Here is a 69,674-nt window from a genome sequence, read left to right as displayed (position 1 = left end):
TTGTACACTATAGAAATATGGCAATACCACGTACAGAATTTGTTTTAAGTGTGTTAGACTATATATCGGCTGGAAGTCCTACACCGGAATTGCTCTCGGCACCCTTTAAAAAATATTGGATATGCCCACACTCCTTTCTAAAAGTTATTAAAATTCAGAGAACGACAGCATTGGTTTGTCTTACTTATAATGTTAGCTCTTATATGCAGTGTTGGCTTGTAATATGCATTGCCATACCACTTTTAATATCACCACACAGCTCTTTTTCACGGCAATAGCTGAGTTTTTGACAAAACAAATATCACCTGTATGTAATAATAAGACTAAATATGTGTAGTAAATTTTTTTTTTAGCAGGTTTAGAATATATCACCCCATATCGCGAATGTACATGTATATCTAATCCGACACACTTAGACACAAAATGGCGTCCAAATTTGAGTTGACAACTCTCTATATACAGGGACTCTATACATACTGTTTTCCGTGATTGTTCCGTGAACGAACGTTGTTTCCGTTCCGTGAACACTCACATTGTTCCTGGTGATTAAAATCTTCCAAGGAAATGGATTTCCGAACAGCTTTAACTCCGAGGCATTCATTCAAAATATAGCGGAGAATAGGGGTGGGAGGGAGGGGGGCGGGGGGTGGGGGGGGAGAGACCGAAGAGCGCTTACCTTCACGGATCCCACCGGCAGTCTTCACACCTGGATAAATTAACTCAAACAACACGAAAGGATTTATTAAAGAAATGCCGGTAACAAAATAAAACACGGCCAAATAAAACTATATTCCTAAATTGGAGCGCCCCCACACAGACTCGTAAACAAAGGATAAAATAATTGGAAAATAAATATGTGTTCTTTGTGTGGCACTGAGCTCCAATCAGCTGGGGTGTCTCGTCAGGCATCGTCAAAATTGTCTGATGCCTTGGCGTCTTTGCGCGCGAAATGCGCTCGTTGGCACGAAGTAGGCCACCTGCGCGAAGCGAACGAACTTGGCATGCAGCTCGCTCTTCCAGCCGTGCTTGTCCTCACGATCTCTGCACGGAAACCGCAGCTCTCCGTCCACAGTTCCCCTCCTCACGACCACCAGCAAAATGACCGTTCACGATGAAGCTTCCTTGCGCAAGAGCAATAGCGACCGTTCACCAACAGCTCCAAAACGAGAAGGGCAAGAGGATGTCGATGTTGAGAGATAAAATGCGACCGTTCGTTATGGGATCCAGAATCAGAAGGAGCGAGAAGGGAAAATTTCCGTCGCTTCAACTATTTTTTACGTGCGGCTCTGACGTCATCCGTCCTGCTTCACCAATCCCATAGTCCAATCTTACCAGTCCTTGTGTCAATCAAATCCCGGACCAATCACTGCTCTTTGGGCGTGTCTCCATGGCCCTGCCTTATTGAGGTGGTGTTGTTGCGGCAGTGTTCGATGCCTGGTTTCCGGTTGGGTTTTATTTAGTGTTTAATGGGCGATTTCTGGCTAGATGCATGTAGTGCAGTGTCACAAGGAGTACAGGAAAAGATTACAGAGGCACTTACGAACAGGGAATTAATTACCCATAATCCCTTGCTAATTAACAAGCCCCACCCCTCTGATGGGGACGAAGATACAAGCTTACCTGACATCCGGTCTACAACAATTCCAAACTTATGATACATCTAGGTTTCTTCTTCTTCACGACAGTCGGAGCAAACTAATCAATATACACTACCTGGACAAAGGTATCCCTTCCCCCTACAAACGTAACAGCATCAACCACCGTAACCGACAACCGTAACCACTGTAACGGCACTGACATAACAAAGCAGCCGCCGACCTGCCGAGCGGTAGCCGAAATCCCTCCTCCTCCGATCGTCACGATCCACTGGGCTCGTACCACTCGCCTCGCTAGCACTTACCGCTCAAAGCGCAGCCGCCTCCGCCGAAGGCACAGGGAGAGCGTTATAAAACGTGACCGTCCACTATCAAAGCCAGGACCAGAGAGAGGGAGCCAAACTGTGACCGCCTACCACGAAGCCCAGGACAGAGAGAGAGCCAAACTGTGACCACCTGCCACGAAGCCAAGGACAGAGAGAGAGAGAGCGCCAAACTGTGACCACCTGCCACGAAGCCCAGGACAGAGAGAGAGAGCACCAAACTGTGACCACCTGCCACGAAGCCCAGGACAGAGAGAGCGAGCCAAACTGTGACTGCCTGCCACGAAGCCCAGGCCAGAGAGAGAGAGAGAGAGAGAGAGAGAGCGAGAGGGAGGGACACAGCCTCCTTTGTCCCTCGCTGACATCACACTCGACCAATCCTGAAGCCTCATCACATCATCTTATCTCCACAACCAATTATCCCGTTTGGGGTGGGGCCTTATATAATTGTACATACTTTATAGACGTACTCCCATTCTAATTGTACATAGTTTATAGACGTACTCCCATTCTAATTGTACATACTTTATAGATGTACTCACATTCTAATTGTACATACTTTAGAGATGTACTCACATTCTAATTGTACAAACTTTATAGACGTACTCACATTCTAATTGTACATACTTTATAGACATTCTAATTGTACATACTTTAGAGATGAACTCACATTCTTCTAATTGTACATACTTTATAGACATACTCACATTCTAATTGTACATACTTCATAGATGTACTCACATTCCAATTGTACAAACTTTATAGACGTACTCACATTCTAATTGTACAAACTTTATAGACGTACTCACATTCTAATTGTACATACTTTATAGACGTACTCACATTCTAATTGTACATACTTTATAGATGTACTCACATTCTAATTGTACATACTTTATAGACGTACTCACATTCCAATTGTACAAACTTTATAGACGTACTCACATTCTAATTGTACAAACTTTATAGATGTACTCACATTCTAATTGTACATTACTCTATATATGTACTCATTCTAATTGGACATACTTTATAGACGTACTCACATTCCAATTGTACATACTTTATAGACGTACTCTTGGTGGCCATTATAATTGTGGCAGTGAAGAAGAAGAAGAAAAAGAAGAAGAGGAAAGAAGAGGAATAGGAAGAGGAAGAAGGCTGATGATGGTGATGCTGGCTGACTTCCAAGCAGATGGAAGATATCCTCAGGCAAATTATAGTGTGAAAATACGTCAGCAAAGGGACAGGTAAAAGTACCTAGTTCACCATAAAAATAAAGAACCAAGCAGCTGATGAACAAGGTGCCATTTCCCTGTTGGAGGTGTCATTAAACATAAGGATATTGCCCTATTGTGTGAGAAAATTCCAATTAATTGTTCCTCAGTTAACCCAAAGCATTGCTGTAAAAGAGACGGTTAAACATAAACAGTAAAACTGACAATTAAACATGAATTTCAACACCTCACAGAGATGACCCCTGAACACTCGGAATACAAATCATTCGCACATTTTCACCACTTTGTTTGTTGTATTAAGAGGGACATTGAAAGAGTTCCAAGAATAAGACACTCCCAATATTTCAGAAAGGCCAAAATTTGTTGTTTTTGCGTTATATTTTCTACAGAGGTGCACGATTTACTTTCTTACAAGTTATTTGTACTTCCATATTGAACAATAGTCCTTTGATGGGCAAAGAGCATCAAGGATGGGACAACATCACCGCTTGTTCTTCACCTTCAAATCCTTGCGGCTTCCAGCATTCTGTCCATCGAGCACTTGAACAGACTTTCAGCTTTTGCATCCCATTCCGGCCGCTCGGTCCTGGGAAAAAGAAAGGAAAAGGACAGAGCAAACAACAGGAAGCGACACGTCTTGACTCGCCTGTTGTCGCAGTCTTCTGTGATGGTGTCACAAGAAAATTTAGAAAAGGTTTCCTTGAGTGTGAATTTCTTTGCAACCACGTGGGAGGAAATGACACCAGACTGGGGCGTTGAGGTTGTCACGACCTTTTCACTCCACCATCAAGGCAAGCCGGTATCAGGTGCCAAACCGGTACATTGGGCCTTTCATTTTAACCTTGCGTTGGCGCTTGATACTCCCAGACGGAATATCAACTCCATGCACATAACTGTTGAAACTTTGTGTCCTCACCGAAGAAAGCTCAGCTCAGGATCAACCTTCAGCTAGGTTCAGGTAGCATCAGTACCCAATTTATGAAATGCTACTCTTGCTTCTCCTTTGTCAGCCTCCGTCACATCACTCCCAACCCATAACAAGGGCAAAAACAGATCCTCTCAACTACAAGAGCAGGAAGCATACAAATATATTTATGAAATGCAGTGTGGTCTGCAAAAGTATTCACCCCCTACCAAAAAATGTCACATTTAGATGAATTACGAATCATGTGGAAAAACAAATTTCAAATGAACTTTTTTATTCACAACTGCAGAGTTCAAACTCAATACTGTTATAGTTGAAGGAGGGTACATGTCAGGAATACCTGCAAAAAACATGTACAACTCAAAATCCACTGGTTGCATTGGTAGTCGGCACCTTAGGTCAGTACATGGTGAAAGCAGCTTTTTCAGCAATGACTGCTGAGTCATTGTGGGTAGGTCTCTACCAGCTTTGCATAATGAGATGGTGAAATACAGACTTGGCATTTAATATGGAATTTTTTTTTTTCTTGACTTGGGTTTACTTTCTGAACTCAGTATATCAATCTGGTGAGTTTATTTTACCCTTCGGTGATGTCTTTGTTGAAAGAACTATGTCACTGAATGTCTTTCGCAGCAAGAAGTCAATAACAGGATTATATCACAGGTGGCGTGACAAAATGTAAGGACAGGTACATTTGACGATTGGCTTCACAATCGGGTATACAAGGGTTGTTGCGTTCTGTATTAGTGGAAAACAACTGCTGCACGTCTACAAAAGTTATTGCCGCTTCCTCTGGAGATGGTCTGTCAACTTGACAATGCGGTTTGTCATGGAGTGGTGACTTTACGAAATTCTGGCATGAAACAGCGTGCTATTGCTCGGCAGTATGGCATCACTCAAGGTCAGGTGTCAAAGATCCTGAAACGAAATGCTCAGAGGGGTGTCCCTACTCCAATACCGAGGCCAGGACGTCCACGCAGAACCACAAGGAGAGATGATCGCCAGCTGCACCGGTTAGTCTGCAATGGCCGTACCAAGTTAGCTAATCGGCTTAGGGCTGAGTGGCAGCAACTGACAAATGTGCCTGTATCCAGAAGGCTAGTCAACCAACGACTGGTTCAAGCAGGCTATTGTGCCAGGCCTCCCCTGAGAAAGCCACGCCTGACCAGACAACACAGCCAGCGCCGATTGCAGTGGGCCAGAGAGCACCATCAATGGCAGCCAGGACACTGGAATCACGTGACCTTCAGTGATGAGTCTAGATTTCTGGTCTATCGTCAAGATGGCCGTGTCCGAGTGCGCAGACAAGTGCATGAAGCCCACAACGAAGATTGTATCGTGCCAAAAGTCCAAGCTGGAGGTGGTGGGGTGACCGTTTGGGCTGCTTTTCATGCAGGGGGCAAAACTGACCTGGTTGTTCTGAATGGAAACCTGAACCAGTTCAAGTACAGGGTCATTCTGAAAGAAACATTGCTTCCATTTGCTCGTGCAGCCTTTCGAGGAAACTTTGTCTTCCAAGATGACAATGCACAGCCTCATCGTGCTCGCATGATCCAACACTTTCTTGCTGACCGTGGTGTAGAGCATATGGAGTGGCCTGCCATGTCCCTGGATAAGAATCCGATAGAGAACTTGTGGGCAGAATTAACGCATCACATCGACCACTTGGACCAGCAGCCGACCTCTGTGCGTGAATTGCAGCAGACTATTGTCACTGCATGGCAAGCGATTCCTGTCCAAACCTTGGCAAATCTCATGAACAGCATGCCTCGACGTGTACGTGCTCTCCTGAATGCTCGTGGGGGTTACACGAAGTACTGAACTGTAATTTTACTGTCCGTAATCCCAGTCATCATTTAGCTTTTGTTGAAATTTTTTTTGGCTAATGTGCAAAATAAAGAGATAATTCTGGAAAACGTACAGAAGTTTAACACAGTACTGTCCGTGAATTGAGTTCGATATCAGTTTACATCACTTTCAAGGATCAATTTATTTGCTTTGAAATGTCAAATGTGGTTTTTGTTTCTTTTAAAGGTCACATTAACAAAATCTAGAATAATTTCAACATAATTCCAATGAACTTTTGGTTCTAAGTCATCTTGAAAAGTAAGTTCACCCCCACAAAAAAATATTCCATATTAAATGCCAAGTCTGTAGTTGCCCATTCTTCACATGAAAACTGCACTAGTTCTGCCAGGTCTACCCTCAGGAGAGCCAGGAAACGATCTCTATCTACTCTCAAGAATGAACTTTCAAACCTGTCTCCCTCCTCCAAATCCTGGTGGCATCTGGTCAAATCTGTTTCTGGTGTTTGTTCCCCCTCCATCTCCTCCCTTACCTCAAATGGCTACACAGCTGACACTGCACGTGAAAAAGCCGAATGCCTCAACTCTGTGTTTGCCTCAGAATCTTGTGTCCCAAACCCATCTCTCTCTGTACCCACCTTACCCAGTCGAACCCAACTGCTCCTGAACTCTGTGTCCTTCTCTCCTGACAAGGTGGAGAAGTTTCTGTCAAACCTCGACTCTGATTCTGCAACTGAACCAGATGACATCAGCCCTCGGGTCCTAAAATCCTGCTCTGCCAATCTAACTCACCCCTCTCTGTTATCTTCACCCTCTATTTTGCTCAAGGTCATCTGCCATATAATTGGAAATCGGCCAACACTACCGCTTTACACGAAAAAGGTGCAAAAACAGATCCTTGCAATGACAGACCAATCAGCCTGCTCCCAATCATCAGCAAGATCATGGAATCAATCATCTCTTCTGACATCAAACACTTCCTCTTCTCCAATGGCTTGATCTCAGATCATCAATTTGGATTCAGACCAGGTCATTCTACTCTGGACATGCTGCTTCTGCAGTCTCAACAATGTATGGAGGCCCTCAATGCCAAAGAGGAAATCAGAGCCGTCTACCTTGACATATCACGTGCCTTCGATACAGTCTGGCACCCTGCTCTGCTCTCGAAAGTCTCCTCTTATGGTATCCATGGAAATCTCCACGCATGGCTCACGGACTTCTTCTCCGGTCGTAGTCAACGTGTGGCCCTGAATGGAATTCTCTCATCTCCCCTTCCTGTCCAAGCTGGAGTTCAAGGCAGTGTTCTGGGCCCTGCGCTTTTTCTGGTATCGCAATGAACTCTCCAACTCTGGAAAATCCTCTATCTTTTTGCTGATGATTCCACCCTCTACCGCTCCATGTCTCATCCCTCAGATCGGCAGGCTGCAGCCTCCTCACTCTCTGCAGGCCTGGAAAAAAAAATAATCACAAACTGGTCAAACAAGTGGAACATGTCTTTCAATCCTGACAAATCTCACACTCTTACTATATCTCTCCGAAAAAACCGACTGGACAACCCTCCCATCTACTTTCTCAACAATCATCTCAAATAAGATCCGTCACTCGAGCTTTTGGGCCTCACCATCTGCCATGATCTTTCCTGGGAAAACCATATTTCCAAGTTGGCCTCCAAAGCCAGTCACCGACTGGGCATCCTCCGTCGTGCGGTCTTTCCTTGGCACCTCTAAGCTTTCATCCGCAGCTCAATGGAAATTGCCAAAAATCAAGACTATCTGCTCACCTTCACTCCTTTATTCCTTTTTTCTCCCACCTCTGGAACAAACTCCCTCACCCTCTTCAATCCCACTCCTCCCTCCAGGTCTTTAAAACAGCTGTTCACCACCATCTCTTATCTTCCCCCATCCAAAACATTGGTCTCTTCTACCCCTGTAAATGCACCCCGATTCATTTTTTTTGAAATACCGACTTCTTTCCTGGAAGTTCTAGCAGTGTCCATGTGTTTTATACCTCTCCCACCCCTCCCCCCCCTTCCCATGCCTCCCACAGATCTCTCAATGTCCCTGTTCTCTGCTGTTGTACTTGTGTGCTTCCCTCTCCCCATCTTGTCTCCCGCTCACTTTATTGTACGTTTTGTGTCATTGATGTTAGCTCTTACACGAGCCTCGATCTTGTATTTTAAAAAAAAAAAAAAAAAAAAAAGATTTAAAAAAAAATCAAAAAAATCAGCACACCCATGCTCGCAGGCATGGACCCTGGCACCTCAGGGACACATCGATCATGAAAACTCCAAATCCTCGAATTCCAACTCCAATGATGAGGCAACCCTTTCCCCTTTTGGTACCAAGGGCCACACACCTCCATGCACTCTCTCCCCATTCATTGGCCTTGGACACAGACCGAACCATGCTATGACACACCCACCGCTGTCTTTGCACACTGTGTATGGCTGCAAGGGGTCAGCAGGCACACTTTCTGGTGGGCCTAAGCCATCAGTTCTTGTGTCGCTGAGATGGGTTCCTCGGTCGTTGTATGACAGATTACAAAGAGATGATCGTGGGGAGGAATCAAGAAGCGAAAGGTGGGTGGTGGGGAAGAGTAGAGCTTCAACATATAAGGAGGGGAGGTGAATCACGATTACCACTCCTGACACATCCATCGATAGGTTCCCTGTAGTTTCCACATATATGCCACACTCATAAATGGATACTATTGATCAATATCTGATCAATCTTCCTCCCTTTATCCCCGATCAAGTTCCCATAACGGAGTGAGTGCATACGAGTCGATTGTTAATTGTACATGCAGAAGTTTGGTGACCAGCAGTGAGCGAGAGATGGTGAGAGGTGACGCAGTGAGAGGAGAGAGCAAACTGGAAAGAGACAAGACGGTCCTACTGATCTGGATGACTCCATTTTCTTTACTGCAAATGCAAAGTGATAGTTCTTGTGACTAAAACAAAGTTCTGCATTATAAAAGTGATTGTTAGAACATTACAGCTCCAAGATGTAAAGACAAACCATGGGTCACAACAGAAAGAAAAAAAAAATTGCACAAGAGGACGAGAAATATTTTCTTTTTACTTTTATACTTTATTCATTTTTTTTTAGCCACATTCAATTTTATTTCCTTGATAGTTAAAGCAAGAAATCATGGCAGCAGATTTGTATTTCAACCTCAGTCAAGGCTTGTGGTTAAAAACAACGATTCAAACTTGTAAAGAACAATTAAAGAAAAACATTCATGGCAAACCATTCCGGGTTAGAAGTCCAGGAAGACTGACAGACAAACGGGCGAATAGAAAGTTCCGTCAAACACCAAGTTTTCACTAAGCTACTGAAACACATCACAAAGTTGAACAATGTCTGGATCATAGAGAATAAATGCTGCCGTGGTCCAAAAGTTAGATCTGTCAATCAAAATCCAACTCGACTCAAATATTCTCATTTGAAGAACGAAACAACAAAAGTGAGAGTTCCAACTCCATTTACGATCTAAGCCCAAAACATTCCTCAAATGTCACGCAGTTGTGTATTATTAAAATCTTATTAATCCACAATCTTATTAAAAGAAAGGAAACATTTTTTAATGAGAAAACACAACATTCTTGTATTATTTAGAGCAATTGAGCAAAGATCTCGAGTAAACATCCAGATGAACAAGTCGTAGAGAATGAGGCGCAGAAGCTTCTTTTCTCCGACATTCGTTAATATGTAAAAAACAAAACAAAAGGCACCACTTTGCAGGTTGAGCGTCCTCACATGCTAAAAGACACGCACGCAGGAAACCATGGAGTGTGTCAATTGGAATGTACTGGAGGGACAACAATTACATGCATAACCGACGCACACAAATCACAACCATGAGTACATTCTCCTTCAGCTCTTACCTTTTCTTTGACCTGGGCTTTAACTCCTCCGATGCGTTCCTCAGGAAAATGAAATTCTTCTTTTGTGGATTGTAGTATTCGTGTCCCTAAAACAAATGGAGATGGTTCTCAGATGATGGCGGTGGTTATGGAATGCACACACACACACAAAGACACGTGCTGGTGAATCAGCTCCACCTCTGTTCTATGATGATTGGGGGAGGAGGGCACATCACCCTCCCCATAAAATTGTAATATCTGCTCCGTTTGTTTCTTTGGATCGTAGAACGGCGACGTACCAACGCCATTGTCCTCACTCGGACGTTTCACAGAAACACCCATGTCATGCTTCCGCAACAACTCCACTTTTTGCTTGATCGTGAGCGATAAATGCTTCCTTTTAGAAGCACCACAAACTACTTGTCCAGATGTCGCAGGCCTTTCAGACATGATTGCAATACAGGTGTTATTATAATGAATAAATGAATGAATGAATGAATGAATGATCGTTTTAAGGCCATTTTCCCCGCTAGAGCGGGGGTTAGCCTTGCGGGCCCCATGACAATCATGGTTCCCTGTTTGAGGCAATGTTTTTATGGCCAGATGCCCTTCCTGACGCCAACCCTTGGTCACGCTCTTACGATGCACAGGGATACAGTGTACCTATTCTAAACCAGGGTACACACCGTGATCATTCATCCCAGCAAGCTGTTGCTCAATTTGCCGACCTCGGAAGGATGACAGGCTGAGTCAACCCCCCTGGCGTTAATTCAGCGATCGACCGGGATTCAAACCCAGGATCCGAGGATCCCAAACTGGCACCCTAACCGCTAAGCCAACACCAGGCTCGTTATTGTACAACCACAATTATGCGCACAACGCAGTGATGGTGAATCGGACGTACACGCCACTTCACAGGTTCGTCTCCGATTGTGCAACGTCACTTCCACGGCGATACGTTTTTCCTGCCGATTAACTATTCAATTGGGCGATTAACTTTTCAGAATGCTTGCGAATAATTCACTTTTTAGAATGAAAGGGTTTAAAAAAAATTGTAGGACCATGGGGCTTTAAAATTCTGCCGATTTTTGTGTTGCCAGATAAGGGGTATCCTACCTGCATAGCTAAAGCTATATGCCATGGATAGAGTTGGAAAGCAAGATTGCATTGGTGGATCGACCAACTACATGGACACAGCTGAGGTCATGGATCTATTGGTGTGAACCCGTCCAATCCATCCAGGGTAGAGGCTGTGGACCCGCATTTTGGAGAGATTCCGAGCTGAAATAATCGAGCCCAGCTGATGATCCGGGTAGTTGGAAAACTGGTCGCTCATTTACAGGTTACGGAACTTCTTACTTTAGGCACATGACTATTTTGATGAAAATAAGATAGGTTTAACGTGTTGTGGAAATAGTTTCAATCACAAAATCCTTTAAATGTTCATGCACTTAGGAATAGCCATTACAAGTTAAATTATTACAATTGCTGAGATCTACCTGAAGGTCAGAATTCCAACATAGTTAGAGCTTTTTGAACAACAACAAAAAATCAGGCAATGCAAACAGGAAGCCACTGCTAAAAGAAGCACCCAGTAATACCTTTGACCAATCATAGCTGGAGGAGTATGCAAATATGTTGCCATTGTGGTTGAAACTACAGGCAGTAATAGGCTGGTCTAGAACGTCAGACGTCTTGAGCTTGGTCCGGGCATCCTTGTCCCAGAAACTGAACCGTCCGTCCGAGCCAACCGTTGCCAAGGTTCCGTGTACCGGGTGGAATGCGATCTGATTCACCTGAAAACAAAACAAAAAACACATGATGCTCAAGCAGCGCACTAGACTGCTTCATGGATGAGCGACCAAAACAAGATCAATCATTCGTAATTAGGTCTACAGAGAGACCTGCCTCACAATGAAGGATCTGAGGTGAAAACAAGAACAAAGAATGCCACAGTTTAGAAAATACGAGGCCAAAGCAGGCCTGTCAACACATCTTACTGCATAGATGTCCTGCGGCCCTGTCTGCCCATTTGATCGGTGACACTTGAACGTGAAGTTATCTTTTGTGCTGTGACAAAGAATGGGAAAGGATTAGGTACAGGAACACTTAGAAGCCTGAAAGGCCCAAACAAGCAATCAATGTGATCCTCAGTTAAATCGTACCACTTCAAAGGCACTGCTAACTGGTCGTAATCGACAGCGTGGAATAAATATCAAGCATTTCGTCCATTAACAGAACACCAAGGTGGAGCCCATCGTGCCTTGACCCAGCCACTGTGAGTAGCACAACTCTCAAGCCTCAGTCGATTGCTAACCAGTTCATCCTTCCGTGATGAACCAACAGCAGTGAGTCTTGGAGCACTTGCGGGCATAAAGTTCTCATGTTCCATGGGAGATTATATTATCTATTTGAGCACTCCATACCTCAAAATGATTCACTTCTAATTTGACTGCTAACCTACTCACCTCCAGCTTCCTTTCAATGACGAACCTTCTTGCATCACTCACCCTTTCACTTTCAGCCTTAAGCAGATTACCTTCAGCCTCTAATCGTATTCTTTCAATCTCTCTCTTGAGCTTTCTGTTCAACCACAACTGCAGCAGTTCCTTGCCCTCCAAGCCGAGATTGCTTCCAATCTGCAACTTATCCGTCCTCAACTCAGCACACACTTCAACTAACAAATACTCTAACAACAAAATCCTGTTACTTTCCCTCTCCAAAGTGGTCATCACTCGTCGTTACCTTCTGCATGCAGTCTCACAAACACCGTAGTACACTGTACAGTCACAGTCACCAGATGAAGGAAGCAGCACCCGGCTCACCCTTTGGCCCAAATTTGGCTCGCTGACCAATGGCCCAATTTCATATGGCCTCACAGCAAACTCCACAAGAAAGCTTCTCTAGCCTTTTCCTCCTTACGCACAGGGTCACCTCTTGCTTGAATACGAACATCGAAGGCTTTTGCCGTTTCAAGACATGCGAGGGAAACTGTTGCACCTACTACTACTACTACTACTACTACTACTACTACACCGTATGCCTGACTAAAGGAAGTAGCGACCCCCATGACTGTCGATCTTCTGCCTTCTGCAAACATTCACGTGGGCTAAGGCCAATCTCATTGGCACACTGGCGTAACCAAGAGAGTCTTGGGCGTCCTCGAGGACTGCGCTTGGTTGGATTGGGTCGGTCATCATGGTAAAGATTCGTAGCAAATTCCAGGGAGATACGAGCCGGTAAATGTTCACTTAAGCTGCAGATGTGTCCAAACAGAGAATAGAGTCTCCTTGCAATATCGAGTGTGATCGGGCCGAGTCTAGTGATCTCACAAATGGTCCTATTTGAGACTCGGTCATAACATTGAATCCCAAGGATGTAGGTTATCTTGGACCTTTTTCAAAAGGGTCCAGGTCTCACAACCATAGAGGAGAACAAGAAGAATGCATGTTCTGTAAATACGGAGCTTTGATGGTAAACCAAGACGGTGCTGTTTCCAGACAGCATCTAGTTGCCCAATCACAGAACCAGCCAAACCAATCCGTCTATGCACATCAGGGTTGCAGTATCCAGATGAATGAATGTTGGAGCCCAGGTAGGTGAAGTGGTACACTGACTACAACTATACCAGAGATAGGTACGGGGGTAAGGGGGAAGGGGGAAGGGGCCAATGGCAGAATTCTGCACCTTGGTTTTTTTGCCACGAGGGTTTAAGGCCAAGGCTTATAGTAAGCCGTTGAACATGGCCAATTTAAGGCCAATTCAAAGCCGTTGAACATGGCTGGCCAGTGGATAGGGTCTCTCACGTATAGGACAGCATCATCTGCATTGAGTAGATTGGTGATGACTTGTCTACCGACATGTAAGGGAGGAGAGGGGGAGGAGGGGAGGGTGGGGGAGGAGGGGAGGGGAAGAGGGGAGGGGGGGAGGAGGAGGGGAGGGGGAGGAGGGGGGAGGAGGGAAGGGGGGAGCAGGGGGGAGGAGGGGAGGGGGGAGGAGGAGGGGAGGGGGAGGAGGGGGGAGGAGGGAAAGGGGGAGGAGGGGGGAGGAGGGAAGGGGGGAGGAGGGGGGAGGAGGGGAGGGGGGAGGAGGGGAGGGGGGAGGAGGGGAGGGGGGAGGGGGGGAGGAGGGGAGGGGACGAGGAGGAGGGGAGGGGGCAGGAGGGGAGGGGAGGAGGCAGGAGGGGAGGGGAGGGGGGAGGAGGGGAGGGGGCAGGAGGGGAGGGGGCAGGAGGGGAGGGGAGGGGGGAGGAGGGGAGGGGGGGAGGAGGGGAGGAGGGGAGGAGGAGGAGGGGAGGGGAGGTAGGGCATGGGTGGGGGAAGCATTGGGAATTAATGAAATTTTCGGAGGGAAGAAATGAAAAGAAGATGAGGTCACTTACGGATTGGCAGGCTGAATATACTGAATTGCCACTCTTCCCTCAATGCTACCCAAGGCAAAGCCTGTGGGTTTGCTGCTCTGCTTGTCTAAAAAAATGGTGACACAGCGGTGCTGCAGATGACAAACATGGTGCGAAAAGTCAAACTCAAAGAACATGAGAACAGTCGTGTTAATAAAGCAGGGGCAGGGAAGAAAGTCTCACACCTGGTGCTTTAGAGGAGAATCAATGCGTTTATACTCTGAGGGTTGGTTATCCAACTGGTAAATCACGAGGCCCCGGTCAGCTGTCGCTACAACTGCCATCGGGTAGACCTGCAAGTATAAATAGTTTTACATGAACCTTCAATTAAAAGAAAGTCATGCATATAAATCTTTTGTAAATTTAATAGAACACATGTACAAAATACGAACGGTGACAAAAAACAACAACATGAAGCGTAAAGTACGCCAGGAAAGGCACCCATTCATTGTATCAAAATGAACTGTCGCAGAGAAGTCACGTGTTTACAGATCAAGTGATGATTGGTTATTCTACAGGCAAATCAGAAAGAGCTACACCAATATGTAGGCCTCTTATACCTCACACTAGTCTTAGACTAAAATATAGTGTGTGCGTTGAAATATGCAAACGCATTGAAATAAAAGGTTTGGGCCGATTATGGACATTCCACGTGAAAAACTGCAAAAGGACTGCATGAAAACCATCGACTTTTACAACCACACATACTGATACGCCCTCCACATGTTAAAGGTGAAGAATTAAGTAGTCCTGCTGGTGAAGGCTGGTATCGATCTGTGAGGGTGAACAGGTAGTACAGTGGATGAAATCAACTAGATGTCGATTGAGGTATGCTAACTGTCGTGGGAAGCAAGGAGATCCTGACGTTTCGGACGTTAACTCGTTTTCTCCGACGAACGGTTCATGTCCAAAACATCAGCTGCTCCTTGCTTCCTACAGCAGTTAACATACCTTAATCAACATCATGTTGCTTTAATCCGCATGCGAAGGTGACCCTGGTGAGTCCAACCTCGTTTTTATCATCTATTGTGGGCATGGGATCCCAACTCACTCCCCTCCATCATGGCACCTCTTTTGCCACCTCTCGTCATTCCCCCTCCTCCTCCACCCAGCAGAGATAGAGAAGCTCAAGATATCACATTTCACAGTCGTGAATAAAGACATGTTAGTTCCTAATTGCAGCTGTGCAACTTTTACTACAATCCAAACAAAGGTATAAATACTGTTACCGACACGACTTTGATGTTAAGGTGGACCGAGCGGAATGGCCGTCGTGTCCGCACAAATTACCCGATTGTACTCGAACGTTGACGAAGCCGCGCCACGCTGGCTCAATAAGGAAAAAGAAGACACACGGCTGAATTATAATGACAGACACCAATGTTTCGATTCTCAATTATATTCGTACGGAAAAGGTTAGATTACAGGGGCTAGAGGTATATCACAGGAAGACGGGCACTTAGACACACTCTTATATTAACCCCGGACAGACGACAGGTAAACGGGACAACGGCTGACTCACACGGGGTTTGATGGCTAGGAAAGGCAGATAGCGATGGCTCAAGGTGCACTCTTGGCTCAAAGCAGGGTACAGTCCGGTCCAAAGATGCGGGGAGGTCACCGCGCTCGGAGGGGACGTTCTTTCTCAGGCGGGTCTTTCTCTCTCAGCGATCGCAGGCAACGTTCTTTCTCAGGCGGGGCGCATCTGACGTCACGTCCGCTACGTGGCCGCGTATATCCGGCGGGGAGTGACACGCCCTCGGCTCGCTAGCGCCGCCCCAGATGGAATCGGTCCGCCCTTCTGATTGGGTGCGGGGGGTTACCAGGCTCCACCCTTGAGGAGGAGCTGACAGCCAGCCCCTCCGTGGTAACCCCGTGGAGCGCGTGGTCAATGGCGCTAATCGAGCCGGTGTGAGGACGCATCCTCCCCCGCGCCGCCGCCATCTCCTCTGTTGTTGTTGTAATTGTTGGGGAAGAAGATGGAAGGAGGTATGGGAAAGGTCCTAAACTCACTACTGGTGCCATATAATCACATTCTGGTGCAACGAAGAGTCATAATTAATGGAAACGAGGCCTTAACTGACATAGATTAAGAATAACTAGCAAGATGTCCGAAAGTTGTCTACGTGTGGTGCGGTGGACCTGGGCACGACATTTAATGGGGGAATAAGGGGAAGGTCGGCTCTACTGAGTGTTATTTACATGCAATGGGACTAGGGAATGGGGGATTGGGGAAAGTTGGGGAGTATTGGAGAAATAGGGGAATATTTACAAGCGGATATGGAGGCCAAATTCCATATTCGCAACATTGCACCCTTCTCTACCCTCGGGGCGTCCCGACCCGATAAATTTTTACCTACTTTAGTGTGGCACGCAATGTAGTTCCCTCTACTATTAACTCTACCCTGAGTGCGACAGTTTTACAGATATTCACAAATGAGTAAATATGTCCCCCTGCGACGTTGCACCCTTCTCCTCACAGAAACACACCCACAGGATAACCGAATCCGGAAAGAATTCGCAAACTAAACATACAGCCGGTAGGGAGCATTATTTACACGACTACGCTGCTATTTACACTACGATCCAGGACCTGTTTTTGGAGGAACACATGCAGATGTTACGCATAGAGAGAGCGCGCTTGCCAGCATCGATACACCAACCCACGAGTGCTCTGTGGCCGACGGCCTTTAATAACGTGCAGAGCACCCTTCCCGAGCATCAAAAGCACCACCCCACCACCAATCGGTGCAGTCACCATTGTTCATTGGAATAAAAATAAATTCGACAACCCCTAACCCTGCAGGTGTCTCTTGCTCTTCTTGTGGTGCACTTGGTGTTAACTAAAAGTGGTTCACCTGTATGGCATAGGTGCCACGTTGACCCATAGGTCCATCCCCGGGTGGTGCTTGGCCGCAAACGAACTGCGGTCCATTGTGGGTGGCCACAAACATTGCGGTCCATATGGTGTATCGATCCCGGCAGCAAACAGCGAAAGTGCAGGCCCACAACTGCGCAGCCAGCACCTCTCTCTCCTCTCTCTCTACCCCAAAGCCAGATCCTCGGAGGTGGGAGACAAAAGAAGCAGACAAGTGAGTAAGGTGGTAAGGGCGCAAAAGTGCACGCAATGTAAGGTGATGCACACTGGGGGCACATGGGAACCAGGTGAGACAGGTACGTTCCTATCGTACGCCCACCCCCCCACCAGGTAACCTACATGGCCCCTCCCTTACCCCTTACTGTATCCACAAAACACAACACTACCCATAAACATCTACTTTACAAATCGACAAACATCCCTACTGTCTTCCCCGTTCCTCCCATAAACCAAATTCGTCTTCTCTCCCTCCTAACCAATCAAATTTGCCATTTTCAACTCTCATCAAAAGTTGCCATCTCCAACTGCACATCAAAATTTGCCATTACCAATTCATCATCAGTCCCTCCTAAGGAGGGAGAGATGGAATCACCCCAATGTCTCATCCACGTCGTGATGCGTCTCACAAATCCAACAGCAATTCTCCTTTCCTGCACACAGAACAAAGAAAACACAGGTGTGGAGTCATCATCATCACCACAGGTAAGTGGCTGCGTATGGTGCGACAGGTTCATTAATCCTAACTATTTCCTAAATGACTTTAACAACTTTACACTACCCGGGGTCTTTCTCCGGCCAAACCATTGGCCCTCTTACACTATGGGTTCTAAAAAACCAATTCCCATTGGCCAAACTGTGGTGCTCTTCAATTTGGGGTCTCACTCCCCCGATTCATCTCCCGGTGCCCTCGCACAATTTCTGGGCTGTGGCGTGTACCTCTCCCAGTGGGTCTACCCACCTGCACACCTCCACCACTGCGGTTGCCTCCGAGCTTACCTGCTCCTTACCCTAACCTAACTACCTGGGGAAGGCCCTCTGGCACTCTCCCCACTCGGTGCCCTCTCTGGCACTGGGCTACCCGGGTCCATCCTCCGGATCCTCGGGCCCCATCCACAACTCTACCGGCTCCCAGAGCCCACCTGGCCGACATCCTCACAGTGGTGGAGTGCCCAACCAACTACACACACTAACAGGCTACACGCCCAGCCATTTCCACAACACTAATGCACCCATCCACAACACCATTCTGCAACCGCACCACAAATGCCAATATCCAACCACAATTTACCTGCACCCTCTACCTAACACTTACACTACCCGCCCCGGGTACTCGTGAAAGGGGTCCACTCTTCCCCCATCCACTCCTTCGCACCATGCACACCACTCCGTACCACTTACTCCAACTCTCTCCACACACCTGTACTTGCACACCTGTGCTCTCACACCTGGTGCCACCTGCACCCTTCTCTCCCCAAGCGCATTCGCGCTGATCCACGACACTCACTACTCATACACTGCTCCACACACCTGTCCAGTTGCACACCTGTGCAATCACACCTGTTCAATTCTCACACACACAGCATCATCTCAGCTAACTACTCCCTTCTGAAACTTGCGCTTCCCAGTCGTCCCTTTAAACTATTGCGCTCCCACGTCATTATCATCCACACTAATCTACCTGCGTCCCTACTACAGGTATCAGTCACTAACTAAACTTAACGTCACCTAAGGTCATCTTCTCTAGATCCCTATCAATATAACCTAACCCACCCGGGCTAGTTTTCACTGCCATACACCCCATAAACTATTGCTCCTTTGCCCCCCTCATGGGAAGGGTGGCAGGGATGCCATCCCACCACATCGGGGGTCTCTCACTACCAATTTTGCACATCAAATTTCAACAAATCAAAAATTTGCCAATCACTACCCATCATCTGCCAATCACTACTGCCAATCCCTTGCCAATCATCAAATTTTGTTTTTCTCTAATTTTGGGTCCAAAACACTAACCTCATCACCCAGTCGACTCACTAATACCTCTCGGTGCGCCAATTCCTGTCCAAAGCCCGGCTTCGTAAAGCCAAGCCATGAATGCTGGTTGTTCTGTGCCAGCGGCTGGGTGCGTCCCGCATTCGGTGCAGGGAAGGAGGTTTACCCGGGCCGAGATCCCACGCACCTTCTCGGCACGGAACCATCCAATGTCCCGATCTCGACCTGCCGGAATTCCTCAACAAAAAGTGGTCGCCATGACGACTCTTTCTATCGGGCCGCCCGCTCCGCCTAGTGGAGCACGGACGTTCAAAGCGAGGCCCAGCACGGATCGCGCACGGCGGTCCTTTCGAACCCGCCGTGGCTCGGATCCCCGCTGGTTCTCGCGGCACGCGAAACCCGGCACGCACCGAGGGCCCGCTTCGGCTAAAAGTCGACCTAACCTTTAACCCGGTCACCGTCGATGCTTCACCTGCTTGCTTACACCCCGCAGCCCGTTCCTTGCTCACACCTCCAGCCGTTTCCATGCTCCTTGTACCGTTCCTTACACACCCAGGCACACCCATTCCACTCACAGCCTTGGTCACACACCTGACCACCGAACACTTTGGCACACATCCGTTGGTAGCACACCACACCAACACACCTCTTCGCGCCCCCTCCTCTGTCACCTCCTCTGTGACAATCACAGGTGTGCCCTCATTCGCACACCCATCCACGTGCCTCACCACCAACTCCAGCGTGCATTCCCACTCACGCTCTACCATTCCAGGTGTGCATCCTTCCATCCCAGGTGTACATCCTCGCTCACCTGTCACAACCAACTCACGCTCCTTGTCACTCTCACTACTCTCACTACTCTCACCTCCACTCGTGACAACGCACTCACCCTTACTCTTGACAGCACACTCTTTCTCCATGCACCTGTCCGTCACACACCTTTCTCGCGCACACTCTCCCGTTACACCCTCTGTAACACTCACCACAGGTGGACACTCTTCCTTACTTCTGACAGCGCACTCTTTCCTCATGCACCTGTCGGTCACACACCTTTCTCGCGCACACTCTCCCGTTACACCCTCTGTAACACTCACCACAGGTGGACACTCTTCCTTACTTCTGACAGCGCACTCTTTCCTCATGCACCTGTCCGTCACACACCTTTCTCGCGCACACTCCTGCGCACACTCTCCCGTCACACCCTCTGTAACACTCACCACAGGTGTGCATTCTTCCTTGCCTTTGACAGCGCACTCTTTCCCCATGCACCTGTCCGTCACACACCTTCCTCGCGCACACTCTCCCGTCACACCCTCTGTAACACTCACCACAGCCCGCTTCCATGTGCTCCCTCGCACACGCGCTACGACCGACTCACTCTCGCCAGCACCCTCACTACTCCTTGGCACGCACTTTTTTCTCACACACCCCAGAGTCGGACTTCCTCGCACACCTCCTTTTTCGCACACCAGACCTGTCGCACACTTCACCAACGGCCTCTCACGAACACCCGGGTCCATCTCGACCCCCAAGCTTCTTAAATCCCCTGGCGCATCATACGCACGACCATATTGGTCACCACTTACACCGGGTCCTCTTCCTCTTCGCTTCTCCTCCATCACCTGCGAATCCCTCATCCGGTTAATGAGCACATCATCACGATCCAAACACAGACTTTGGACCAATTCTTTTATTTCTTTCTTATCCCCTCTCCGTCGCTTCTTAATTTCGCTCATCCCTTCTTCCACTTCTTCTAATTTGTGCTTCACCTCTTTTATTCCCCGGTACGTCTCCTCAAGCTCGTCCTCCAAGGCTACCTTGACCGTTTCCATGTGCGTCCTCACCTGCCGGTCCTTCGTCTCCATTACCTCTATCACCTCGTCCAACCTCGTTGTCAGTCCCTCACGTACTATCTGACATTCCCTCTTTGTCGCTATTAAGTCGTTTTTTATGTCGTTTTGTGTCGCTTTTAAACCTCCTAATACTGCAGTGTTCCTTTGAACCTGCTCCGTTAGTCCTTTTTGTCCCTCCGTCAGCTGTTCCACCTCCTGCGTCAGGTCCTCTATGCCCCCTTGTAACTTTACAGTCCCCTTTCTCACCTCCTTTTCCATGTGCTCCTCACAGTGCCTCACCTCCTCGCGCACTCCTCCGACCTCCTCACTCACTCCTCTTCTGATCTCCTCTCCCATCACTTGCATCTCCTGCCCAGATGCCACCCTCATCTGCTCCATTTCCTCCCTGTGAGCATCTAATTTCGTTTCTACCCCCATTCTGACCCCCTCTATCTGCTGCTCCATTTGTTTAACTTCCCTTTCCGCTTGGTCCCTCATGTCCCTCAATTTGCCTTCCATACTGTTTTCTAACCCCTCTAACCCATTTTTCACTCCCTCTATCTGATTCTCCTGGGCAGCCATTCTATTTTCTACCCCCATTAACCCATTTCTCACCTCTTTTATCCCATTGTCTAACCCCTCAAAATTTTTGTCTACCTTCTCACCAGTACCCCTCGCTTCGTCCCTCATTACCCCCATTTGGTTTCCCAACCGCTCACTATCAGCCCTCATTCCCACCATTTGTTCCATAAGGGCCCTCATTTGCAGGAGGAAAAGGTTCGAATCCACCAGGGGCGCTGCCGCGGGCGTGGACGCCGTGGCCACCTCGTGCGTGACAACGCTATTTTGCGACCCTGCCGCCCTCACTGCTTCGCTCTCCTCGCGTCCCTCAATTTGGTCCTGGACCGACCCTGCTTCACTCTCCCCTACCGGACCCCAGCCGTCTTGATCCGCCATAGCGCGACTTTCAAAATTCGAGTTTCGTAACACCAATCCAAATTTTGCTGTTATAATTTCGTCGAGCGCAGTAACCGCGGGACCGCGCTCCGGATCGATTTGGTCGAGCGCCGTACGCGCTCCGGCTCGATTTTCCCTCCCAAAATTTGGGCCTAACTAATTTAGTCCCGGGTCCGAATCTCACTCCTCGACACCAATTGTTACAGACACGACTTTGATGTTAAGGTGGGCCGAGCGGAATGGCCGTCGTGTCCGCACAAATTACCCGATTGTACTCGAACGTTGACGAAGCCGCGCCACGCTGGCTCAATAAGGAAAAAGAAGACACACGGCTGAATTATAATGACAGACACCAATGTTTCGATTCTCAATTATATTCGTACGGAAAAGGTTAGATTACAGGGGCTAGAGGTATATCACAGGAAGACGGGCACTTAGACACACTCTTATATTAACCACGGACAGACGACAGGTAAACGGGACAACGGCTGACTCACACGGGGTTTGATGGCTAGGAAAGGCAGATAGCGATGGCTCAAGGTGCACTCTTGGCTCAAAGCAGGGTACAGTCCGGTCCAAAGATGCGGGGAGGTCACCGCGCTCGGAGGGGACGTTCTTTCTCAGGCGGGTCTTTCTCTCTCAGCGATCGCAGGCAACGTTCTTTCTCAGGCGGGGCGCATCTGACGTCACGTCCGCTACGTGGCCGCGTATATCCGGCGGGGAGTGACACGCCCTCGGCTCGCTATCGCCGCCCCAGATGGAATCGGTCCGCCCTTCTGATTGGGTGCGGGGGGTTACCAGGCTCCGCCCTTGAGGAGGAGCTGACAGCCAGCCCCTCCGTGGTAACCCCGTGGAGCGCGTGGTCAATGGCGCTAATCGAGCCGGTGTGAGGACGCATCCTCCCCCGCGCCGCCGCCATCTCCTCTGTTGTTGTTGTAATTGTTGGGGAAGAAGATGGAAGGAGGTATGGGAAAGGTCCTAAACTCACTACTGGTGCCATATAATCACATTCTGGTGCAACGAAGAGTCATAATTAATGGAAACGAGGCCTTAACTGACATAGATTAAGAATAACTAGCAAGATGTCCGAAAGTTGTCTACGTGTGGTGCGGTGGACCTGGGCACGACATTTAATGGGGGAATAAGGGGAAGGTCGGCTCTACTGAGTGTTATTTACATGCAATGGGACTAGGGAATGGGGGATTGGGGAAAGTTGGGGAGTATTGGAGAAATAGGGGAATATTTACAAGCGGATATGGAGGCCAAATTCCATATTCGCAACAATACTATCAAAGTTTTTTTTTTTTTAAACAAAATAAATAAATAAATAAACACCTTGCGAGAAAGGACTCCTCGGAACTGAATATATAAGCACTTGTTCAGAGTGGAAACATGCGGACCCCCCTTTATTCAACAAGACCGATAGTCTAACAGCGGTGTAGCCGGGCTTGTTTCATACTTTAGTTGAAGAGGATAGTATGACCTGGTTGGGGATACCAGATAACAAATAATGTAAGTATAAATTTTTTTTTTTGACGTACTCAGTCTCTAAGCTGTCTGTCACCATGGAAGTGAAGAGATTGCATTGAGACTGGTTTATTATGACTAAGTCGCCGGAGGCATTGTTTTCAGGTTGTCCGTCCGTGGTAGGTTTTCGTTACCGTGATAACTTGAGAACGGCTAAAGGGATCTTAGTCAAACTTGGCACAGATATGTATAATGAGGTAAAGATGAAACGATTCGATTTTGGGGTCACAAGGTCAAAGGGCAAAAGTCAGAGGTCATTTTAGGTAAATAATACTGTTACCGTGATAACTTGTGAACCAGTGATGGGATTCTGACCAAATTTGGTACACTTATCTATCTATAATGCCAGTAATCTCTGTGTGTATGTCTGTGTGTCTGTGACCGCTGTTTCTCGACAACCACGGGTCCGATATACTTGAAACTTGCCAGATATATTGCTGGGGACCTGAGGATGTGCCTTTTCAAGGTTTCATATTAATCGGAGAAGTAGTTACCGAGCTATGTCCAAAAAACGATTCAACCAATCAGAGAGCAGCGAGCTATCACGTGTGCCGAACGTGGCGAACAGACTCTGCCTCGGACGGCACATTTGAGAGCGTATTCATTTATTTCACGTTGGCAAACTATGTTGGCACTATGTTGGCGTTAAACTATGTTTTAAAACTAATTAAAACTAATTTGCGATTCATCGTAACTGCGATATGCGACCTTCCGGACAGTCAAATGAGGACGTCACTTCCGGACTTACGGATAGTCATAGTGACGAAGTACTGATGCTGAACGTGGCGAGCAGACGCTGCCTCGGACGGCACATTTGAGAGCGTATTCATTTATTTGACGTTGCAATCTGTGTTGATTGTTGTAAGGTACGATCGATTGTAGTACACGTTTATAATAACTCTGCCGATACAGGCCCGATTAACTGCAGCGCCATCCGAGCTGCGGCGTCGGGACGATACATTCATTGTACGGTCACATCACGCACTTACGGGCACGCCCATGGGCCCGCCCATGCATGCATGGGCGAAGACATTTTTTTTTTTTTTTTTGGCAAGGAACAGGCACCCACGTACGGGCACGTCCTAGTGTAGAATGATGTAAAGATGAACCGATTAGATTTTGGGGTCAATAGGTCAAAGTCTGTAATAGGTCTATAACTTGAGAATGGCTGAAGTGATCTAATTCAAACTTGGTACAGGTATGTATAATATTGCAAAGATCAAGTGATTAGATTTTGGGGTCAAAGGTCAAATCTGTAATAGGTCTATAACTCAAGAATAGCTGAAGTGATCCAATTTAAACTTGGTATGTATAATGATGTAAAGATTAACTGATTAGATTTTGGGTTCAAGAGGTCAAAGGTTAAAGGTCAAAGTCCATAATAGGTCTATAACTAGAGTATGGCTAAAGGGATCCAATTCAAACTTGGTACAGATATGTATAATGATATAAAGAAAAACCGATTAGATTTTGGGGGTCCCGAGGTCAAAGGCCAAAGGTTGGAGGTGTCAGGTAAAAATATGCTAAATAGGGCACAGCTGAATGGATTTAAATCAAACTTGATACCAGTATTATAATGATGTAATAATGTGGGCAGAGGCATATCGGTCGCCGTCGTGACGTCAAAGAGTGCCGTTCTAGTTCTACATGTATAGAGTCACAAAGGAACCAACCATACACCGCTTCAACCCACTAACCTTGCAATCACGACAAAGGACTTGGTGTTACGATTATATTTCCTAAATTACTATTACTTCGCTATTATTATTACGAAGACGGTGTTGCTGTATAATAAATTTGTTACTTCGAATTCGTTACTCTCACGATAATTAGTACACCCGCCTCTCTTTGAGTCAACAATGAACCAACCATACACCGCTTCAATCCAGTAACCTTGCAGTGATGAAAACGGGATTGCAATGTTACGATTACATTTACTAAATTATTGTTACGTTTGTGGGGATAGATGCGAAATACCTTAGGAAAATTCGGAATGTTTAGTTCAGCATGGACCGTGTGATTCGAAGAAGAATTTCCCTGTAATAAGTGGGGAATCTGCAGAGCATAAGATCATACGTGTCTCCATACGAGGGGTGGAGCTATGCTAATTAGGTAGGGCTTAAGGATGATCCCCAGTGTGTAATTGCCCGTGATTTTTTCCTCATGTTTTATTTCATCAAAAAGTGCCACAATTACAATGGCCATTAAACCGACATAGTTTAATGCGAGCGGTAGCATAGTTGGCTCTGGCGATTGGATCGGGCAGTCGCTCTCGTCCCTGGCTTGGCTGTTCCTGGCTCGTGGAGAGGAGGAGGAAGAAGCGGGCAGACTCACACTCTCGGTGACACACACATACACACACACACACATCCCCTCTACCCCCACCCACACCCCTCCCCCCAAACACACACACACACACACCAACCCACCCCCCCCCCCCCCACCGACACACACACATCTCTCCACCCCCCCCCCACACACACACACATCCCCCCTACACACACACACACACACACACACACACACACACACACACACACACACACACACACACACACACACGGCTGTCTGTCCAAGGCTGGTCTTCATCGGCTACAAACTTGACATTATTATTAACTAGGGCATGCCCGTACTATATATAAGCTAGGACGTGCCCGTACGTGGGTGCCCGTTCCTTGCCAAAAAAAAAAAAAAAAAAAAAATTTGTGTAGGGGTGTGTGTGTGTAAACATCCTAGGGCGTGCCCGTACGTGGGTGCAAAAAAACATGCGTGCAAACAACAACAACAAAAAAAAACTTTGAAACCACGTGGCAGTAACGACCACAGAACCCCCCCCCCCCCTCTATTTACATGAATGGTTTGGTCCATTCGCAACGACCACAGAACCCCCCCCTCTATTTACATGCAATGGTTTGGTCCAAAGCGAACGGTTTGGTCCATTCGATGTGATTCGATGATTCGATGTGAATGGTTTGGTCCATTCGCAACGACCACAGAACCCCCCCCCCCTCTATTTACATGAATGGTTTGGTCCATTCGCAAAGCCAAAGCGAACGACCACAGAACCCCCCCCCTCTATTTACATGAATGGTTTGGTCCATTCGCAAAGCCAAAGCGAACGACCACAGAACCCCCCCCCCCCCCTCTATTTACATGAATGGTTTGGTCCATTCGCAACGCCAAAGCGAACGGCGAACGGCTAAATCGCCATAGCTCGGTAAGTACTTGTCCGATTAATTTAAAACCTTGAAAAGGCACATCCTCGGGTCCCCAGCAATATACCTGGCAAGTTTCAAGTATATCGGACCGGTAGTTGTCGAGAAACAGCGGTCACAGACAAACGTACAAACGTACAGAGATTACTGGAATTATAGATAGATGTTATTATTAATTGACATTGTTACTTGACATTGTTATTATTAATTAATGTTATTATTATTATTACGAAAACAATACTACTGTATTAAGAAACTTGGGCAAATTTGTCCGAAGTGACCTGAAGGTGAGGCATGAAGCCTAAGGCCTATACGTGCTGTGTCGTTCGAAGACCCTAACGCCTCTGCTTTCAATATTTGATGGTCATTTTAACAATCAGTTTGTTTATGTTTCACACTAAATGAAAACCATAAAGGTAGAGCATGCATATTGTGATACACAACAGGTTCCACAATATGTCTGGCCTAAACGGCATAGGAATCAAAATGGCGGTGTGTGGAGTCAGCCGTCTTACCGCCGTAATGACGTCACATAACCTGTCATGTGACCAGATCCTCAGCTCTGATTGGTGTACATTTGAGGGGACATACATACATAGATACGGACAGACAAACTGTTCGAGATGGCTTTGCCCTATGGCAGGGGTCGGCAAGTAAGTTTGGCCTCGGGCCAATTTTTTTCTAAGCCACTAGGTGGCGGGCCAGAACACAATTAATGGCTAATTTAAGAAATTGATTGATAAAAAAATTTAACTGGAACTTGCAGTTACAGACCGCCTTATAAGACACGCATGTGTGGGAAATGCAAAGATTGGATTTCCATATATTGTAAATAATAAATGTGTATCATTTTAATTTTGAGGACTGACTGCTTCTCTGTTATGCACGACACATCATCACCTGGACTGACCATTTAGCGGAGCCAGCTTATTCTAATAATTGTTTGGCATACTTTTACCCTCAGTATTATTCACTGTAAAATGTGAGTGTTAATTTAATTCTGAGAGTGAACAAATGGACCCTCTCGGGTCCATTTGTTCACTCCAGAGTTAAATTAACACTCGGATTTTACTGTGTTCATTGGCCTCAGTGACCCCGCTCCACCCACACGTACAACGTAGCATTATTATTGTTTTGATTGTTTGTGCGCTGATGGTACGCTATTATGTTGTCTGCAGCCTACTTGAGTGTGAAGTTAGCTAAACATTTAACCTGGTAGCTAGCAAAAGAAAAATGTGTCAGGACTTCTTTCTGACCGCTTTTCTATGTGTTCGTTGTTCTGTCTGGTGAGGTGTGTGTGTGAGTGTGGTGTGACCACGTGTGTTTGTTTATGTTTCTGTCACCATGTGCGTCTTGGCTCCGCCTAACTCTGTTTCTCCTGTCATTGCAGGTTGGCTACTCCCACATTCCTTTCAATCTCCCCCGTGCAATTCCTTTCAATCTTCCCCGTGCATTCCATGTCCAATCACACGTCTGTCTCTCATTTGTTAATTGTTTGGTCTCAGCTTTGCCTCAGTGAAACAGGTGCCCCTCTCTGCGAGGTCCGCTACCTGCTGCATAGAGGCACTGTCGGATGCTGTGCAGGGAGTTATTATCGAGGGTCTCAGTCAGGCCAATTACTTTTCCCTAGCCACTGACGAGAGCACTGACAACACAGATGTAGCCCAATGACTCCACTATGAGGGGTTCAGCGTCACAGTGCAGCCCGCTGCCCGTTTTGTGATTGTCTGTGCCTGTCATTCGTATAATAAGCATTTTTCAGGTGGGGGTAGAATCTCTATTTGGACATATATAGCCTATATGTGGGACTGCCCAATGTTGAAAAAAATAAATAAATAACAATATATATATATATATATATATATATATATATATATATATATATATATATATATATATATATATATATATATATTTTTTTTTTTCAGATTATCAAATTAATCTGCTGGGCCAGATATTATTGATGGCGGGCCAGTTCTGGCCCGCAGGCCTCCTGTTGCCGACCTATGCCCTATGCCGTAAAAAAAATCTAAAGTGCAGCAAATAAAGTCTGAATGTTATGCATGACTCACCACATCGGCACAGTAACACCTCTCGGGTAGCTGTAGCACGAGCATCGGGTTCGGTGTCCGCGCATCCCAAAACTGAGGGGAAAGTAAATAGATGTTAAAAAAAAAAAAAAAATCAATGTTACCAGCAAAGTCTGCAACAACACGTATCCATAATATCCACGTATGGGAGAAAGTTAAAAAAGGGTAACCCATTGTGGTCTGGTACCCTGGACAAATTCCATACTCCTGTCCTGACTATCACAAGGACGAACTAGAGGTTCCAGGGAACCTGAACTCAACTGGTCTATATCAATATGGTTAGAATATGCATAATAGAACCACAAACTATATAGTTTATATGTGCTAAAGAGGTACAGTAACGTTGAAGGTATCTCATGTTTATACAGGAAACTCGAAAAAATTGAGTTTTAAGTGCGGCATGAAAAGTAAAACTACAATTACTTTTCTCCGATTTCAGACTTGAATTTATTATATGTGTTGAGGTTTGTTACATACTGTCAACACACCAAGTTTCAGCCTTCTAGCTACATTAGGAAGTACCAGATTGACAAAAATGGATTTTTCAATTCTGGCCGGTCTGCCACGACCATCACGACCGCTTTGGCAGCACAGATGCTCTGGAAAGAGCATGGCCATAAACGAAAAGAACATGACAAATGTTAGGCCGAGAAAAATATATTTCCGGTCTCTGGTCAGCACGCACATCGATTTTGACACTGCGCATCAACATTTTTTTTTTTTTTTTTTCCCCAACGGCACCGACAACAGCACACACCTGTTGTTGCCGGGCCGGTGCGCTATCTCGGGAACGACGGGTCTGTGAGGGTCGACATTGGTATCGACATTCGCGCACGGTTCTCCCCTACAAAACTACGTTTAGGTTGTCCAAATCCACCCAGCCGTTCCAAAGATATGAGTAGTTTTGTGTGCCGTGACGTCATGAATCCAATCGGCTGGATATTGTCATTTATTGAAACGAAGACGTTCTTTGTCGGGTTCGTGTGAAGCAACCAGCAGGCCTAGAGAGCTACGGGTGGTCTCGTTATTTAGGCCTGGATCCTATCTCATTTGTCATGAAGTTGTAAGTGTCTGTGATAATCTGGTGGACTGGGAGAAGAGATCGTGGGACACCATCGGCCTGTTAGACCACTTGCGCATGCGCAGTGTTGACGCGATCGACGCATTGGAATGTTTGACGGTACGGCGAGGCGATCTCGAGAACGAAATGGCAGTCTATAATATGCTTGAACTTAATGATTTTCAGAATAAATACATTTTAAAATAACTTAAGCTTGTGTTCATTATTTACAAAAAGGCCGACCTGTCCCATTGGCTGTCTTTAATTTCTCTCTGGACGGCGCCACGGCAGATGAGGAGAACCGCAAGGCATGAGGACACAAAAAACACCTTTATATGTGCAATCCATGCTTTTCAAAAAAAAACCGCATCGCCGCATCAATTCTGGAACTTTGGTCTGACCAGAGACCAGCAATATATTTTTTTCGGCCTTACCATTACAACACCAGAAGGGGGTGGGGAGAGCGGGGCGTGGGGTGGGGGGGGGGGGGGGAGGAGGGGAGTGGCAGGGAGGTGGATAATTCCACAATGTATACATGGACTTGAATATCGGACATGTTGAAAGTACAATATTGCTTGTTACGAAAAATGTTCTCCGCTCGATTCCAGGTCCTTAACACAGTCACCATCACAGTAAGAAGTCAGAGATATCGACAAGACTAATTAATTAACATCGCTTTTGTCAATACATTTACATGAAGCCAGGGATTGGTCAAACACACCTTTAATGCCTTGTCCCACCCACCAGTCATCACGCAGCTGTAGTTTGGAGCTTTTATCCAGTGAATCGTCCTAATGGGGGCATCATGCTGCAATGGGGATAAAAGGGTAAAAACAGGAACTTATGAAAACCCCAAATTATTCAAGACGTTTTCAGCATATATGCCCACAAAGGAAGCTTGCCACTTCAGCAGAGATTGTGATAAAAGGTAACCAAACTGTAGGTACATTTGACTCTCACAAATTCAATGCCTGCCAATTCAAATAGGCCGTTTTTATTCATACGGCGTGGATCTTTCACACTGGCGTGGATTTCACACTGCAAAACTAGCACTAACACAAACAACTGTGTGAAACTCACACCAACAACTCGGTTAGGGTTAGGGTTAGGGAAGCTTTCACACTGGCGTGGATCGTATCCTCACTTGAACAAATGGTGTGCATGGTGGCCTCCTTCACATGATACTCATGGCGGACCAACAATACACTCATCCCACCAAGCAACCCGTCTAAAATGATGATTTTATTTGCTGATGTTATAACCTTACAGGATTTCTTCACTCTACTAAAACTTGGGGAGCCTTAACGTTTCGCCTTTTAGCTGTCTAGCCTATAAAGCGTCATCCGGGTTTTTTGCATGCAGGGCGATGCATCAATGTAACCCTCAAATGAATGGTAATCTGGAGGACCCGTGTGCCAGAATTAGTCTTTGGGGGGCGTTAAAGACCCCACCAGTGTCTTTCACAAAAAGTAGGTGAGTTCAAACTGTTATTCTGGTCAAATTCCAAAATTAGTGCTCCGAATGTCTGCTGGGAAGACAACAGTAAACTACCCAGAATGACCATTGCCAAGAGACTACTTCAGCAGCACTAGTGCTCTGTCAAAAGTATGCACATTGATGATGATGATGATGATGATGATGATGATGATGATGATGATAAAAGTATGCACATTGATGATGATGATTATGTATTTAGCATGGTGAACTATGCTGGATCTGCCAATCTGTTTGCTGAACGGTTATGCAAACAATATACCCCTGGTGTTGGGCTAGCGGCTAGGGTGCCAGCTTAGGATCCAAGGATCCTGGGTTCGAATCCCAGTCGATTGCTGAATTAACGCCAGGGGGGTTGACTCAGCCTGTCATCCTTCCTAGGTCGGCTAATTGAGTACCAGTTCACTGGTAATTCCCTGCTTGTCGTAAAAGGCGACAAACAGGGTTGGCGGCAGGAAGGGCATCCGGCCGTAAAACATTGCTTCAAAAAGGGGACCAAAAAACAACAACAACCACGGTCCCCGAAAAGGCCAACCCCCACTTTGCGGGGAAAAATGGCCTCTAAACGGTGGTTTTATACAAATTGGTGAGAGTCAACTGTGTTATACAAGATAATGATTTCAAAAACAAGAAATGAAAGATTGCAGTATGTCAAAGGGCTACTGTAAGACCCCGGTTAACATCGGGGATGCGTTCCTGAAAAGTGCGACGAATATTAAAACTACGAAAACAGAGCAGTTTTTGTCATAAGAATTAATGGAATAAGTGGGAGAATGAGTTCAACACATCATCAATTCAGATATTACATTTCACTTTTTACCAACAATATTACCCTTTTATGATTAATGATAAGTACAATTATGTATAAATAATTATATAAATGAACAGGATTATACGTAACCAATCAATATATGTGGAAAAATTACATGCCCAGACTGGGAATCGAACCCAAGTCCTCTGGTGAACCGTACCAGTGCTCTGCCATCTGAGCTATCTGGGCGACCCTAACTGAGCATGCAATTATCCCATACATATGATTGCCACTCTCTTTCAGTCACTACTTCCGGGGCACTCGCTACCAACCATAGGAGCAACAACCGCTTGAACACGAGAGGGTCTTCCCCCATTGGGGGGGGGGGGGGGGGGGGAACAAGTCCATGTCTGCTATTATAGACAACACTGGGGGCACAGTAATGCAATTAGAAAAATGAACAGGATTATGAATAACCCATCAATATGTGGAAGAATTACTAGAAGGAAGCAGTGGAGGAAACTGCGATGGTATTACGCCTTTCTCATTAATCATATTTGAAAGCCTGGTGTTGGATATTTCAAAGGGAAAAGGATATTTCAAAGCCTGGTGTTGGCTTAGCGGTTAGGGTGCCGGCTTGGGATCCTCGGATCCTGGGTTCGAATCCCGATCGATCTTTGAACAAGCGTTACGCCTAGGTCCCCCGTCGGTGAAGTGATGCGAGTTGACAAAGTGGAAGACGCAAGGTGGCCATCTTGGATTTTGAGGTGGCGACCCAATTTTCAATAGCGTTCTCCCTTGTGCGTCGATACACCCACACACCAGATTAGAAGTTAGTAGTTCATTTATTAGTCCCCTACCGGTGTACACCGGAGGGGACTATAGGTTTGCACTCAGTCCGTCAGTCCGTCAGTCCATCAGGCAAAGAACAGTTTTCCGGACTTTTTTTCTAAACTCTTAATGCTAATGATTTCAAACTTGGCACATGGTTTCCTCATGATAAGTTACAGGTCAAGTTCGAACTTCACGTTTCGATCATTTCTGACAAAGTTATGCACTTTGAACTTTGGGAATTCTGATAATTCTGATGATCCTTAACTCAGTGCCATTTTAAGTTTTAATTTCCTTTAAAAAAGATTTTCTTTGCAATAATTGGACCGATTGAGATCAAATTTTCACCGGAGGAGGGACTCGGTCTGAAGAATATTTTAATGGTAATTATGACGTCACAGGTCACGTGGTTCGGCCGCCATATTGTTTTTCGTGAAAACACAAAAACCTCTTTCTCTGCAATGGCTGAACAGATCGAGGCCAAACTTTGCAGGCAGGATCACATACCCATGACGAACAAAAAAGTCAGCGAGCATGATGTCATGCGTCACATGGTTTCAGAGTTATGACGTTTTTAAGCATGAACCTTTAAAACCGAGCTCCTCCCTCATTTTTGATCCAATCGAGGGGAAACTTAACAGATCTGTTCAGCACTAAAATGTCCTTTTGGAATTTGCGATAGGGCATGTGGTTTGGCAGATATCGTTAATTAAACGAAAATATTTTTTAAAATGGATATCTCTTGTTTATTCTCGAGTTCTCCTCAAGCCGCACTGCGCGTTCTCAGCCTCGTCTCGCGAACGTCAACAGCGCGACACAGCGCGCGCTTTCTGGAGGGGCGGAGCCAAGCCGAGCAACATATATATATATACACATCGATCATCGATCGTGAACCGGAAAATATCATAAATTACTGATTGTTTCAGAGTTATGACGTTTTTAAGCATGAACCGTTAAAACCGAGCCCCTCCCTCATTTTTGATCCAATCGAGGGGAAACTTCACAAATCTGTTCAGCATGTCAGTCTACTAAAATGTCCTTTTGGAATTTGCGATAGGGCACGTGGTTTAGCAGATATCGTTCATTAAACGAAAATATTTTTTAAAATGGATATCTCTTGAATCGCTCGTACCTCAGAGCGTGAGTTGGTAATAATTTATATAATTCACACAGTGCAATACGTGCAGGCCGCTCCACGGAGCGACCTTGCGGGCTTATCAACGAGGCGAGGCGTGACACACGTGTCTCCGCATACCTCAGATCAAGTTTGAAAACCAACATCAACTGTGCATACATTTGCATATTCGGTCATTTTTGACAAAGTTATGGCACTTTGAACTTTGGTAGGGGACATGTATTGCAGCGCAATACTCAGAATGCTTGTTTTTCAAGATATTCCGCTCACAAGGTTCAGACATACATGGCGGCGGCCATCTTGGATTTTGACGTCGTGCCCCAATTTTCAATAGCGTTCTTCCTTATGTGTAGATACACCAACACACCAAATCAGATATGAGTAGTTCGTTTATTTTTCAAGATATTTTGCTCACAACGTTCAGATATATATATGGTGGCGGCCATCTTGGATTTTGATGTGGCGATCCAATTTTCAATAGCGTTCTTCCTTATGCCTAGATACACCCACACACCAGATTATAAGTTGGTACTTCGCTTATTTTTCAAGCTATTCAGCTCAAGGTTCAGACATACATGGCGGCTGCCATCTTGGCTTTTGACGTGGCAACCCAATTTTCAATAGGGTTCTTCCTTATGCTTAGATACACCCACACACCAGATTAGAAGTTGGTACTTCGCTTATTTTTCAAGATATTCCGCTCACAAGGTTCAGACATACATGGCGTCAGACATACATGGGGGCGGCCATCTTGGATTTTGACGTGGGTTGCACCCACACACCAAATTTGAATGCGGTCCTTCGCTTACGCATGGACGGACGGACGGACACACGGACGTACACACAGACGGAGGGGAAAACCATAGTCCCCCTTTCGCTCCGCGGTGCGACGGGGGACAATTAACGCCAGGGGGGCTGACTCAGTCTGTCATCCTTCCAAGGTCGGCAAATTGAGTACCAGTTCACTGGTAATTCACTGTGTCGCAAAAGGTGACCAACAGGGTTGGCAGCAGGAAGGGCATCCGGCCATAAAACATTGCTTCAAAAAGTGGACCACGGTGCCCAAAAAAGGCCAACCCTGCTCTGTGAGGAAAAAAAAAATGGCCTCTAAAGGTGGTTGTTCCTAAATCACATTTCACCAAATTTCTCAGATCAAGCCAAGAGATGAAGGAATCTGAATCGTCTCCAAATCCTAAAGATATTTCAGACAGCAGCAAACATCGCAATATACCATAATTATTTAGAAATATCAATATTTAAAAAAGCATATAGTGTAAATATCTAAGAGCAGAGTCAACGGCGTTGCTACGCAGATTGTCAGTGGTTCGAAAAAATAAGTTTTAAATTCCTGATTGTATATTTAATTGAGAATCATGTCCTAATGCCCCTATCCGGTGTGTCTATATGGCGATTAGATACAATATATATTTACACTCAACCCTCGGCGAAATCGCGATAGCCGAACTGAAGAATGTATGGTAATAATTCTAATTGGTGCCAGGACCCCCAAGTTGACCACATATTTAACCTATTTTTGCCACTTTTTTACCAAGTGTTTCTACCATATAAAGACCTACCTATGTAAACATAAAGACCTATGTTTCTACCATTTCTACCATAAAACAAGAATCACAATATGTAAATAAAAATAAAATGGTAAAAAAGTACTTTTTTAAAACCATTTTATTTACCTTTTTGGGGAAGATGAGGGGCTTAGGTGGTTGGGTAGGTTCCGAGGCTTGGGTGGAGTCTTATTCACCACCCCTACGTGCCTCTAACTCGTCCAGGATTGCGTCAGCTGTAGCACCAGAGAAGCGCTCAATGTCAGAGGGCTCGTCAAAGACAGAGGGCTGTGCCTCGTTGCGACGCCGTAAGCAGGGTCGGCGTCATGGGGGGGGGGGAATTCGCGGGCCATGCCCACCCAAATGAGTTATTGTGCTCCCCCACCCCCACACCCACCCGCAGGCCAAGCCTTTGGCGCCAAGCTTGCACGTCGGCTATTGTGTGTGTGTGTGTGTGTGTGAAAGAGAGAGACTTTGCAGCATGTTTTTAAATTGGAACTGGGTTGGTGTGTTGATTGTTGACGGAAAACTCTTATTATCAAGCATTTACATCATAGATCGAGTTCTCGAACGGCAGTTTGTGTCCCCCCCCCCCCTCCCCCACGCGGTTACCCTAATGTCCCCCGATTAGACTTGTTCTGACACCGAGTCTGGCCGTAAGAATTCGGTGATCTGGCGTTGGCGGAGGGAGTTGACGTGGGCATGATACTGCTCCTCGTAACCTGCCAGTGCCGTATTAATAAAGGAGCACATTGCTTCACTGTTGAATGTTAAATCTTATCTACGTTTCTACGATAATCACGGTTTTGGTAAATACCTCGCACTGTTGACTCATTTATCCCAAATTTCTTTCCAACACTTCGCTTTGTTTCACCATTGTCGATCAACTGCACAATTTCGAATTTCTGAGCGTAAGTTAAGTTCTTCCTCTTCTTGATTTCCCTCGATTTCTCTTTCCCCACGCTCGGTGATGACGTAGCACCCTTTCCACCATTTCCGGTGCACTATAGCGCGTATTTGGGGCGCGATAGTCGTGTGTTGTGCAGTTTTTTAGGTAGCCGCGATAGCAAAGAAACGCGATAGCCGAGTTCGCGATAGCCGAGGGTTGAGTATATATATATATATATTTATTTTTGTATCTAATTTGCAAGGGTCTGCAAACATTAGGCCAAGGTACCTTCCTTGAAGACAGGTTGTGATTGCATTGGTCTTCCAATCGTCTTTGCCCAAGTATTGCACCTATTGCTAATGTACACTTTTATACAATCCCACAAGGTGCCACAGATTTAACACTTTCAATGTCTATCTCCGGAAGGGCATCCGGCCATAAAAACATTGCCTCAAACAGGGAACCATGATTGTCATGGGGCCCGCAAGGCTAACCCCTGCTCTAGTGGGGAAAAATGGCCTTAAAACGATCATTCATTCATTCAATGTCTATCTCCCACATCCATCCAGGCTGGGTGCTCAACTCCGACATAATGTCTGAAAAGGATCCCTCTGGATTTTTGATTGAAACATCCCCCAGCAGTAAACATTCTAACATACACAAGTTCATTGGAATGCAGTCAAGTTCAAAAAAGTCCGAATCAACAACCCTTGTTGTAATTGTGTTATAAAAGACAAAAAAGATGCACCTGTTGCCAATGATAAAGTTTGTGCACGCAAAATTATGAATGACCGAGACATTACAAATTAATGACTCATTTACCTGCGCCACCTGGATAGCCTGGTTGCTGTTCAGATCCCACATTTTGGCGGTTTTGTCGCAGGACGCTGTAAATACCTTCGTACCATCCTGCAAGGCAATGTCACCAAATTATAAAGCCAATTGGAAATATTGGTCATGGTTAAAATTATTTTGCCTAAAATTTTTTTTTTTTAAAGAAGGACAGTGCATTCAAAAAGTATTCAGACCCCTTCACTTTTTTCACATTTTGTTATGTTGCAGCCTTATGCTGAAATCGTTTAAATTCATTTTTTTCCCTCATCAATCTACACTCAATACCCCATAATGACAAAGAGAAAACAGGATTTTAGAAGGTTTTGCAAATTTATTAAAAAGAAAAAACTGAAACATCACATTCACATAAGTATTCAGACCCTTTGCTATGACACTTGAAATTTAGCTCAGGTGCCTCCCATTTCTCTTGATCATCTTTGAGATGTTTCTACACCTTGATTGGAGTCCACCTGTAGTAAATTCAATTGATTGGACATGATTTGAAAAGGCACACACCTGTCTATATAAGGTCTCACAGCTGACAATGCATATCAGAGCAAAAACCAAGCCATGAGGTCGAAGGAACTGCCTGCAGAGCTCAGAGACAGGATTGTGTCGAGGCACAGATCTGGGGAAGCCTACAAAAAAAAAATTCTGCTGCATTGAAGGTTCTCAAGAGAAGTGGCCTCCATAATTCTTAAATGGAAGAAGTTTGGAACAACCAGGACTCTTCCTAGAGCTGGCCGCCCGGCCAAACTGAGCAATAGGGGGAGAAGTGCCTTGGTAAGAGAGGTGATCAAGAACCCAATGGTCACTCTGGCTGAGCTCCAGAGATCCTGTGTGGAGATGGGAGAAACTTCCAGAAGGACAACCATCACTGCAACACTCCACCGATCTGGGCTTTATGGCAGAGTGGCCAGACGGAAGCCTCTCCTCAGTGAAAGACACATGAAAGCCCGCTTGGAGTTTGCACAAAAGCACCTAAAGGGCTCTCAGATTGTGAGACACAAGATTCTGTGGTCTGATGAGACACAAGATTCTGTGGTCTGATGAAACGAAGATTGAACTGTTTGGCCTCAATTCTAAGCGTCATGTCTGGAGGAAACCAGGCACCGCTCATCACCTGCCCAATACCATCCCAACGGCGAAGCATGATGGTGGCAGCATCATGCTGTGGGGATGTTTTTCAGCAGCAGGGAATGCAGACTGGTCAGGGTTGAGGGAGCAATGAACGGAGCAAAGTACAGAGATATCCTTAATGAAAACCTGAAACAGAGCGCTCAGGACCTCAGACTGGGCCGAAGGTTCACCTTCCAACAGGACAATGACCCTAAGCACACAGCCAAGACAACGCAAGAGTGGCTTAGGGACAACTCTGTGAAGGTCCTTGAGTGGCCCAGCCAGAGCCCTGACTTGAACCCAATCCAACATCTCTGGAAAGACCTGAAAATGGCTGTCCACCGACGGTCCCCATCCAACCTGACAGAGCTTGAGAGGATCTGCAGAGAAGAATGGCAGAAAATCCCCAAATCCAGGTGTGCAAATGTTGTCGCGTCATACCCAAGAAGACTCGATGCTGTAATCGCTGCCAAAGGTGCTTCAACTAAGTACCGAGTTAAGGGTCTGAATACTTATGTCAATGTGTTATTTCAGTTTTTCCTTTTTAATAAATTTGCAAAACTTTCTAAAATCCTTTTTTCTCTTTGTCATTATGGGGTATTGAGTGTCGACTGATGAGGGAAAAAATTAATTTAAACGATTTCAGCAGAAGGCTGCAACATAACAAAATGTGAAGAAAGTGAAGGGGTCTGAATACTTTCTGAATGCACTGTGTGTGTGTGTGTATGTATATATATATATATATATATATATATATATATATATATATATATATATATATATATATAAATAAAATACTTGGAAGCATTTCATGCAAGTGACGCTGGTTCCTCAAATCAAATGCAATAAAGCCGATATTGCCAAGCCAAAGTGTGTCGTGTACATGCAAGATGTTTGGGAAAGAAATTGAGCAATGATCACAAAATAAAACTAGATATGTGATCATAACGTGATCACCAAGGGTAAGCCTCCCCTGGTGCCCACAGTAGCCTTTTTTTTTTTCCCCGACCACAATATGACCTTGAACTTCAAAATTTATGGATGGAGTGAAAATTAAGAACATGTATCCCCATATAGACAATCTATTCATAAAACCATCAACCTCATGAAAAAGAGGAAAATTATGAAAGTTATGATTGAAAAGGTGTTTTTTGTAGTCACAACCTGAAAAAGGTAGGTCAAGGACAAAACAAATATCAGGTGCACAACTTCAGTGTAGGTACGCTATTATGATGCAAGAACATCTTGGAAGGCGAAGCAGTCAGGTTCCATATTGGCAAAATTGAGTGGACAAAAAATAAAAATCGCATTTTTTTTTTAACCACCATTTGACCTGGTGTTGTGTGCAATCCCTGGTGTAAAAGTGTGCAATCCCTGGTGTTGGGCTAGCGGCTAGGGGGCTTAGGATCCTGGGTTCGAATCTCGGTCGATCGCCGAATTAATGCCAGGGGGGTTAACTCAGCCTGTCATCCTTCCGAGGTCGGCTAATTGAGTACCAGTTCACTGGTAATTCCCTGTTTGTCGTTGAAGGCGGCAAAAAGGGTTGGCGTCAGGAAGGGCATCCGGCCGTAAAACATTGCTTCAAAAAGGGGACCAAAAAAACAACAACTACCACGGTCCCCGAAAAGGCCAACCCCCGCTTTGTGGGGAAAATGGCCTCTAAACGGTGGTTTTATTTGACCTCAACCTTTAACCTCAAGGGGTATGATGTGAATCAAGCGTAAATGTGCCTTCATCTAGGCCATCGACAAAGGACAATTCCATTCCGATTGTGTTCCTTCAGTGCCTTGAATATCCTATATGGGTGGATATGTGTGCATTACAAGTACCAGTATACACATTAATATTATTGGACAAACCTTACTCCAGTTATGGTAAAAAAAAAAAAAAAAATTTTTCATTAAATTTAAAATAATTAGGTGATCAAAAAAATAAATAACCAACCCCAATATTCCCATTGTTGATGCAAAATTTCATTCCGAAGGTCCCATCCGGCTCCTATATAGTATATATATAGAACAAAATATATATATAGAGCAAAAATATATATATATATATAGTATATATATAGAGCAAAATTTCATTCCGAAGGTCCCATCTGGCTCCTATATACTGCTGCATTGAAATTTGAAGGTTCCGAAAAAAAGGAGAAAAAAAAACAACCTAAAAGGTGGTTTTGTACTCCTCGGGGGTTGGAGAAACTACCACGAAAACCTGGGGGCACCAATTGCAGAAACAAACCCGACAACAGGTCTAAGCCTCCCTCTATCCAATAGTAGGCTTAATACATAAACAAATGAATGAACAAAACAGATCAATGGTGTATGGTTGGTGCGTCACAGTGCTCACATCGCTCCAGCAAACATCCAAGATGGGTCCAGTGTGCATCTGCTGGGCCTTTGGGATTGTCTGCCCAGTGTCCTGCACTTCCCAGCATCGCACCTGCAGATGCACAAAAAAAAGAAGAAAAAAAAAAAGAAGAGAAGAGCAAACTTTCCTTACGCAAGATACAAACTACTTGAGACATTCCATCACAACCTGAACAACCACGTTTATAAACTTTTGTTCAACACAAAAGCAGACTTTGGAGAGGAAGAGCAAATAAGTAACTGGCAAAGGGAGAGCCTCACATCGTTGGCCCACGAGCCAGCAACCAGGTAGTTTCCAGGTAGTAGTGCAGGGCTGAATGCCAAACATGATATGCTGTCATCTGGTGGTGACGTCACTTCAATGTCCTGTATAAAAATTAACAGCTGAAGCTCCATTATATATATATATATATATTTTATATATATATATAAAAATAATTTTATTTTTATTTTTTAAATACACTTTTTTTTTCCTACTTTTTTTTAAACACTTTATATGATAATAACAGCAACATTTACCCAGTTTATCAGCATTGTAGCAGAGTGGAATGGAATACCGCTTCAATGACGATGCATAAAAGCGAGAGTGATGATGATATTATCAAGATTTGTTGGCCTAAATAATATTAAGATATCACAAAACTATCCCACACTATGATGGTTACTTTCTCTTCTCACACACCTTCATGGGGTTATGAGTGCTTGGGGTAGTGCCAAACATTCCTCCTCCTCCTCCTCCTCCACCACCACCACCACCACCACCTCCACCTCCTCCTCCTCCTCCAAACCCCGTCGAACCTCCAAAGAGGCTCATGTCTCACCAGCGAAGAAAAAGACTACGTTATAAACAAACACGAGGCACCAAGTGGAAGAAAGGAGGTGAAGTGGGGGAAAATAGGTGAGCCCCTTATTTTCAGTGAGTTCAGGAGTTCAGGCACACCTTTACCTGAACAACGTGAATACGAGAACTCGAAACAGAAACCGTATTCCCGCCACCTAACAAGAACACATTTCCTCAACGCGACCCGCAACGAACGTTCTGTATCAAGAACGATATGATATGAGTCAAGTGAGGCGAAAATCATCTTCTTCTTCGTTTTAAACCGACACTTTTCTTCAATTCAAACACAAAGGAAATTACGTTTAACTGAAGCTTAAAATATATCATTTATTTCAATAAGTGTTGTGTAGACACTCAATAATAATTTAGAATGAGGCAGAATTTATTTTTATTGCAAAATGAGGGTTAGCCTATACATCGCCTAAAATCCCCGACAGCGTTTTGAAATATGGAAAATGGAATAACGAACAAGAATAAAATGGAATAACGAACAGAATACTAAAAGGAATACGTATACCAAATGGGGGATTAGAAAAAAAATGAAAGACAACAAAAACAATTCAGTCAGAACAAAAAAGGAGAACAGCCACGCTCGCCATTATCATTGCATACACCCTAACGTTGCATTCCTCGAATTTTAGTCCATATTTAAGTGGGAAAAAGACAACGAAAGGGGTCGGGGGAAAGCGTGAATTAGGATTGTTTGCTCAGATGTTAATATTTGCCGAAATTTAATTCAATATTTAAACCCCGCAATATCGAAACAAAAAACGACATTAATATATATATTTTCGGATGCGGTCACTGGCCACACAAAACGACGAATAAGGGCTTACAAATAGATACATCGTGAAGCGCGTGTTCGTCTGTTAACTCCCACTCGACTCCAACCACCAATAATTTATAGATGCCATGTCTTTGGAGACCAGGAAGATGTTCGCTTGTTTTATTTTGTTGGATAGAAGTTGTCGGAGGAGGAAGGAAAGACGAATCAGGATGCAAATTTACAGCGTCGAGTGTTGCGGGATGGAAGGAATCGTTGCACGCGATTTTGTTCCTCCATCTTGGCGCCAAAATTCACGTGGCCCTGACGTCACATGTAACGGGACGGGCCAATCCTCCAATCCTCGTGTCGCGAATCCTATTGGTAAGCCGTGACGTAACGCGGCGCGTCATAATTCTGTTACCGGGTCCAAACACGAAAATGGAGCCTGTGACACTTTTCACTCTGACCAACTTCTTTTCTAATATGTATAATATTGTGGTGCTGTGCACACACGACTCGATTGCCAGAGAGGTAGGCCACAACGCGTTGGTACAAACAGAGTCTTTATTAAGAGCTCACACTTCAGCACTGGGCAGTGGGCGGGCTCGAGCTTAGAGCCTGCATATATGTCCCGAGGCCACGCCTTGTCCCCAGGCGTGGCCGATCGGTCAAAAGGCGGGGCATGCGCTTTCGTTCCCCGCCTGGACGCTCGCGCCACCCACTGGTGCGCGGAATTATTGTCCCTTGTGCCCGCCACACGCGCCCCCCCAGAATTCCCGCGCACCTGAAGGGTGAGTTTGCGGGGAAGCCGGATGACCCGGCCGAAACGCCCCCTGGCGATGGGTACAGGGCTGGGGGGTAGCGGGACGGCGGGTCTGGGAGGTGCTGGGGTCCGACCGCCGGGGGGCGGCCTCGAAGCGGAGGCAGAGCTGCTTGCGGGGGGTGGTCCAGATCGAGGTGAGCCAGCTTGAGGCGGCCCACGGAGATATGATCCGGGGCACCGCCGATGTCGATGGTGAAATATTTGTCCCCGGTCTCCAGCACGCGGAAGGGCCCGTCGTACGGGGGCCGTAGCGGTGCCCGGTGGGCGTCGTGCCGGACGAAGACGGACTCCGCCGTGCGAAGCTCCGGGGCGACGTGGGAAAACGGGCAACTGTGGTGTGCCGTCGGCACCGGGGCGAACCTCCGGGCGGTCTCCTGAAGGGCGGAGCGCTGTTGCGCCGCGGACCAAGGAGCCGTGGAGTCGGGGATAAATTCGCCCGGTACCCGCAGTGATTGCCCGAAGACCAGCTCTGCCGAGGACGCGCACAGGTCGTCCTTGGGCGCCGTCCTGAGGCCCAGCAGGACCCAGGGGAGCCTGTCGGCCCAGCTGCCGTCGCGGAGGCTGGCCCGGAGCGCGGCCTTCATCGAGCGATGAAAGTGCTCGCACAGGCCATTGGCCTGGGGGTGGTAGGCCATGGTGCGGTGTAGTTTCACGCCGTGCCCTTGCGCCACCGCGGCCCAGAGCTCTGAGGTGAACTGGGGGCCGCGGTCGGACGAGATGTCCGAGGGGGCACCGAACCGGGCAACCCAAGTGGCGATGAAGGCTTGCGCCACATCTGCCGCAGACGCCGCCGCCAATGGGACGGCCTCCGGCCACCGTGTGGTGCGGTCCACCATGGTGAGGAGGTGGGGGAAACCCCGCGAGGGGGGCAGAGGTCCCACCAGGTCGACGTGCACGTGGTCGAACCGACGCTCGGGCACCGCAAACGGGGCCAACGGGGCCTGGGTGTGGCGGTGGACCTTTGCGCGCTGGCACGCGAGGCACGTCCTGGCCCAGTCGTGGACGTCCTTCCTGAGGCCATGCCAGACGAACTTCGCCGCGACGAGCTTCTGGGAGGCCTTCGTGCCCGGGTGGGACAGGCCGTGGATGGCATCGAACACTGGGCGCTGCCAGCCAGCGGGCACGATGGGGCGAGGCCGGCCGAGGGAGACGTCGCACAGGAGGGCCACGCCCGCGGCGTCGAACATCTGAGCAAACATCTGAGCATCACAGATTTTGAAGATTCTGAGCATCACAGATCAGAAGATTTGCCTCAAAATCCTGTGTCCCAAACCCATCTCTCTCTGTTCCCACTTTACCCAGTCGAACCCAACTGCTCATGGACTCTGTGGCCTTCTCTCCTGACAAGGTGGAGAAGTTTTTGTCAAACCTCGACTCTGATTCTGCAACTGGACCAGACGGCATCAGCCCACGGGTCCTAAAATCCTGCTCTTCCGCTCTATCTCACCCTCTCTCTGTTCTTTTCACCCTCTCTTTTGCTCAAGGTCATCTACCAGCATCTTGGAAATCAGCAAACATTACCGCTTTACACAAAAAGGTGCTAAAACAGATCCTTGCAACGACAGACCAATCGGCCTGCTCCCAATTATCAGCAAAGTCATGCAATCCATTATTGCTTCGGATATCAAATCCTTCCTCTTCTCCAATGGCTTGATCTCCGATCATCAATTTGGATTCAGACCAGGTCATTCTACTCTGGACATGCTGCTTCTGCTGTCTCAAAAATGGATGGAGGTCCTCAATGCCAAACAGGAAATCAGAGCTGTCTCCCTTGACATATCACGTGCCTTCGATACGGTCTGGCACCCAGCTATGCTCACCAAACTCTCCTCCTATGGTATCCATGGAAATCTCCATGCATGGCTTGTGGACTTCCTCTCTGGTCGGTCAACGTGTGGCCCTGAATGGATTTCTCTCATCTCCCCTTCCTGTTCATGCTGGAGTTCCCCAAAGCAGTGTTCTGGGGCCTGTGCTTTTTCTGGTCTTTATCAATGATCTCTCTAACTCTGGAAAATCCTCTCTATCTCTTTGCTGATGACTCCACTCTCTGCCACTCCATTCCTCTTCCCTCAGATCGGCAGTCTGCAGCCTCCTCACTCTCTGAAGACCTGGACAAAATCACAGACTGGTCAAACATGTGAAACATGTCTTTCAATCCTGACAAATCTCACACTCTTACTATGTCTCTCCGAAAAGACCGACTGGACAACCCTCCCATCTACTTTCTCAACCATCCTCTCCAAGAAGTTCTGTCGCTCAAGCTTTTGGGTCTCACTATCTGCCATGATCTTTCCTGGGAAAATCACATTTCCAAGCTGCCCTTGAAAGCCAGTCGCCTACTGGGTATCCTCCGTCGTGCGAATTCCTTCCTTGGCACACCTGAGCTCCTCACCACATACAAGGCTTTCATCCGCAGCTCAATGGAATACTTTTCTCCCCTATGGACCGGTGCTCCTTCCTCACACCTAGCTCGGCTTCACGCTATTGAAACCAAAGCTTTCAGAATCATTGGAATCTCCCACGATGAAGCTATCTCCGAGTGCCGTTCACTCACTCACCGCAGGCAGGTAGGAGGTCTTTTTGTCTTCTACCAACTCCTCTCCGGCTTTGCTCCCCCAGCTCGATCTGTGCTCTGTCCCCAAAATATTCCTACAGGTCGCACAAGATCTGCCAGCAACCCTCTTATGGTTAAACTGCCGAAATCTAGGCTCTTTGCTCACCTTCACTCTTTCATTCCTCTTTTCTCCCACCTCTGGAACAAACTCCCACACTCCCTTCAATCCCACTCCTCCCTCTAGGTCTTTAAAACAGCTCTTCACCACCATCTCTTATCTTCCCCCATCCAAAACCTTGATGTTTTCTACCCCCGCTAATTCACCCCAGATCCACTTTTTTTGAAATTCCAACTTCTTTCCTGGAATGCTTGTAGTGTCCATATGTTTTATACCTCTCCCAGCCCCCCCCCCTCCCATGTCCCCACCCCCCAAAGCCCTCTCCCTCCCACAGATCTCTTGATGTCCCTGCTCTCAAATGTTGTGTTTGTGTCCTTCCCCCTCTCTCCCCATCTTGTCTACCACTCCCCTTAGTATATGTTTTATGTGTCGGTTTGTCTTTCTGTGTCATTAATCTTAGCTCTTTCACGAGCCTCGATCTTGTCTACAAAAAAACCAAAAAAAATAAATCCATCTGGGTCCACAACGATTTGTCCCACTTCGTCCTTCAAGCAACTCACCCCCATCACATTGCACCTCTCTTTCGCTATCTGCTTTGCAATCCTGAATACCGCTCTCTGACCATCCTCCGAACCCAAGCCCCCTCCGAACATCCGCCCACTTGCCTCCTGCGCCTTTGCCACCCCCATCTTTGCAGCCTTCTTCGCTGCCTTATAACTTTCATGCTCTGCCTTTTCTGCCCCGCACCCTTCGCCTTCTGCCACTCCTTGAACTTGTTCCTCTTCTCATCAATCCTCTCTCCAACTTCATCATCCCAACACCATGTTTCCAAGTGCCTCGGTGGTCCTCTAGTCCATCCACATACCTCACCAACGGCTCCCAACAGACTATCTTTCATTGACTTCCAACCACTTTCAATCTCAACCACATCATCCTCTGCCATACTCAGCCTCTCTTTCAATGCCTCCCTCACTGTCACCTCTTTCAATCTCAACACCCCCATTCCCGGCCGGCACCCCACCCGCGGAGCTCTCTCCGCACCCCCCACCCCCATGTCGCAGACAACCAAATGGTGCTGTGAAACAGCCTCCTCCCCCGGGATCACCTTTGTGTCCCGGAGGTGCCCCCCTATCTCGCCTACGCATCATCAGGTAGTCAACGGTTGTCGTCTACCCACCTGACGTGGATGTAACAAGCTTATTATCCTCTTTCTGGAACTGAGTATCACAAATCAACAAACCAGCTCCATCAGCAAAATCCAAAATCCTTTCACCTTCTCCATTCCCCACACCACACTCGCATCCCCCATGAACTCCCCCAAAACCGTCCACACTCCCTCCCACATGCCCATCCAGACCTCCTCCCACCACAACAACCCCCCCCCTCCCATCCTTCACGCCCTCCATCAGCCTCTCCTTGCTTCCAGAGGCAGTTTGGAACTCGGTAGTGAGTGTTGCAACCGAGGACAGACGATTTTTACGCGCTCCGTGCTTCAGCACTTGGCGGTCCCGTTTTGTAGGCTTGTGTGGCCTACCACTTTGCGGCTGAGCTGTTGTTGCTCCAAGACGTTTCCATTTCACAATAACAGCACTTACAGTTGATCAGGGCAGCTCTAGCAGGGCAGAAATTTGATCAACTCACTTGTTGGAAAGGTGGCATCGTATGACGGTGCCACGTTGAAAATCACTGAGCTCTTCAGTACGGCCCATTCTACTGCCAATGTTTGTCTATGGAGATTGCATAGCTGTGTGCTCGATTATATATACCTGTCAGCAATAGGTGTGGCTGAAACAGCCGAATCCACGAATTAGAAGGGGGTGTCCGCATACTTTTGGTCATGTAGTGTAGATCATGTGCATGCAATTTCTGATTTTTCGGATAAGGAATTGGATTAAAACATTTTTGGCTGGTATACCACTTCACCTATGATGCCATCATTATCATGCCTTCGTTCCCCATTGGGAGTACTTGACAATGTGCAAAGTTTCAAATTTTTCCATTCAGCAGTTTCCGAAAAATATATATTTTAATTATTTGCGTTTAATCCAAGATGACTAAGATACCACGTGACTTATGACATCACAATTATCATAAAAACATTCTGCATCAGTGTCACTCCCACCCTAAAAGTTTTGTCTCAATCAGCTGCTAAGAAAAACGAGGTTTAGCCCGTACGGACAGACGGATGGAAGGACGGTTGGACAACCTGAAAACATCATGCCTCCGCGGCCACCTTCGGGGGCGGAGGCATGAAAAACAATCGACTCCTAACTTTTGATTGGTGAACCAATTCAGTGACCCGATAGGCAAATTCTTTAAATTTCAGGTCAATGGGATGAAATTTGACAACTTTATGTGACGTTGACCTTTGACCTTTTGACCAAATCATTAATTTGCCTTCGAGGTGATGCTGACCTTTAACCTTTTGACCTTTGTGACAAAATTATTAATTTGTCTTCTCCATATCTTACTATAATTCACCAAATGTCCGTCTGTCCGTCTGTCCGTTCGAAGGTACCGCAAAAACGGCTGAACCGATTGCAGCGATATTTTGGGTGGGTATTCCTGGGACCCCTTGGAGTAAAATAGGCTATATTATTTTTTCCAATTTTTCCCCAATTTTCCAATTTTCCAATTGTTCAGTTTTTCCAAACATGATGGAATAATATTTATCGATATGAACAGTGATGTGGCTTTTGTTGAAATTCTACATACCAGGAGAGAGTAGATCGACTCCTGACAAACTCTTCCTATATAAACGTGCGGCTCCGAAGTAACATGGCTGCGTGTGCAAAGCGACTGAGAAACAGGTGTAGCGGCCGCTTCTGTGATACAGAATCGGCACGCACTCTTCACACATAAACGTGCGACTGAGAAAGACGTGTAGCAGCCGCTTCTGTTTTGCAGAATTCAATCTTTTTTCAAAATGAGTGCCATGTACTGTTTAGATTTTGATGATTTGCGTGTGATATGATTCAACGGATGTTTATATGAATCGTTTAAAATAAAAAAGCCTTCAATTTCTGATATTTTTCCTTTTCATTTGGGCTTCCCAATTGAAGCCCCGCCCAAGGGTGGGTACCGTTGCAGTTATCTTACTATATTTCACCAAATGTCCGTTCGAAGGTACCGCAAAAATGGATCAACCGATCGCAACGATATTTTGTGTCGGTATTTCTGGGACCCCTGGGAGTAAAATAGGCTGTGTTGTTTTTACAATTTTTCCAAGTTTTCCAATTTTCCAGTTTTTCTAAACACGATGGAATAATATTTACCGATATGAACAGTGATGTGGGTTTTATTGAAATGCTACAAATACTGTTTAGATTTTGATGACAATTATGAACCTGCTGTGAATGCGGAAGTGGACAGATGACGGCACTGCCGTGGGTTTGATAACATCCCAATACAACCGTCATTCAATCGTAATGCTAAATCGTTAAACGTTAATCTTGTTAATCGTTTTGTTAAAGTATCAATCGATGATTGGAATTGAGTGAATACAATTACGATTTTGAATTCGTAATTGTATTCACCCAACCGTACGGAACTTCACATCAGGATTTAAATATTTGTTTATGTCACGAATGTTGTTAATATTTTTTATATTAATGCTATTTAATTTGTGATTGGAGTTATGCTGTTTGGAATGAAAAAAAGAGATATCGAGTTCAAGTGAATGAAGAAATGCCATGATGGTTTCTACTTTCTAAACGTGAATTCGTGGATCGCCATATGCAGATTCGCCATTGACTGGGTATGGAACAATCGTACCCGTTTGTTTGCCAACGGGTACCTTTTTCATGGAAGTCCTTCACGAACTTGCTGTCCATGTGTGATGTGCGACTGAAGGTGCTACAGGAATGTGGATTTTATTGGTTTCATGCTTTAGCATTCACCGTTTCTGCATTGTCTGTTTGCTTCCGGCCTCCCACTCGTGTGTAGCACGGGTACCTCACTAGTCATAATAATGCTTTGATGAAAATTTGATGACAAAACTCAAAAAGGTAAAAAAGTTATGGCCTGGACGGACGGACACACACACACGCGATTGCAAAACCCCGTCTCCTGCTGTGCAGTGGATGGGCTAACAAGCCATAAAGTAGTGTTACCCATAAGGCAGTGCAGAATGACAAGATAGTATTTTTTCGAGATTGTGTGTGTATATATATATATATATATATATCTATATGTATATCTGTGCAGTGTCTGTCTTGTCTTGTCTTGTGTTGTCTTGTCACTGAACTACTCCCTCAAACGTTTGTGAAATCGTACCAAACTTCTGGTATGCACATATCTCTCCCGTTGGTATGTCCTAAGGGTATATTTTGGGAAAAAATTCCAATTTTGTTTTTGAATTTTTTTTTTTCAACTTAAGTTTTCAACTTCAATTGTTTATAAAAACTAATATCACGTATATTACAAATACATTTGTGCAAAATAATTGTTTGAATTATGATTGGTGTTAACCATGACAAAACGGCAACTCAGGAACAGTCGTGTATATATATATATATATACACATCTCGGCAGTGTCTGTGTTGTCACTTAACGACTCCCTCAAACTTTTGTTTACATGGTTGTGAAATGTTTTTAATAACGTGGTGGTGGTTTTGAATCACGTGGTGGTGAGGTATTTTGAATTATGTGGTGGTGAGGTGTTTTTAAATCACGTGGTGGTGAGGTATTTATAATTACATGGTGGTGAGGTATTTTTAATTATGTGGTGGTGAGGTGTTTTGAATTAGTTGGTGGTGAGGTGTTTTTAATTAATTATATATTTTTCAACCTAAATCTTCAACCTAAATTGCTTATAAAAATGTAATATCACAAACTACAAATAAATTTGAAAAAATAATTGTTTGTATTATGATTGCTGTAAATCATGACAACACAGCAACTCAGGTACAGTCATTATCCTCAGCTAAAATAAGCCTGTTCTCTAACGACCCCGATATATATTGTTGCGGATATGGGATTTGCATCCATCCATATCCGCTTGTAAATATTCCCCTATTTCCTCAATACTTCCCAACTATCCCCAATCCCCCATTCCCTAGTCCCATTTTCTGTAAACAACACTCTGTAGACCCGACCTCCCCCTATTTCCCCCATTAAATGTCGTGCCCAGGTTCACCGCATCTCATGTAAGACAACTATAGGACATCTTGCTAGTTATTCTTAGTCTATGTCAGTTAAGGACTCGTTTCCATTAATTCTGACCCTTCGTTGCACCAGAATGTGATTGTATGGCACCGTTAGGAAGTTTAGGACCTCCCAATACCTCCCCGCAGCTCTTCCTCACGGTTCAGCAACAACAACAACAACAACAGCAACGGCGGCGGCGCGCACAGGGAGTGCGCGTCCTCACTCCGGCTTGGTTGGTAGGGGGTGTTGGGAGGGCATGAGGCCTTCCCAGCGAGCCGCCATCGAACATGTGCTCGACGGGGTTACCAAATAGGGGCTCCCTGTCAGCTCCTCGTCAAGGGCGGAGCCCGGTAACCCCCGCACCCAATGGAAGCGGCGGACCGGTCCCATCTGGGGCGGAGCCAACCAGCCGAGGGCGTTTCACTCCCCGCTGAGCATGCGCAGGAAGAGGGAGGTGACGTCAGATGCGCGCTGAGCTTGGAGCAAGCAAGACGTACCCTCCGAGCGCTGTGAGGCCTCCCTGCATCTCTTGGACCGTGCTTGATCCTGTCCCCGAGCCAAGGTGCACCTTGTGCTATCGAACTACCTGTCCTTCCCTGCCATCAATCCCTGTGTAAGTCAGCCTTGTTCCGTTTGTCTGTGGTCTGTCTGGGATAAGATAAGACTGTAATTAAGTGCCTATCTCTTCTGTGTCTTTACCTCACTACCTTGTAATCTACCCCTTTTCTCCACCACTGTAATTATATCCTCCTCCGGAGGTCTTGAGAACTGTACCCCTTGCGTCGTTTCATCTATCCCAGTCGTTGTGTCCTTTCCATCATTGATTTAGCATAGCGCGATTTGGTCAACGTCTGGGTGGAATCGGGGTCTAGTCGGGGATTAACTGTTAGGTCGCGGTAATACACCACCGCTCGGTCGAAATAACATCTAACCGCGATCCGTAACAATTGGTGTCGAGGAGTGAGATTCGAGGCCCGAACCAAATTTTTAAAAAAACATCTAGGAAAAAATTTGGTCAAAATTATAAAGACACCGAAATTTGATTTTGTTTTACAAAAAACCCGAATTTTGAAAGTCGCGCTATGGCAGATCAAGACGGCTGGGTTCCGGTAGAGGAGAGTGAGGCAGGGTCGATCCAGGACCAAATTGAGGGACATGAGGAGAGCGAAGCAGTGAGGGTGGCAGGTTCGCAAAATGGCGTCCTCGCGCACGAGGTTACGGGCGCGCAAAATGGCGCCTCGCACATGGCTACGGCGACCGCGCCCGCGACCGTAGCAGCGCCGTTGGTGGATGTGAACCTTTTTTTTATACAAATGAAGACCCTTATGGACAAGAATAGCGAAGAAATGGAAAGCAGAATGATGGGGGTAATGGGGAACCGGATGGATGCTCAGAGTGAGCAAATGAGGGCTGATAGTGAGCGATTGGGGGGCAGAATGGGGGGCAAAATGGGAGAAATGGGGGAACGGTTAGAACAAAGGATGGGGTCCAATAGCGAGAAATTGAGGGATGACATGGGAAACCAGATCGGGGGTTTAAGGAATGACATGGGGGCCCAGATCGGAGGGTTAGGGAGTAGAATAGAGGGATTAGACAATAGATTAGGGGAAATACAGGAGGGGTTAACGGGGGTAGAAAACAGAATGGCCGCTCAAGAGAATCAAATGGAAGGGATGAAAAGGGGGTTAGAGGGGTTAGAAAACAGTATGGAAGGCAAATTGAGGGACATGAGGGACCAAGCGGAAAGGGAAGTTAAAAAAATGGGGCAGCAGATAGAGGGGGTCAGAATGGGGGTAGAAACTAAATTGGATGCTCACAGGGAGGAAATGGAGCAGATGAGGGTGGCATCTGGGCAGGAGATGCAAGTGATGGGAGAGGAGATCAGAAGAGGTGTGAGTGAGGAGGTCGGAGGAGTGCGCGAGGAGGTGAGGCACTGTAAGGAGCGCATGGAGAAGGAGGTGAGAAAGGGGACTGTAAAATTGCAAGGTGGTATAGAGGAGTTGACGCTGGGAGTAGAACAACTGACAGTGGGACAAAAGGAGTTGGGGGACCAGGTAAAGAAGAACACAGCGGTAATAGAGGGTTTAAAATCGACACAGAAGGAGATGAAAAAGGACGTAGGGGTAATTAAAAAAGAGTGTCAGACGGTACATGAGGACCTGACGAGGAAAATGAACAAGGTGGTAGAGGTGATGGAGGTTAAAGAGCGGGAGGTGCGGGAGCACATAGAAAAAAATAAGGTGGAGTTAGAGGAAGAACTTAAGGGGGCGCACGAGGAGATGAAGGAGGTGAAGCAGAAATTAGAAGAAGTGGAAGAAGGGGTGAGCGAAATTAAGAAGCGACGGAGAGAGGATAAGAAAGAGATAAAGGAGGAAGTAAAAGAATTGGTCCAAAGTCTGTGTTCGGATCGTGATGATGTGCTCATTAACCGGATGAGGGATTCGCAGGTGATGGAGGAGAAGCGAAGAGAAAGAGGACCCGGTGTAAGTGGTGACCAATATGGTCGTGCGTATGATGCGCCAGGTGATTTAATAAGCTTGGGGGTCGAGATGGACCCGGATGTTCGTGAGAGGCCAAGAGTGAGGTGTATGGCTGGTCCGGAGGGTATGGAACGAGGGTGCGAGCGAGAGGGTCCGGTGATGGGAGAGGTGCGAGGTGTGAGTGAGCAAGGTTGTGGTGGTATGGAATGGGTAGCGGGTTGCGGAAGCGTGACCCATGCATCGACACCAACAGGGGTAGTTTTTAGAGGGACAGGGGAGGCACGGGAGCCCCTTGGGGGTAATGTACTGTGGGGGCCCGGCCGGTTCGGCCCCGCGCTGACCCCGCGAGGGGCGATGCACAGGGTCCGGCAGGCGGGCAACGACTCGCATACGAGGTGGTCCCACAAGGTCCCACTCGCGCCGTATGACGGTGGGTAAGGGTGGCATCCCTGCCACCCTTCCCATGAAGGGGGCAAATGCGCTATAGATTAGGGGGTGTATGGCAGTGAAAACTAGCCCGGGTGGGTTAGGATATTGTGTGTAGGGATCTAGCGAAGATGACATTAGGTAACGTTAAGGTTTAGATAGTGACTGATACCTGTAGTGGGGACGTAGTAGCTTAGTGGATGATAATGACGAGGGAGCGCAATAGTTTAAAGGGACGACTGGGAAGCGCAAGTTTCAGAGGGGAGTAGTTAGATGAGATGATGCTGTGTGAGAACTGGACAGGTGTGTGGAGCAGTGTATGAGTAGTGAGTGTTGTGGATCAGCGCGAATGCGCTTGGGGGAGAGAAGGGTGCAGGCGGCACCAAGTAGGAGAGCACAGGTGTGCAAGTGCAGGTGTGTGGAATATATGGAGCAGAGAATGAGTGGTGTGGAGAGAGTTGGAGTAAGTGGTACGGAGTGGTGTGCATGGTGCGAAGGTGTGGATGGGGGAAGAGTGGACCCCTTTTCACGAGTACCCGGGGAGGGTAGTTTAAAGAATAGTTAGAAGGTATAGGTAAATTGTGGTTGGATATTGGCATTTGTGGTGCGGTTGCAGAATGGTATTGTGGATGGGTGCATTGGTGTGGTGAAATTGGCTGGTCGTGTAGCCTGTTAGTGTGTGTAGTTGGTTTGGGCACTCCACCACTGTGAGGATGTCGGCCAGGTGAGGCCGCAGGTGGGCTCTGGGAGCCGTTAGTGTCAGTGGGTGCCTGAGGATCCCGGGTGTGGATCGGGCAGCCCGTGCCAGAGAGGGCACTGAGGGGGTGAGAGTGCGAGAGGGCCTTCCCCAGTTAGTTAGGTTAGGGTGAGGAGCAGGTGAGCTCGGTAGGCAACAACAGTGGTGGATGTGTGCAGGTGGGCAGACCAGCTGGGAGTGTCACACGACCCAGCCACCGAAATTGTGCGGGGGCACCGAGTGATGAATCGGGGGAGTGAGACCCCAACTTGAGAAGCACCACAGTTTGGTCAATGGGAATTGGTTTTTAGAACCCATAGTGTAAGTTGGCCAATGGATTGGCAGGGAAAGACCCCGGGTAATGTAAAGTTGTTAAAGTCATTTAGGAAATAGTTAGGATTGATGAACCTGTCGCACCATACGCAGCCACTTACCTGAGGTGATGATGATGACTCCACACCTGTGTTCCTTTGTTCTGTGTTGCAGGAAAGGAGAATTGCTGTGTGGATTTGTGAGACGCATCACGACGTGGATGAGACATTGGGGTGATTCCATCTCTCCCTCCTTAGGAGGGACTGATGATGAATTGGTGATGGCAAATTTTGATGTTGAGTTGGAGATGGCAAATTTTGATGAGAGTTGGAAATGGCAAATTTGATTGGTTAGGAGGGAGAGAAGACGAATTTGGTTTATGGGAGGAACGGGGAAGACAGTAGGGACGTTTGTTGATGTGTAAAGTAGATGTTTATGGGTAGTGTTGTGTTTTGTGGATACAGTAAGGGGTAAGGGAGGGGCAATGTAGGTTACCTGGTGGGGGGGGGGGGGGGGCGTACGGTAGGAACGTACCTGTCTCACCTGGTTCCCATGTGCCCCCAGTGTGCATTACCTTGAATTGCGTGCACTTTTGCGCCCTTACCACCTTACTCACTTGTCTTCTTTTGTCTCCCACCTCCGAGGATCTGGCTTTGGGGCAGAGAGAGAGGAGAGAGAGGTGCTGGCTCCGCAGTTGTGGGCCTGTACTTCCGCTGCTTGCTGCCTGGATCGATACACCATATGGACCGCAATTTTTGTGGCCGCCCACAATGGACCGCAGTTCTTTTGCGGTCAAGCACCACCCGTGGATGGACCTCTGGGTCAACGTGGCACCTATGCCATACAGGTGAACCACTTTTAGTTGGCCCCGTGACGGCCACAATTAAGAAATGGACGTGATTGGCGCCTTTCTTTATTTCTAAAGAAGCCAGAAGGCCAAGTGCACTCCAAGAAGGCAAGACCAGCAGCAGAACATCGGCCGGCTGCGACACCACCGGTGACCATGGACACTTGATTGTGCATTTATTATTGAACACTTTATTGGTGCACCGGTTGGTGCTGACTGTGCATAATGGGGTGGTGCTTTTGGTGCTTGGACGGGGTGCTCTGCACATTATTAAAGGCCGTAGGGCCACAGGGCACTCGTGGGTTGGTGTATCGATGCTGGCATGCGTGCTCTCTCTCTCTATGCATAACATCTGCATGTGTTCCTCAAAGAACAGGTCCTGGATCGTAGTGTAAATATCAGTCTTGTATAAATGATGCTCCCTACTGGCTGTATGTTTAGTTTGAGGATGCTTTCCGCGATTCGGTTATCCTGTGGGTGTGTTTCTGTTAGGAGAAGGGTGCAACGTCGCAGGGGGACATATTTACTCATTTGTGAACATCTGTAAAACTGTCGCACTCAGGGTTGAGTTAATAGTAGAGGGAACTACATCTGAGTGCCACACTAACGTAGGTAAAAATTTATCGGGTCGGGACCGCCCCGAGGTAGAGAAGGGTGCAATGTTGCGGATATGGGATTTGCATCCATCCATATCCGCTTGTAAATATTCCCCTATTTCCTCAATACTTCCCAACTATCCCCAATCCCCCATTCCCTAGTCCCATTTTCTGTAAACAACACTCTGTAGACCCGACCTCCCCCTATTTCCCCCATTAAATGTCGTGCCCAGGTTCACCGCATCTCATGTAAGACAACTATAGGACATCTTGCTAGTTATTCTTAGTCTATGTCAGTTAAGGACTCGTTTCCATTAATTCTGACCCTTCGTTGCACCAGAATGTGATTGTATGGCACCGTTAGGAAGTTTAGGACCTCCCAATACCTCCCCGCAGCTCTTCCTCACGGTTCAGCAACAACAACAACAACAACAGCAACGGCGGCGGCGTGCACAGGGAGTGCGCGTCCTCACTCCGGCTTGGTTGGTAGGGGGTGTTGGGAGGGCATGAGGCCTTCCCAGCGAGCCGCCATCGAACATGTGCTCGACGGGGTTACCAAATAGGGGCTCCCTGTCAGCTCCTCATCAAGGGCGGAGCCCGGTAACCCCCGCACCCAATGGAAGCGGCGGACCGGTCCCATCTGGGGCGGAGCCAACCAGCCGAGGGCGTGTCACTCCCCGCTGAGCATGCGCAGGAAGAGGGAGGTGACGTCAGATGCGCGCTGAGCTTGGAGCAATCAAGACGTACCCTCCGAGCGCTGTGAGGCCTCCCTGCATCTCTTGGACCGTGCTTGATCCTGTCCCCGAGCCAAGGTGCACCTTGTGCTATCGAACTACCTGTCCTTCCCTGCCATCAATCCCTGTGTAAGTCAGCCTTGTTCCGTTTGTCTGTGGTCTGTCTGGGATAAGATAAGACTGTAATTAAGTGCCTATCTCTTCTGTGTCTTTACCTCACTACCTTGTAATCTACCCCTTTTCTCCACCACTGTAATTATATCCTCCTCCGGAGGTCTTGAGAACTGTACCCCTTGCGTCGTTTCATCTATCCCAGTCGTTGTGTCCTTTCCATCATTGATTTAGCATAGCGCGATTTGGTCAACGTCTGGGTGGAATCGGGGTCTAGTCGGGGATTAACTGTTAGGTCGCGGTAATACACCACCGCTCGGTCAAAATAACATCTAAACCGCGTCCGTAACAATATATACTGTGGCCCAAGTTTTGTCATAATCCATCATAATGTGGACCAAGTTTTGTCATAATCCGGACCTAGTTTTGTCATAGTCCGTCATAATGTGGACCTAGTTTTGTCATAGTCCGTCATAATGTGGACCAAGTTTTGTCATTATCCGACATAATGTGGACCAAGTTTTGTCATAATCCGGACCTAGTTTTGTCATAATCCGACATAATCCAGACCAAGTTTTGTATATATATATTTTGTCATATATATATTGTTACGTGCTCCTCCCCGACCCCCTGGTCACGGTATACCTCCGAGCCCCGAGAGGAGTCACGGCAGAAAAATGTGTTATTCTGTATGTCAAAGATCAATGGAGAAGCCACCTCAATTGTTACTCACAAACAAATATTGTATTAAGATCACACAGGAATAACAGTACAACAATAATAGTAATCAAAAGTACAATCAATATGTCCTATGACAATTTCGTAATATATAACTCACTGTGCTCCAAGTGAGTGAACCAAGAACATTCCCCAATGTCTCTTATTTCCGGCTTCAAGCCAAAGTTGTTTCGCTCCAGCGATCGCCAGAACGATGTCCAATCGAGACTAGAATCCCGTGTGGACGGCAAGTACAGTGACACAGCCAAAGCTGCACAAAGGCGCCCTCAAGGCGACTGGGAAATCCAAAGGCACCCTCCAGGCGACTGGGAAATCACATCCTCGGGTATGGAATTTCACGGCTCACAGTCGGCGAACCGCAAATTAATCTTCAAAAGCCACGGTGCACACACACACACACACCAGATACGTCTGAAAGCGGTGAAAACGGCTGACGAAGCAAAGAAACCTTGCTCGACGTGTGAAGCGCGTGAGTCAAAATGGCCGACGACCCGTTCTTGAGACATAACGGCCCGACGATAATTCTCCTCGGAATCCACTGCCAAAAACCTGACACGCAGGTTGATCGGTCACAGCGATGACAACTCTGTCACAGGAATCCCTTTCCCAGGAAACCCGAAAGTTCGCGAGTGACTCCCGTTCGACAACGTTCACTTCAGAACTCGGCGCAGCTCGGCTTTCTTGTCCGACTCACTCGCTCCGCCTTCTTTTTCTCCTCTTCCTCTTCGTCGCCTTCTGGTTCCTGTTTCATTTAAAACATTAACCTTTTACCTTTTGACAATAATAATTGCTATTTCCCTTAAACAACAATAATAATAATACATGGAACCAGAAATGTTTCAAGTGGATGAAAACCACAACAACGGAAGTGACAAATCCGTAACACTTCCCCCCCTCAAGAAAGAAAGTTTGAACATAGTGAAAACTTTCTTTGTAGGCAAAACTCTGCCAACAAACAAAAGTAAACTCACACCCAAATCATCAATTCACGTGAGCAACGATAATCAATATTTCCCAAAAATAAAGCAACAAAACTTCAAACAACCTACAGAGACTTCCAAAGTTAGTTCACTCTGGACAAAGCATCAGCAACGACATTGTCCCTGCCCTTTACATGCTCAATTTCCAAGTTGAACTCCTGCAAAGCCAAACACCATCTCATCAACCTCTGATTTTTATTTTTCATTTTTTGAATGAAGGTTAATGGGTTATGATCAAAAATCCAAAGTCAAGCAAATCTATAGCACTTTTTTAGGGAGGCCGAGCTGAGAGCCAGGTTTCATGGTGGTTGGGTGGTGAGGCCTGGAAGTATTCACTACATGGACGCCTTTAGGAACGTGGAGTTCACGGTTAATCCGTGTAGGAATCTTGGCTCGGCTGCTCCGCAACATTCAGTGCTTCAATCTCTTCCTAAATTTCATAATAATCACGGTTGGAGCATTTGTCACTGTAGTCACGTGAATAGCGGTCTCCTTCTCGGCCACTACCCTGATAATCATCCCTTCGGGAGCTGCCGTAACTCTGGGAGCCTCCATAGTAATCTCGACTGCGGCCACCACCAAAACTACTGCTCCCACCTCGGGAGCCATAGCCACCCCTGAAACTACCTCCATGTTTTCCTACTCTGTAGCCCCCTCGACGCCCATGGCCTGCCTTTTCTACTGTTATGGTCCGACCATCCAAATCCTTGCCATTCAAATCCTTTTCTGCATCTTTGGCGTCCTTTGTGTTTTCAAACGTGACAAAGCCAAACCCTCTTGACTTTTGCGTCTCCCTGTCTTTTATCAGCAGCACTTCCAAGAGCGGTCCATATTTGCCGAAGACAGAGTCCAGAACATCTTCCCTTGTGTTGAAGTTCAGTCCACCTTCAAAGAGCTTGCCAATATTGCCTCCATCCCTGACTTGTGTATGCTGACACTTAGTTTCAGGGTACTTGACAAGAAGTGTCTGTGCAAAGCGTGACGTCAGTACCTTCCTCTTCTCTTCAGAGCGCTTCCTACCCATAGCACGAGTCGTGGTACAGGATGGAAAGATACCCGGAATCTCCTGCTCTAACTGTGCGGTGTTATTTTCCATACCAGGCTTTTCAACAAACATCGGGTTACCAGAAACTTGACCACCGGCCAAATCATTCCCGATAACAAAAGATATTCCCTCTACAGGAAGAGTGGCTTGTAAACCTACGGTGACCGGTCCTGACACCAAATCTGACTTTAAATGGATGACATGAAGTGGAGCTTTAACATAGCCACCAACCCGCTGTAAAAGAACACTAACACCAGTTGCAGTCTTCTCTGACATCAAAGATTGATGTGCTCCTGTGTCCCTCAATACCTTAACAGGTCTCTGGTTAGTCAAGTCTCCATCCAGTGACACAAACCCCTCTGAAATAAAAGGTTTGTAACCCTCTTGAACAAGGTCGTTCTGTGATGCCGTAACTTTGGCATGGGAACCTTCACAAGGCACTGTCCTCCAAGGACGATTTCTCGCATTTGCCAATGCATTCGGAGTTGTACTAGTCTGACTCCGCTCCTGATTTTTCCTTTCCAGGGCATAACATTGGGACATCAAGTGTCCAGGTTTCTTGCAAAAAGCGCAAGTAGGCCCGGAGGAAAAACTCGTGGTCTGCCTCGAGCCCCCCGGAAGATAAGTCTGTCTTGGAACTGTAGTCTTCTGATCCCTAAAAGTCGCGGTATCAGATTTGTCCTCAGTCATCTCTAGGCCACCCCCATGAATATTCGTTCTCTGCACCGGGTGTACCATAACTCCCCTGGCGAACTCTAGATGGGAAGTTAGGTTTGTGGAACCCCATCCTGTGTGTCAAGGCATAGTCATCTGCCACGGTTGCTGCCTCATACAACTCTGGTACCTTCTTTTCCTCCAGATGTACTTTAATGTCCTCGTGGACACACTGTTTGAATTCCTCCACCAAGATCAATTGTCGCAACAGTTTGAAGTCTTTCCCAACCCCTTTCGAATCACACCACTGATCAGACATGGTTTCCTTCATTCTGGCAAACTCCACATGGGTCGCACTCTCCCTCTTCCTGGCATTCCGGAATTTTTGCCGGTAACCTTCAGGGACCAATTCATAGGCTTTGAGAATGGCTTTCTTCACTTCCTCATAATCTGTACATTTGTCAATCGGTAAAACCGAAAATATATCTTGAGCTTTACCCACCAGAACACTTTGCACGAACATAGTCCAGGACCCCACAGGCCATTTTAGCATTTGAGCCACTTTCTCAAAGTGTAAAAAAAACTTGGCTTCCTCCTTTTCATTGAAGGGTGGAACCAGCCTCACATGCCTCCCAACATCCCAAGTGTTCTGACTAGTTGTCGAACAAGCCGGCATGGATACGACTTCTCTCCGTTCTCCCATTAATTCCAGCTCCTTGAGTTTAACTTCATTCTGATACTCCATGTCACGTTCCTTTAACTCCCTTTCGGCTCTCCTTTCCTCTGCTCTTTCATTTGCTCTTCTTTCTTCTTCAGCTCTCCTTTCCTCTGCTTTTAACCTTTCCTGGCTCTGCAGTTGCATCTCCATTTTCCGGAGCTCCACATTTTCTTTTTCCTCGGGTAACCAATCCAAGGCTACCTCTGTCCATGTTCCTTGTCCCACTAGAGATTCTACCACCAAGTCTGCATCTCTGCTTTCTTCATATTAACTCGGACCTCCAAGTTAAAATGTCTGGCCAATATCAAAAGTTCCGATCTTTTTAACGCTTGGAACTGTGCCTCATTAGGGGACGCCGAAAACTTTTCTGCGTCAAACACCATGGTGACTATCAGTTAACACCTGTTAACCTTCACACAAAATTATTTCCATTTTTTTTTGAAAAATTTGGGAATGTTAGAAAAATTCCAAATTTGGGAATTTTGGGAATGTTAGGGAATTCTATCCCGGACGAATGTTTTCAGGGAATTTAATCCCGGACGAGGACCCCAATTTCAATTTGGGCCAATTTTGGACGAGTTCCCAATATCTCGGACGAGCCCCCAATTTCTGTTACGTGCTCCTCCCCGACCCCCTGGTCACGGTGTACCTCCGAGCCCCGAGAGGAGTCATGGCAGAAAAATGTGTTATTCTGTATGTCAAAGATCAATGGAGAAGCCACCCCAATTGTTACTCACAAACAAATATTGTATTAAGATCACACAAGAATAACAGTACAACAATAATAGTAATCAAAAGTACAATCAATATGTCCTATGATGGTACCATCAATTTCGTAATATATAACTCACTGTGCTCCAAGTGAGTGAACCAAGAACATTCCCCAATGTCTCTTATTCCTGGCTTCAAGCCAAAGTTCATTTGCTCCAGCGATCGCCAGAACGATGTCCAATCGAGACCAGAATCCCGTGCGGATGGCAAGTACAGTCACACAGCCAAAGCTGCACAAAGGCGCCCTCAAGGAGACTGGGAAATCCAAAAGCGCCATCCAGGCGACTGGGAAATCACACCCTCTAGTATGGACTTTCACGGCTCACAGTCGGCGAACCGCAAATTAATCTTCAAAAGCCACGGTGCACACACACACACCAGATACGTCTGAAAGCGGTGAAAACGGCTGACGAAGCAAAGAAACCTTGCTCAACGCACGAAGCGCGCGAGTCAAAATGGCCAACGACCCGTTCTTGAGACGTAACGGCCCGACGATAATTCTCCTCGGAATCCACCACCAAAAACCTGACACGCAGGTTGATCGGTCACAGCGATGACAACTCTGTCGCAGGAATCCCTTTCCCGGGAAACCCGAAAGTTCGCGAGTGACTCCCATTCGACAACATTCACTTCAGAACTCAGAGCAGCTCGGCTTTCTTGTCCGACTCACTCGCTCCGCCTTCTTTTTCTCCTCTTCCTCTTCGTCGCCGTCCGGTTCCTGTTTCATTTAAAACATTAACCTTTTACCTTTTGACAACAATAATTGCTATTTCCCTCAAACAACAATCTATCTATAATTCCAGTAATCTCTGTGTGTATGTATGTATGTATGTATGTCTGTTTGTCTGTGACCGCTGTTTCTCGACAACTACCGGTCCGATATACTTTAAACTTGCCAGGTATATTGCTGGGGACCCGAGGATGTGCCTTTTCAAGGTTTCATATTAATCGGAGAAGTAGTTACCGAGCTATGTCCAAAAAACGATTCAACCAATCAGAGAGCAGCGAGCTATCACGTGTGCCGAACGTGGCGAACAGTCTCTGCCTCGGACGGCACATTTGAGAGCGTATTCATTTATTTCACGTTGGCAAACTATGTTGGCGTTCAACTATGTTTTAAAACTAATTAAAACTAATTTGCGATTCATCGTAACTGCGATATGCGACCTTCCGGACAGTGAAGACTGCACTTCCGGCAGCCAATCACAGAACGCGTTGTTGCGTAGGCGTGGCCGATGTGAGAGCGAGCCGAGCCGAGCGCGTGCGCCATTACGGTTCGTAATTCGATTTCTTCCGGAGAAAATAATAATTTCTCGATTTCTTATGCGCATTATTTCTCCCAATTCAGTCAGAGCGAAGGGCGGAAGCGAAGAGCGTTGTTTTTTTTGTTTACGGGCGTACGGGCGTACGGGCGGGGTAGAGCGTACGGGTAGCGTTTTTGTTTTTTTTTGGCAAGGAACGGGCACCCACGTACGGGCATGCCCTAGTAATAATAATACATGGAACCAGAAATGTTTCAAGTGGATGAAAACCACAACAACGGAAGTGACGAATCCGTAACAATATACACACACACAAATATATGTACAGTCATGTGAAAAAGTAAGTACACCCCATGTAAAGTTTTGACTTTTTCAACATATTTCAACATACAGCTATTTGATCTTCATTTCAACAAGTTTGATAGATTAAGGTGATATAATATAACAAATATCATGAAACATTTACATTTTGTAGTCCATTGTATAATTTAAATAAACATAAATGCAAATTTCGCATGTGGAAACAGGAAGTACACCCCTACATTTATCACTACTTCAAATACCTAAAATTAGAATCAGGTGCACCAGCTCAGGCGCAAATGATTAGAACATCACGAGATCTCGCGAGATCTTGATCGGGGCGGTCACGGATTTTCGAAGCTGTTCCACGATCTTCGCGCATGCTCGAAGCTAAGTCATTGTCACATTTGTATTCTTGTCTAAACTGTTTATCTTATGTGTGTGTACCTTTTAAGTGTCCCTCGGAAATTTTATCGGGGTTAATCTTTCATACCTGTAAAAAATAGTCGAGTATCTCGTGCCGCGCGCGGACCACGCGGCCTAGTTGTTGAAGCTTCCGACCTGGAGGCTTGGTTTCTCTCCGGGCATCCAAAGTGGTTATTTTTTCATTTGTGTGTTTGTCAAATTTCAACTCGTTACTTTATCGTCCATGCTTTATTGTTTGTTTATAGTTAGTTTTGGTTTGAATTTCCTGTAACTCGTAATTAATTAATCCTGTTCTGCGCCTCGTGTGCGGCCTTGTACCCTTGTCGGTGTTTGTTAACTTAAGTCCCCTACATCGTGTTTTGCTTGGCTCTCAGTTTTTCCCTTCTACACCGAACGTAATACTCTCTGTCTAACGTTTTAAATCCACACCCCACCCCACCCCATCCCCCCAAAAAAACAAACAAAAAAACATTTATTTTTCCTTTCTCCACGTGTGCCGTTGTCTCATCCTGTACTTTCTGTCCAGGTGTATCGCGGTGCTTTTCGCCCCGCCCCCATTATCTCCTTGCCATCCACCTTTTGCCCTGTTCACGTGACTCGTGGTGGTCCCTCTCGGCCCTCCCCCCGTTGGTATTTTGTGCATATAAGATTGTTCACGGTTCTGTTTAAATATTATTTTAAATATGTTTACCCTTTCCCCTTCAGTGGTTTATTCAGTGGTATATTACAACACGCTGTTTTTCTTCCTATTTAAAAGGCTTTTCTCAATTTCCTCTCCAACTCATTCCACGTCAAAAAAAAGAAATTCAATATCTTATACGTCTCCCTCACTACATGGTCTAAATTCACATTCATTCCATCCCTCCTCCATCGTTCTGAATCGGATTGCTAACTTGAAAATCACAACAAACCCAATTTGTTATCAATGTTCGTCTTTCATTAATCATCCACTTTCTAAACTCCCCTCTTGCCCCTCCCATCCAAATCCCCCCCCTTGCACCTACACTCCTAAACTACCCCCTTTCCCCTCCACTCTTAAACTCCCCCCTTGCCCCTCCACTCCTGAACTCCCCGCTTGCCCCTCCCCTCCAAATCCCCCCCCTTGCCCCTCCACTCCTGAACTCCCTCCTTGCCCTTCCCCTCATAAACTCCTCCCTTGCCCCTCCCCTCCAATTCCCCCCCCTTGCCCCTACACTCCTAAACTCCCCCCTTGCCCCTCCACTACTAGACTCCCCCCTTGCCCCTCCCCTCTTAAACTGCCCCCTTGCCCCTCCCCTCCTAAACTCCCGCCTCACTCCTCCCCTTCAAAACTCCCCCCCAACTCCTCCCATTCAAATCTCCCCCCATACCATTCCTCTCAAATTCTCCCTCCTCCCCCCTTCTCAAAGTTGCCTCCTCCCCACCTCGTCTCCCTTCTATCTCATGCCTCCACCCCCCCCAACCTTCTACTGTCCCATGCCCCCCCCAAACAACCCCTCACTCTGCCTCATCCCTTCACCACCAAACCTTTCATCCTCCTCATCCTTCCCTTTTTTGGAACTCTTCTGTAATCTCTGACACACTATCAACTGCTCTCCCTACCTCCCCCTCTCATCCTTCATCTTACCCTACTCCTCCCCTCCCCTGTCCTGTACCCGATGCTCCCCCTCTCTCTTCTTTAACGGTATGGACCTCAAACATCCGGGGCCTTCGCTCAAACCTGACTGATCTCTCCATACAGGTTGCTTCTGACAATCCAGACTTGATCTGCTTAACAGAGACTTTCCTCCTTCAAGATGTCTCTGATTCCTCAATATCTCTTCCTGGTTACTCCCTCTTCCGGTATGATAGACCTGAGCCTCGTCCTGGTGGTGGGGTGGCTATCTTTATCAAAAACTCTCTTCCTCATTCTCCTTGCACTGCCCTCTCTCCTCCTCACCCCCAGGAGTACCTCTGGCTACGGGTTCCTCTCCGCTCCCACCTTTTGTTCATATGTGTTCTGTACCGTCCCCCAAACAGTGATGACTCAATTTACATTTCACTCTCTGACAACATGGACCAACTTCTATCCACTCATCCCAACTCTCTCATATGTGGTGACTTCAACTGTCATCATGCCACCTGGTTGGGTGTGGGTTCCTCTCTCACCAGTCATGGAACCTCAGCAAAGGACTTCTGTGACTCACTGGGATTGACACAATCTGTCAATTTCCCGACCCGGATCTCAGCCAATGGAGTTTCTTCTCTTCTAGATTTGGTTATGACAAACTTCCCTGCTAATGTCTGCTGCTCTTCTTCTGCTCCAATCGGTTCTTCTGATCATGTGCTTGTCAAAGTGGACATCTCTCTGGCCATTCTCAGAGAGCCTCCTCAGCGTCGAAGAGTCTGGCATTTCACTCAGGCCGACTGGGACGGGCTTCAAGCAGCCATCAATCGTCTGGATTGGTCTCCCATCTCCACTGCCTCTGACATCAATTCTTCCTGGGAATTCTTCCAAAGCAAACTGATCTCTCTCATGCACAGATTTATCCCATCTCGTCTTCAGTTGTCTTACCCTTCCTCCCATCCATGGTACACCGAATCTTGTGGTGAGGCAGTTGCCCTGAAACAACTTGCCTTTGCCTCTTGGAAGGCTAATCCAACTGAAGGCAATCTCAGTTCCTTCCACCAAGCTCGGAACAAGTGTGTGTCTACCCTCAGGAGTGCCAGGAAGCACCATCTCTCCTCACTCAAGAACGAACTCTCAAACCTGTCTCCTTCCTCCAAATCCTGGTGGCGTCTGGTCAAATCCGTTTCTGGTGTTTGTTCCCCCTCCATCCCCTCCCTTACCTCAAATGGCCACACAGTTGACATCGCACGTGACAAAGCCGAATGCCTCAACTCTGTGTTTGCCTCAAAATCTTAAGTCCCAAACCCATCTCTCTCTGTTCCCACCTTTCCCAGTCGAACCCAACTGCTCCTGGACTCTGTGTCCTTCTCTCCTGACAAGGTGGAGGAGTTTTTGTCTAACCTCGACTCTGATTCTGCAACTGGACCAGACGGCATCAGCCCACGGGTCCTAAAATCCTGCTCTGCCGCTCTATCTCACCCTCTCTCTGTTATTTTCACCCTATCTTTTGCTCAAGGTCATCTGCCAGCATCCTGGAAATCAGCAAACATTACCGCTTTACACAAAAAAGGTGCAAAAACAGATCCTTTTAACTACAGACCAATCAGCCTGCTCCCAATTATCAGCAAAGTCATGGAATCCATCATTGCTTCGGATATGAAATCTTTCCTCTTCTCCAATGGCTTGATCTCTGATCATCAATTTGGATTCAGACCAGGTCACTCTACTCTGGACATGCTGCTTCTCCTGTCTCAACAATGGATGGAGGTCCTCAATGCCAAACATGAAATCAGAGCTGTCTCCCTCGACATATCACGTGCCTTCGATACGGTCTGGCACCCAGCTCTGCTCACCAAACTCTACTCCTATGGTATCCATGGAAATCTCCATGCATGGCTTGCGGACTTCCTCTCTGGTCGTAGTCAACTTGTGGCCCTGAATGGATTTCTCTCATCTCCCCTTCCTGTTCAGGCTGGAGTTCCCCAAGGCAGTGTGCTGGGCCCTGTGCTTTTTCTGGTCTTTATCAATGATCTCTCCGACTCTCTGGAAAATCCTCTCTATCTCTTTGCTGATGACTCCACTCTCTGCCGCTCCATTCCTCTTCCCTCAGATCGGCAGTCTGCAGCCTCCTCACTCTCTGAAGACCTGGACAAAATCACAGACTGGTCAAACAAGTGGAACATGTCTTTCAATCCTGACAAATCTCACACTCTTACTATGTCTCTCCGAAAAGATCGACTGGACAACCCTCCCATCTACTTTCTCAACAATCCTCTCCAAGAAGTTCTGTCGCTGCAGCTTTTGGGTCTCACTATCTGCCATGATCTTTCTTGGGAAAACCACATTTCCAAGCTGGCCTGCAAAGCCAGTCGCCGACTGGGCATCCTCCGTCGTGCGAAGTCCTTCCTTGGCACACCTGAGCTCCTCACCACGTACAAGGCTTTCATCCGCAGCTCAATGGAATACTGCTCTCCCCTCTGGGCTGGTGCTCCTGCCTCACACCTAGCTCGTCTTCACGCTGTTGAAAGCAAAGCATTCAGAATCATTGGAATCTCCCGTGATGAAGCTAACTCCAAGGGCCTCTCACTCACTCACCGCAGGCAGGTTGGTGGTCTTTCCGTCTTCTACCGACTCCTCTCCGGCCTTGCTCCCCCAGCTCTCTCTGTGCTCTGTCCCCCAAATATTCCTACAGGTCGCACAAGATCTGCCAGCAAGCCTCTGATGGTTAAACTGCCGAAATATCGGCTCTCTGCTCACCTTCACTCCTTCATTCCTCTTTTCTCCCGCCTCTGGAACAAACTCCCACACTCCCTTCAATCCCACTCCTCCCTCCAGGTCTTTAAAACAGCTGTTCACCACCATCTCTTATCTTCCCCCATCCAAAACCTTGATCTTTTCTACCCCCACTAATTCACCCCAGATCCACCTTGTTTGTAATTCCAACTTCTTTCCTGGTAGTCCTGGCAGTGTCCATATGTTTTATGCCTCTCCCACCCCCTTTCCCATGCCTCCCCCCCAAAGCCCTCTCCCTCCCACAGATCTCTCGATGTCTCCATGTCTCTCGGTTCCTGCTCTAAAATGTTGTGTTGTGTTGTGTTGTGTTGTGTTGTGTTTGTGTCCTTCCCCCTCTCTCCCCATCTTGTCTACCGCTCCCGATGTTATTTGTTCTATGTGTCGGTTTGTCGGTTATGTGTCGGTTTGTCGGTTTGTCTTTCTGTGTGATAAATGTTCGCTCTTTCACGAGCCTCGATCTTTTATACAAAAAAATAATAATAATAAAAAAAAATCGTTAGAGAGGATCTTGGAGGAATCTGTCTTTTTTAAACCTCAGACATTTAGTTTGGTTTGCTCTTTGTTGTTGAAGTGTGCGGCGTCACCATGCCTAGATCAAAATAGCTCTCTGAGGCCTTCAGAAAGAAGGTTATAGATGCCTACGAGTCTGGGAAGGGATTTAAAAAGATCTCCAAACAATTTGAAATCAATCATTCGATTGTCCGGAAGATCATCTACAAGTGGAGAAGATTCCAAACAACTGCCAACTTGTTCAGGCCAGGCCGCCCCAGCAAGTTCAGCCTGAGAGCAGACCGCAAGATGCTGAAAGAAGTCTCTAAGAACCCCAGAATGTCATCACGGGACCTACAGGTATCTCTTGCCACTGTTGATGTCAAAGTGCACGAGTCTACCATTAGAAAGAGGCTGCACAAATTTAATCTACATGGGAGGTGTGCCAGGAGGAAACCTTTGCTGTCCAGAAAGAACATCAGGGTAAGACTAAAGTTTGCCAATGAACTTTGTTCAGACTAAAGTTTGATGGTTTTAAGACTAAAGTTTGCCAAACTTTGCCAAGGCAAAGACCAGCACTTCTGGAACAATGTGCTCTGGACAGATGAATCAAAGGTGGAGAGAGCTATTTGGCCACAGTACCAGAAGACATGTTTGGCGAAAACCCAAGACAGCATTTGACCACAAGAACCTGATACCAACTGTAAAGCATGGTGGTGGAAATATTATGGTTTGG

General features: G+C 46.7%; 1 protein-coding gene and 1 non-coding gene across 3 annotated transcripts; both read right to left on the bottom strand.

The window, feature by feature from the left end:
• Positions 1-8,952: 8,952 nt before the first annotated feature.
• RAE1 (ribonucleic acid export 1) lies at positions 8,953-41,781 on the bottom strand. Of its 2 annotated transcripts, none has more exons than XM_068097925.2 (13): positions 41,629-41,781; positions 41,365-41,518; positions 40,944-41,048; positions 40,663-40,755; positions 37,183-37,269; positions 30,420-30,506; positions 28,621-28,692; positions 14,336-14,443; positions 14,133-14,242; positions 11,752-11,821; positions 11,353-11,547; positions 9,773-9,858; positions 8,953-9,647 (listed from the first exon to the last, which is right to left on the bottom strand). In XM_068097925.2, the coding sequence occupies exons 2-13, from the start codon at positions 41,494-41,496 to the stop codon at positions 9,641-9,643; spliced, it is 1,152 nt and encodes a 383-aa protein (XP_067954026.2). In that variant the 5' UTR covers positions 41,497-41,518; positions 41,629-41,781; the 3' UTR covers positions 8,953-9,640. The 2 variants fall into 2 exon arrangements, with proteins under 2 accessions (XP_067954026.2, XP_067954027.2); XM_068097926.2 differs by having other exon boundaries at positions 41,365-41,498; positions 41,629-41,771.
• TRNAT-GGU (transfer RNA threonine (anticodon GGU)) lies at positions 32,120-32,192 on the bottom strand. The gene has a single exon. It is a non-coding gene; the product is annotated as a tRNA-Thr (tRNA).
• Positions 41,782-69,674: the final 27,893 nt, after the last annotated feature.

This window comes from Myxine glutinosa, chromosome 13 (assembly GCF_964187855.1).
Source record: "Myxine glutinosa chromosome 13, kmMyxGlut1.1, whole genome shotgun sequence".
Lineage (NCBI taxonomy): Eukaryota > Metazoa > Chordata > Myxini > Myxiniformes > Myxinidae > Myxine > Myxine glutinosa.
This window is presented reverse-complemented; position numbering and strand designations above follow the sequence as displayed.

Excerpts from the sequence above, each read along its gene's own strand:
- RAE1 (XM_068097926.2), bottom strand. The coding sequence starts at position 41,767 with ATGATTTTCGCCTCACTTGACTCATATCATATCGTTCTTGATACAGAA. Across the intron at positions 41,049-41,364 it reads GCACTCATAACCCCATGAAG|GACATTGAAGTGACGTCACC; the intron begins GTGTGTGAGAAG and ends ATTTTTATACAG. Across the intron at positions 28,693-30,419 it reads GGTGGGACAAGGCATTAAAG|TTTTGGGATGCGCGGACACC; the intron begins GTGTGTTTGACC and ends CTTTCCCCTCAG.